The sequence below is a fragment of the Peromyscus leucopus genome, chromosome X (genome assembly GCF_004664715.2).
Source record: "Peromyscus leucopus breed LL Stock chromosome X, UCI_PerLeu_2.1, whole genome shotgun sequence".
In the NCBI taxonomy this organism is placed as follows: Eukaryota; Metazoa; Chordata; class Mammalia; order Rodentia; family Cricetidae; genus Peromyscus; species Peromyscus leucopus.
In genome coordinates this window covers 117,738,736-117,810,824 of record NC_051083.1, presented here as the reverse complement: position 1 = coordinate 117,810,824, position 72,089 = coordinate 117,738,736, and the positions used below count along the sequence as shown (strand labels likewise).

At 41.9% G+C, this 72,089-nt stretch overlaps 1 protein-coding gene across 1 annotated transcript; it reads right to left on the bottom strand.

The window, feature by feature from the left end:
• Positions 1–22,136: 22,136 nt before the first annotated feature.
• Positions 22,137–67,441, bottom strand: Phf6 (PHD finger protein 6). The gene is made up of 11 exons (XM_028887091.2): positions 67,251–67,441; positions 63,047–63,230; positions 62,713–62,814; positions 47,110–47,243; positions 46,831–46,874; positions 37,789–37,955; positions 37,511–37,654; positions 35,335–35,439; positions 31,785–31,918; positions 25,537–25,663; positions 22,137–25,215 (listed from the first exon to the last, which is right to left on the bottom strand). The coding sequence occupies exons 2-10, from the start codon at positions 63,182–63,184 to the stop codon at positions 25,537–25,539; spliced, it is 1,095 nt and encodes a 364-aa protein (XP_028742924.1). The 5' UTR covers positions 63,185–63,230; positions 67,251–67,441; the 3' UTR covers positions 22,137–25,215.
• Positions 67,442–72,089: the final 4,648 nt, after the last annotated feature.

Genomic DNA, 72,089 nt, shown 5'->3' with positions numbered 1-72,089 from the left:
GGAGACTCCAGGGAAAAGTCACTATTTGTAGCATTTTGAGTGTTGTTAATGGTTCTACAAGGCACTGTGCAAATACAGAACATTTCCATTTTTGTATAGTATTTTTTTTTGTTATTGCAGTTTTTCTATTGGTTCATTTGGTTTACATAGGGTCTGACTAGGTTATACAGGCTGGCCTCAAACTCACAACCCCCCTGTACCAGCCTCCTAGGATTACGGGTATGAACGACACTTGGCTATGGTAAGTCTTGTTCAGCCTGGGCTGGAGTGGGGCTTCTAGAGGGACTGACAGAACAGTCTCAGACCCGCTAGAGGGCTGTCGCAGAAACAGCCTTCTCAGGGGAAGCTGACATTGCTATCAGCTGCCTAAAACTGACAAGATGATTTCAGAGCCTCCGGACGAGGGATTTCGAGGACTATTTTAGCTCAGAGGCAGATGGCTTCATGAATGCAGACTGCAATGTATAAAAAACAAAATATGAACAAGTCAAATGGACTAGGGGAATCTAGTGCAGATTTCTTTGAGAATCGTAATGGAAATTGTTTTATTTTTCCCCAGTGGGGATAGACAAGGTTTTTTGCTTTGCCTCCAACCCTCAGTTTTAATCCTCTCTGTCAAAGTCATTGTTGCCCACCTTTTATTTTCATGCTGTTGGGAATGAGTCCAGAACCTTGTATGGAAATTTTCATTCTTTAAGAATTCATGCCGGGCGGCGGTGGTGGCGCACGCCTTTAATCCCAGCACTCGGGAGGCAGAGCCAGGCAGATCTCTGTGAGTTCGAGGCCAGCCTGGGCTACCAAGTGAGTCCCAGGAAAGGCGCAAAGCTACACAGAGAAACCCTGTCTCGAAAACCAAAAAAAAAAAAAAAAAAAAAAAAAAAAAAAAAAAGAAAAAGAAAAGAAAGAAAAAGGAAAAAAAGAATTCATTACCAAAGGACCACTCACCAAAAACTGAAATGTCTAAACCAAAGCATGACTAGTTCCTTGGTTGGGATGTTATTACAGTTACCTGATTTGTGGGTGGGATGCTCTTAAAGAAAACCTTTATTGTTCCATTTTTGTGTCAGGATCTTGTTGTACAACTAAGGATCCTAAAACCAAAGACCCTTTTGTCTTTGGTTCCTCAGTGCCAGGTGACAGACAACATGTGCACCTGTGCACATTTTAAAAAGTACTATTTTCTGTTCACTTTTCACTTGTAAAAAGTAATTTTTTTTTTTTTTTTGGAGCTGAGGATTGAACCCAGGGCCTTGTGCTTGCTAAGCAAGCACTCTACCACTGAGCTAAATCCCCAACCCGTTTTTTTCCCCCCTGAGACAGGGTTTCTCTGTGTAGTTTTGCGCCTTTCCAGGAACTCAGTCTATAGCTCAGGCTGTCCTCGAACTCACAGAGATCCACCTGGCTCTGCCTCCCGAGTCCTGGGATTAAAGGTGTGCGCCACCACTGCCCGGCCATAAAAAGTAATTTTTAACTACATGTATTGTGTGTGTGTGTGCACATGTATGTGTGGGTACATGCGTACCATGGCCTACTTATGCAAGTCAGGGGACAATTTGCAGAAGTTGGTTCTTTCCTTCCACATGGCTCCAAACTCATGTTGTCAGACTTGGAAGCAGGCAGCGTTACTTACTCTCTGAGCTGTGTTGCTGGCCCCAAAAGTAACTCTTTGGTAAACAACCCCTCTGTAGTCCAGGCTGGTTTGGAACGAAGCAGTTTGCTAAGGCTGGCCTCAACCTTGTGGTAGTACATCTCCTTAGGCTTCTCCAGTGCTGCCATTCCAGATGGGAGCCCTTGTTGTAATTCGCTTTCCCTTGCTGTGATAAAATGCTCGGACTGAAAGCAACAGTGGAGGAAAGGGTCTCTTTGGCTTTCATTCCCATGCCACAGTTCATCATGGAGGGCAGTCAGAGCATGAACTCAAGGCAGGGACCCGCTCACTGGCATGCTCTCCTTTAGTTAGTTTGTTTTGTTTTGTTTTTTAGAAAGCTACTACTATCCTTTTCGAAACCTGTTTTTCAAAAGCTTTTTAAACATGCAGGAGTGTTTTGCCTGCATGTATGTCTGTATACCACATGTCCGTGGAGGCCAGAAGAGGGTATTGGACCCTCTAGAACTAGAGTTACAGATGGTTGTGAGCTGCCATGTGCTGAGATTAGAACCCAGGTCCTCTGGAAATGCAGCCCATACTCAACCACTGAGCCATTTCTCCATCCCCAATGCTAGTGTTCTTTGTGTTTTTGTTTTTGTTGTTGTTGTTGTTTTGAGACAGGTTTTAACTATGTATCTCTGAATGTCCTGGAACTCACTATGTAGACCAGGCTGGCTTCAAACTCAGAGATCTACCTGCCCCTCCCTTTTGAGTGCTGGGATTAAAGGTGTGCGCCACCATGCCCAGCCAATGTTACCTTTCTTATATAGGCCAGGCCCACCTGCCCAGGGATGGTGCTGCTCACAGTAAGCCGGTCCCTCCCACACCAGTCATCAGCTAAGACAGTTCCTCATAGATACAGCCACAGACCAAATGGACTGAGGCAGTTCTTCAGTTGAAGTTCTCTGCTCTCAGGTGACTCTAGGTAGTGTCAGGTTGCCATTAAAAACTAAACAGGTCATCCAACATGCCCACCTAAATTGTGTGTGTGTGTGTGTGTGTGTGTGTGTGTGTGTGTGTGTGTGTGTGTGGTTTGTTTGTTTCTTGTTTTTGTTTTTTTCAAGACAGGGTTTCTTTATGTAGCCCTGGCTGTCCTGGAACTCACTGTGTAGACCAGGCTGGCTTTAAACTCACAGAGATCCACCTGCCTCTGCCTCCTGAGTGCTGGGATTAAATGCATGTGCCACCACTGCCCAACCTAAATTGTGGTTTGAAAGAGTGTCTGACACTGTAGCCCAAGCTGGCCTGCAGCTCCCAATGAAGCCCAATCCAGTCTAGCAGTCATAGCAATCTTCCTACCTCGACCTCCCCAATACTGGGATCATAGGCATGAACCACCATGCCTGGCAAAACTCATGAAACATCTGGGGAGATGCCTGGGATGGAACCCAGGGCCTTGAAGATGCAAGGGAAGCACTCAACCACTGAGCTACAGCCCCAGCCACCAACAACGGTGGCTTAAAGAGGACATCTGGGAGAGAAAGCAGAACAGGGCCCCAAGAGAGTTCTAACAAGAAACTTCAGCCTTGTCCCAGGTCACGAGAGGGGAAAGCAGCATTAGCCCTACTGCAAAGCAGGAACCAGGGCGTGAGCCACCAAGTCCAGCTCAGATGTCGTCTCTCAGTTAACTATCTGATGGCCATCCCGGGATTGCTCCTGGTCCGGAAGTTGCTGCCGCTAAATTTCCCTCTCTTCGGACTCCCTGAAGAAGAGCTGCAGTTCGGGCTTTTAAGCTCAACTTTTTGAACAATTTTAAAAGGACAGAAAAGTAGTAAAAACACTCATTTTGTTCCTAAACACTGAATGTGTGTTTTCTAAGGACAAGGTTGTTTTATATTTTTACACCCCCAACGCCGTGTGTGTGTGTGTGTGTGTGTGTGTGTGTGTGTGTGTGTGTGTGTGTGTGTGTGTAAAAGAGAGCACACACCTTTAATCCCAGTACTTGGGAGGCAGAGGCAGGCAGAGCTCTATGAGTTCCAGGACAGCCAGGACTGTTACACAGAGAAAATCTGTCTCAAAACAACAACAACCATCAAAAGAGAACGAGACAGAGACAGAGAGCCAGAACACAAGGGAGCATGAGAGTGCATATGAGAGAGGGGGGGGAGAGAGAGGAGAGACAGAGAGACAGAGAGACAGAGGCAGAGAGAGAGACACACACAGAGAGACAGATAGACACAGAGAGAGAGAGGGAAGGAGGGAGGACATGTATGGAGATCAGAGGACAACTATGGCAGTCAGCTTTTTGCTTCCACCGTGTGGGTTTTAAGAATGAAACTCGGGTAGTCAGGCTTGGCGGCAAGCCCCCCCCCCCCCCCCCCCCCCCCCGCTGAACAATCTTGCTAACCCCAATATTTTTAATTTTTGCAGTGCTAGAGATGGAACCCGGGGCCTTTCCAAGGTAGGCAAGAGTTCTATTACTGAGCTACATTGCCAGACCAAGGATATTCTCTTACATAACTACAGAACAATGACTACAATCGAGAAATTAATACTGATACAGTGTTATTAATAGTCAGTCCATATTACGTTCAGTATATACTTCCTTAAATCCCCTTACAGGGAAAAGCTTCTTTTTTAAAAAAATTGGGGTGTAATTCAGGATTAGCATTCATTTTAGTTATCATGCCCCTTTAGTCACCTTTTACTTGAAATGGATCCTTAGCCTTTCCTTGATTTTCAAGACCTTTCAGAGTTGTTCAGGCCAGTGATTATATAGAATAATTTTCAATTTGGGATCTCTGCTATTTCTTTGTGATTTGATAAGATCTGCTTGAAATAGTGAAATAGAACAATGAAAGCTGAAAAATATTCAAATCTCTCATGATACAAATTGTGATACAGCCACAAAATTGACTATTAGGCAGCCAGTAAGAATGGTAAGAGTATATTATTTTCTCACCTGGGAAAATATTTGTGATTTCTAAGTAAAAATATTTAATAGGTATAGTAGACCATTAGTATAAGAGTTGTAGCCTTAGCTGGCCTGTAACTCACTATGTAGACCAGGCTGGCCTCAAACTCACAGAGATCCAGGAGGTTGAGAGCAAGGGAAACATAATACTACCCAGTTCTAACTGGCAACATTCAAATTTAGTCCCAGGCTTTTTGGATCATAAAACCCTTTAAAAAAGCCTTACTGTTATTGTTTCTTTACCAGGTTATTGTCTGGGTTCTTCCTTTATGGGCTGGAGGAAGAAGAGGAGGTGGTGTTTGGTTGCTAAGGGGTGTACCACAGGCAGTTCTCTGTTTTGATTGACTGGCTTAGATTATGTAATCCTTTGCTCCGAGTACGTCTGTTCCCGTGATGCATCTGATTTTAATCATATGCACACTCAATTATGCATAGGTACAGGCTGGTAAAAAGAAATTCTCCCTAAAAGTTCACTCTAGGACAGTTTACCTAACTGTGCATGTTCCTCAGAAATAGTTCAGAACAGCCCCCTGCCTGTCAATCTCACATAAATCTGGGATCATGCCTGAGTAGAAACTGACCACAAAAGGGGTGTTTTAGAAGATAGGGGGAGAGAAACTTACTCCGCTGTTTGGAGTATGGTGGACCTGCAGCCTGATGAAGGTGGGCATCTTAGGTGGTCGGGTGCATTGCTAAAGGAAGGGTGCATCAAGTTGAGGCCCAGATTGATAAGCTATCCTTATGTTCGCCTACCTCACAAGGGCTGCAGTTTTGCTTGTTGCTTGCTTTTGAGTCAGGGTTTCACAGTACAGCCCAGAATAGGCTGGAACGCACTATGTATCCCAGGCTGGCCTCAAACTCACGACAATCCTTTCTCAGCCTCCTAAATGTTGGGATTGTGGGTAGGAGCCATGTCACCTGGCATGTGCTTCATGTTTTGAGCTGTCTTGACTGTGCAGCGTTTCATAAGTAAGTCCGTTAAAACACTCCATGTCTTCTGACACCGAGCGCTTCAACCCCGGGTGGTCTCACTTCTCTCCTGCCCCCTTATCGCCTCAGTGCCTACTGTTTGCCCACCCTCATATCTGGGCACAGGTGCCTTGCCTTTGCCAGTGAGCTTCCAGCTTTGGGGTAGATTCCCATTAAATCTCTGCCAGCAAACAAGAGTGTGTGGAGTCTCAGCATTTCCAAGCTTGGTCCTACCATCTAACAGACTAGTTGGGGGTCATTTGCAAAAGCAGATTAGCTGAGTGAGGGCCAAGTGGCAGCACTTGAACCAATGGCAATAGAATTCAGAGGCAATAAGTAAGTTAAGAACTGGAAAGGGCCACTGGTTTCGGCAACAGGAACTGCAAACTTTGCTGGAGTGGGTAAGAGGAAAAAGAAGAAAGTAAAAATGTGAGGTGTGAACTTTCAAGAAAACTACACAAGCAGAAATGGAGGAAAAGGTACAATCAGACATGTGGTATACAGGAGTGAGTGGACATGGGGTATACAGGAGTGAGTGGACATGGGGTATACAGGAGTGAGTGGACATGTGGTATACAGGAGTGAGTGGACATGGGTGTACAGGTGTACAGGAGTGAGTGGAATGGGTGTACAGGAGTGAGTGGACATGGGGTACAGGAGTGAGTGGACATGGGGTGTACAGGAGTGAGTGGACATGTGGTATACAGGAGTGAGTGGACATGGGGTATACAGGAGTGAGTGGACATGGGTGGTGGAGGGTATACAGGAGTGAGTGGACATGGGGTATACAGGAGTGAGTGGACATGGGGTGTACAGGAGTGAGTGGACATGGGGTAAAGGAGTGAGGTGGACATGGGGTATACAGGAGTGAGTGGACATGGGGTGTACAGGAGTGAGTGGAATGGGGTGTACAGGAGGAGTGGCATGGGGGGGTGAGTGGACATGGGGTATACAGGAGTGAGTGGACATGGGGTGTACAGGAGTGAGTGGACATGGGGTATACAGGAGTGAGTGGACATGGGGTGTACAGGAGTGAGTGGACATGGGTGGGGAGTGATACAGGAGTGAGTTGGACATGGTGGTGATACAGGAGTGAGTGGACATGGTGGGGTGGTGACAGGAGTCGGAGTGAGGACATGGGTGTACAGGAGTGAGTGGACATGGGGTATACAGGAGTGAGTGGACATGGGGTGTACAGGAGTGAGTGGACATTGGTGTACAGGAGTGAGTGGACATTGGTGTACAGGAGTGAGTGGACATGGGGTGTACAGGAGTGAGTGGACATGGGGTGTACAGGAGTGAGTGGACATTGGTGTACAGGAGTGAGTGGACATGGGTGTACAGGAGTGAGTGGACATGGGGTGTACAGGAGTGAGTGGACATGGGTGTACAGGAGTGAGTGGACATGGGTGTACAGGAGTGAGTGGACATGGGTGTACAGGAGTGAGTGGACATGGGTGTACAGAGTGAGTGGACATGGGTGTACAGGAGTGAGTGGACATGGGGTGAGGGGGGGGGGGGGGGGGGGGTGTACAGGAGTGAGTGGACATGGGGTGTACAGGAGTGAGTGGACATGGGTGTACAGGAGTGAGTGGACATGGGGTATACAGGAGTGAGTGGACATGGTGTACAGGAGTGAGTGGACATGGTGTACAGGAGTGAGTGGACATTGGTGTACAGGAGTGAGTGGACATGGGGTGTACAGGAGTGAGTGGACATGGGGTACAGGAGTGAGTGGACATGGGGTGTACAGGGTGAGTGGTGGGGGTAGGAGTGAGTGGACATGGGTGGAGTGAGTGGACATGGGGTGTACAGGAGTGAGTGGACATTGGTGTACAGGAGTGAGTGGACATTGGTGTACAGGAGTGAGTGGACATGGGGTGTACAGGAGTGAGTGGACATGGGGTATACAGGAGTGAGTGGACATTGGTGTACAGGAGTGAGTGGACATGGGGTGTACAGGAGTGAGTGGACATGGGGTGTACAGGAGTGAGTGGACATGGGGTGTACAGGAGTGAGTGGACATGGGGTGTACAGGAGTGAGTGGACATGGGGTATACAGGAGTGAGTGGACATGGGGTGTACAGGAGTGAGTGGACATGGGGTGTACAGGAGTGAGTGGACATGGGGTACAGGAGTGAGTGGACATTGGTGTACAGGAGTGAGTGGACATGGGGTGTACAGGAGTGAGTGGACATGGGGTGTACAGGAGTGAGTGGACATGGGGTGTACAGGAGTGAGTGGACATGGGGTGTACAGGAGTGAGTGGACATTGGTGTACAGGAGTGAGTGGACATGGGGTATACAGGAGTGAGTGGACATGGGGTGTACAGGAGTGAGTGGACATTGGTGTACAGGAGTGAGTGGACATGTAAGGAGTGAGTGTACATGGTAGTAAGGAGTGAGGCATGGGGTAAGATGGTGGACATGGGGTAGGAGTGAGTGGACATGGGGTGTACAGGAAGTGAGTGGACATGGGTGTACAGGAGTGAGTGGACATGGGGTATACAGGAGTGAGTGGACATGGGGTGTGATACAGGAGTGAGTGGACATGGGGTGTACAGGAGTGAGTGGACATTGGGGTGTACAGGAGTGAGTGGACATTGGTGTACAGGAGTGAGTGGACATTGGTGTACAGGAGTGAGTGGACATTGGTGTACAGGAGTGAGTGGACATGGGGTGATACAGGAGTGAGTGGACATGGGGTGATACAGGAGTGAGTGGACATTGGGGTGATACAGGAGTGAGTGGACAATGGGGTGTACAGGAGTGAGTGGACATGGGTTACAGGAGTGAGTGGACATGGGGTATACAGGAGTGAGTGGACATGGGGTGTACAGGAGTGAAGTGGAACATGGGGTGTACAGGAGTGAGTGGACATGGGGTAACAGGAGTGAGTGGACATGGGGTGTACAGGAGTGAGTGGAAACAAGTGAGTGGTGTACAGGAGTGAGTGGACATGGGGTACAGGAGGGGACATGGGTACAGGAGTGAGTGGACATGGGGACAGGAGTGGTGGACATGGACAGGAGTGAGTGGACATGGTACAGAGTGAGTGGACAGTGGTGTACAGGAGTGAGTGGACATGGTGTAGTACAGGAGTGAGTGGACATGGGGGTGTACAGGGGAGGTGGGAGTGGGGGGACAGGGGGGACAGGGGTAACAGGAGTGAGTGGACATGGGTGTACAGGAGTGAGTGGACATGGGGGGGTGGTGAGGACGAGGAGGGGGGAGTGAGTGGACATGGGGTGTACAGGAGTGAAGTTGGACATGTGGTATACAGGAGTGAGTGGACATGGGGTGTACAGGAGTGAGTGGACATGGGGTATACAGGAGTGAGTGGACATGGGTGTACAGGAGTGAGTGGACAGGTGTGGGGGTGGAGTGACGGGAGGAGTGGAGTGGACATGGGGGTGATACAGGAGGAGTGAGTGGACATGGGGTGATACAGGAGTGAGTGGACAATCGGGGTATACAGGAGTGAAAAAAAGTAGGACATGTGATATAAACAGAGTGAGTGGACATGGGGTAAAAACATACAGGAGTGAGTGGACAAATGGGGTGTACAGGAGTGAGTGGACATTGGTGTACAGGAGTGAGTGGACATGGGTATACAGGAGTGAGTGGACATGGGGTAGTACAGGAGTGAGTGGACATGGGTATACAGGAGTGAGTGGACATGGGGTATACAGGAGTGAGTGACATGGGTACAGGAGTGAGTGGACATGGGGTATACAGGAGTGAGTGGACATGTGGAAGTATACAGGAGTGAGTGGACATGGTGGTATACAGGAGTGAGTGGACATGGGGTATACAGGAGTGAGTGGACATGGGGTATACAGGAGTGAGTGGACATGGGGTATACAGGAGTGAGTGGCATGGGGACAGGTGAGGGACATGGGTACAGGAGTGAGTGGACATTGGTGTACAGGAGTGAGTGGACATTGGTATACAGGAGTGAGTGGACATGGGGTATACAGGAGTGAGTGGACATTGGTGTACAGGAGTGAGTGGACATTGGTATACAGGAGTGAGTGGACATGGGGTATACAGGAGTGAATGGACATGTGGTATACAGGTGGACTGTAACAGGAGTGAGTGGACATTGGTGTACAGGAGTGAGTGGACATGGGGTATACAGGAGTGAGTGGACATGGGGTATACAGGAGTGAGTGGACATGGGGTATACAGGAGTGAGTGGACATGTGGTATACAGGAGTGAGTGGACATGGGGTATACAGGAGTGGACATGTGATATACAGGAGTGAGTGGACATGGGGTGTACAGGAGTGAGTGGACATTGGTATACAGGAGTGAGTGGACATTGGTATACAGGAGTGAGTGGACATGTGGTATACAGGAGTGAGTGGACATGTGATATACAGGAGTGAGTGGACATTGGTGTACAGGAGTGAGTGGACATGGGGTATACAGGAGTGAGTGGACATGGGGTAAGAAAATTAGGGGGAAGTGGAAGTGAGTCCGGCACTGTCACAAAGTAATAACCTTCACATCGAGTTGTTGGAGGAAGGCCAAGAACTGCCCCTAAAAGAGAAAAAGAACTAACATCTAATGAACAGGGGCAGAGTAGAAGGGAGGAAACTCTGTGCATGTTAATAACGTGGAATGGACAGTAGGTGTCAGCAGTGAGAACAGAGAGGATGCAGCTGGAGAGTTGCCCAGCCAATCAAGGTGTTTGCCACCAAGCTGATGAACTGAATTCCATTCCCAGTACCCTGAGTTCGAAGAAGAAGAGAACAGACTCCTGCAAGTTGTCCTTTGACCTCTGTACACATGCCATGGCACAGGCATGCCCACACATTAACACACATGTAGTAAATAGATTAGATATAGATAGATAGATAGATAGATAGATAGATAGATAGATAGATAGATACATACATACATACATACATACATACATACATACAGGCAGATAGATGGCACATGCATGCCCACACGTTAACACACACGTAATAAATTGGATGGATGCATAGATTTAAAAATAAGAGAGGACAGATCTAAAAGCCAGAGGGACGGATTCTGAGAAACTTAGGAGTAGGTCGGGGTAGAGATGAAAGCAAATAGCTAGTACTCAGGTCAGGAACATTTAGTTTGGGATTCACGCTTGAGGAGACATCACCTTGGCTAGAAATGTCCATGAGAGGAGCTGAGAGCATGGAGCTTCAGTGAGTAATGGGTATCCACGTGGAATATACAGGGGATGGTGAGAAGAGGATATGGCAGAGACTGGGACCTCAATGCTACAGTCTAAGGCAGTGTCTCCCAGAGGCACACACAAACACTAGGTAGGTTGGCATGCCTTTGTAATCTCAGCTCCAGGGAACCAAGGGAGGAGAATCTCTAGGGCTTTGCTGGCCCAGCAGCCTAGTTGAAGCTTGTTCACGAGGTAGTGCTATTAGGAGGCTGTGGAACCTTTCGGAGGTGTGGCCTAGAGGTTATTGGAGCGTGTCAGTGTATGAGATTGTGGGGTGCTGGTCTTGTCCGTATTCGTTCCTGGATGAGAGGAGCAGTTTTATGTGCTCCTGTCACGGAAGGCCTCACCAGAGACCCAAAGGAATTTGCCACTTCTCTTGCCCTGGAACTTCCAAATCTGAGAGCACAAATAACTCCTTTTTCTTTGTGTGTGTTGGGGGGAAGAGTACATGCATGCACACATGTTCATGTGTGTGCTTGTGCATGTGGAGGCCAGAGGTCAATGCTGGGTGTCTTCCTCTATCATTCTCCAGCTTGTTTCGTGAACCAGGGTCTCTCACTGAATCTGGAGCTTTACCAAGTCGACCAGACTGCCTGGCCAGCAAGCCCTGGGGATTCTCCTAGCTTGCTTCCCTAGAGCTGAGCTTCCAAGCACATGCCAAGCATAGCTAGCTTTTTATGTGGGTGCCAAGAAAAAAAATCAGATCCTCATGCCTAAACAAGCAGCACTTAACCAACTGAGCCATCTTCCAAGGCCCTCCTTGTTCTTTCCTGTGTGTGTGTGTGTGTGTGTGTGTGTGTGTGTGTGTTTACATGGTGTGTTTGTGTAGGTATTTGTGTGTATACTCACCCATGTATATGTGCAATGAGTCTAGAGATCAATCCATGTCCAGCATCTTCACTCAGTGCTTTCCACCTTATTTGAGACAGGGTTGCTGACTGAGTATACAGCTCTCGTTTCAGCTAAACTGGCTGGCCAGCAAACCCAGGGATCCTGTCTCCATGCCCCAGCGTTAGGATCATATGCACGTACTTCCATGCCTACCTTTTCCATGCACGCTGGCAGATCCAAACTTTAGTCCTTTTTCTTACACATCAGGCACTTTACCCACCGCTCTCCACAGACTCCCTCCTCCACCCCTTTTATTTCTTTAGATAAAGGGTTTTATAGCCCAGGTTGGCCTCCAACTCACTGTGTAGCTGGGGATGACTCTCACTCCTGAGTCTCGTCCATCTACCTTCCAACACTGGCAAATGCTAAGATTTCAAGCTAAGTGGCGTCTTCTAGTGGCAGAAGACTCAACAACCAGGGGACACTAGGTTAGGGGTAAGGAGAAAGGTCGGAAAAGGGGTGCCGTTGTTTTGAAGGAGTGAAAATCACAGTGAGAGTTTCCAGGACGGACTCACATGAATGAAGAAAGATGTGACGAGTTCAGGTTTTGTGTTGATCTTTCTAGGAGGCGGCCTATGAGCTCTTGGTTACACCCCCAATTCATGGACTGGAATGACCCTCATTGAAGTGTTCCAAAGTCCACAGCACAGGTGGTCTGCAGACTCATTCTCCTACCCGCCTCTTCCCAACAGAGAAAGGAAACCTCCTGAGCCTTCTTCCTAAGCAACGTGCTTGTAAAGTAAGATTGATTTTGATTTTATGTGTGCATATGCCTGCTTGTCTGTATTGTATGTGCAGCATGTGTGTGCAGGTGCCCAGTCGTCAGGAGAGTTCCAGGCGGTTCTGAGCTGCCTGGTGTGGCTTTTGGGACTGAACCCCGGCCCTCTGTAAGAGCGCCAAGTGCTTTTTAACCGCTCAGTCATCTCTTCAGCCCCCAGCAATGTGCTTTGTTTAAAAAACTAGTTCAGTTCCACGACAGTCAGGGCTAAACTGGGAAACCCTGTCTCAAAAAACTAATAAATTAGAAAAAAAATAACAAAACAAAAAAACAAAAACAAAAAACCCAACTCCTTTTGTGGCAACTTGCCGTCTCCATCAGTTACTGAACTGGAGCAGAGGATAATCTTGAACTCCTGATCCTCCTGCATGCATCTCCTCCGTGCTGGGATTATAGGCACACAGCGCCGTGCCTGGGTTTGCGAAGTGCTGGGAATGGAAGCTGAGACTTCATGCATGCTAGGCAAGCACCCTACCGACTGAGCTTTATCACTAGCTTTAAGCACAAACTGTTTTGTTCAGCATTTTCTCCTTACACGTCCAACATTCTGACTACTTCTCCCGAGTCGTTAGGATACATAGGATAGGTTGAAATGCCTAACAACAATTCTTTTAAGACACGCCTACAAAGAATGTTGTGCTTAAAATAACATTAAGCCTGGTGTAGGGATACACACCTTTAGTCTCAGCACTTGGGAGGCAAAGGCAGGCAGATCCCTGTGAGTTTGAGACCAGCTTGGTCTACATAGAAAATTCCAGGACAGCCAGGACTACATAGTGAGACTCTGTCTCAAAAAAAAAAAAAAAAAAAAAAAAAAAAAAAAGTTAGTCAGGAGGTGGTGGCACACGCCTTTAGTCTCAGCACTTGGGAGGCAGAGGCAGGCGGATCTCTGTGAGTTTGAGGCCAGCCTGGTCTACAAAGTGAGTTCCAGGAAAGGTGCAAAGCTACACAGAGAAACCCTGTCTTGAAAAACCAAAAAAAATAAAAAAAAGTTAAAATTCCAGCTTTGGGGGCCTGGGGAGATGGCTCAGTGGATAAATCACTTGCATGCAAGCACAAGAACCAACGTTTAAATCCCAGGAACCTATATAAAGCCAGGAATACATGCCTGTAATTCAAGTGTCCCAATGATGAGATCTTTAGTACAGACAAGAGAGAGACCCTTTGGAAGCTCACAGGCCAGCTATCGTGGTGTGTGCAACAGCAAACAAGGTGCAAGGTGAGGATGGACCCCCAAGGTTGTCCTCTGACCTCCATATGTTGTCTTGCATGTGGTGATATATTGTGCCCCCCCAATATACTGTGCACCCTAAGAAATTTATCTGGGGTCAGAGAACAGAACAGCCACTAGATATAGAGGCCAGAAAATGGTGGCACACACACCTTTAACCTAGCATTCCCGAGGCAGGCAGAGATCCAACTGGATCTCTGTGAGTTCAAAGCCACACTGGAAACAGCCAGGCATGGTGACACACGCCTTTAATCCCAGGAAGTGATGGCAGGAAGCAGAAAGGTATATAAGGCGTGAAAACCAGGAACTAGAGTCTGTCAAGCTTTGGCTTTTGAGCAGCAGTTCAGCTGAGATCCATTCGGTTAAGGACTCAGAGGCTCCCAGTCTGAGGAAACAGGATCAGCTGAGAAGTTAGTGAGGTGAAGTTAGCTGTGGTCTGTTCTGTTTCTCTGACCTTTCAGCGTTCACCCCAATATCTGGGTCCCGGGTTTGTTTTTATTAATAAGACCTTCTGACAATTCGTGCTACATTTGGAAAGCATATGCGCGCGCGCACACACACACACACACACACTCTCTCTGATTAGTCATTTTCTAAACCATGTGTCTCCCTTGTGTGCTTGCTTTGTATTCAAAAACACATGAAACCAGGTTCCAATGGATCATTGCTTCCAGGTGCTACTAAGTCAACAGTAAATATAGAACACAAGCTTTTGGGGCTTAAGGATCGGGAACATTTGAAAATAAGCCTTTGTATTCAATTGTCTAGCTTACCTCTAAAAGGCTGCAGGCCCAACTAAAGTTCTAAGTTACAAAAAGTGCTCTCATTAAGTCACTTTATTTTGTTGCCCCCTACTTAATTATTTAATAAACTGGTAAAGATCAACTAAATAGGAACATAATCAAAGGCTGGGTTACTAGTAAAACATCAAACCTTATTTTTGTAATGTTTCGACATTTGAAAACATTTTAAAATGTTTCACTAATGTTATAGTACCAATTAGCATAAAATGTAATGTGGGGAGTCAGCAAACATTCTGTGTTGACTCACCCTTGGCTGTGTTCATTTAGATACTTTCACGATGACTAGCCAGCATAATGGGTCCCTGTTTGAGTCTTTTTAACTAATAATTTCTTTTCAGACATGCTGACATTGCTAAATTGAAATTTCTTGAAACTGCAACATGAAAAATCATTTTTAGCAACTGAAAAAAAGCTCATTTCCTGACTAGTCTTAGACTGTATTTATGCAAAGTCCAAACAAGCAGCTGAAAAGTTAGAAGTTCAAATGATGCTTTCCTTTCTCACAAAATCGACCAGCTGTTAGACACAGTCCTAACTACAGGGATAAGAGCCATCTAACAGAAAAAAAGGCTAAGGGAGTTCTTCGATAAACTAGTATGGCCTTGCCAAGTCCATGGAACTGAGGCAATATGACCCTGAGTGGAGAAACAGGCCTGTGTGGAAACACTAGACAGTGATGCAAAATCTGTTACTCTTCAAAAATCAAGAGAAAAGGAAATGACTGACCACCAGCTAATAAAACATATAAAATAGCCAGGCGGTGGTGGCGCACGCCTTTAGTCCCAGCACTCGGGAGGCAGAGCCAGGCGGATCTCTGTGAGTTCGAGGCCAGCCTGGGCTACCAAGTGAGTCCCAGGAAAGGCGCAAAGCTACACAGAGAAACCCTGTCTCAAAAAACCAAAAAAAAAAAAAAAAAAAAAAAAAAAAAAAAAAAAAACATATAAAATGAAACAGTGTGTGTTGGGGGAAGTAGCCCAGGCTGGCCTTGAACAAGCTATTATAACTGAGGATGACCTTGAACTCCTGGTTCTCCTTGCTTCAGCCTCCCAAATGTTGAATAAAACCTTTCAATTCTTTTGTAAATGAAACACAGTGCCTGTTTTCCAAAGACAATTGATGAATCACCGAGATATAGTCTCTTTGGACTATACGGCAAAATCCAAAACCCACAAATATATTTTTGAAAAAAGAACTATAGTATGCTTTTTCACCCACTAATTTTAGCATTCCCCCTTTTTTGAGACAGGGTCTCACATTATAGTCATGGCTGACTAGAACTCACTAGGTAACCCAGGCTAGCCTCAAACTGATGACAATCCTCCTGTCTCATCCTTCCAATACCGGGATGGGATTATAGCTTTGAGCCATCACAGCTGCCTGTGTCCTTCTAAAGTGGAGAAACAGGCAAACTTATAAATGGCATGGAATTTTTGGATGGCAATTCTTATCACAACATTAAACATACTTAAGCCTACTTTTGGAAATTTAGTTTAAGACATTACTTGTCTAAAAATGTAATGATGCATGTGAGACTAGGTAGGAAAATTCTATACACTCAAATACTTAGGGCTGCGAAGAAGAATGTGAGAAACTACATGTGCTGACATTTATAATGTGTTGAAGTGAAAAAGACAAGGTACAGAATTGAGTAGCATTTTAACATTAATACTGTGATCCTAGTAATGTTAAAAGAAAACTGAGGCGGGGGAGATGGCTCAGTTGGCAAAACACTTGCTATGTGCGCAAACACGAATTCAGATCCCTCAAACCCATACAAAATGGCAGGTATGGTATACAACTCTAATCCCAGCATGAGGAGGCGGACAGGCAGATCCCTGGAGCTCTGCAGCCAGCCAGAGCCGCTGAATTGGTGAACTCCAAGTTCAGTGGAACATCCTATCTCAAAAAAAAAAAATAAGGTGGGTAACAATTGATTACATCAATATACTTGATAATCATCTCTGGCCTTCGCATGCACCTTCACTCATGTGCACATGTACACACACACACACACACACACACACACACACACACACACACGGAGGGAGGGAAGGAGTGAAGGAGGGAGGGAGGGAGAGAGGGAGGGAGGGAGAGAGGGAGGGAGAGAGAGAGAGGGAGGGAGGGACAGAGGGAGGAGGAGGGAGGGAGAGATCCTTTGAAAAAAAATGGCCCTCAAAGGGAGTAGCACTATTAGGAGGTGTGGACTTGTTGGAGGAAGTATGTCACTGTGGAGATGGGCTTTGAGGTCTCCCAGTGTCACAGATCACTTCCTGTTACCTGTGAATCAAGATATAGGAATCTCAGGTCCTTCTCCTGCACCACGTCTGTCTGCATGTCATCATGTCCCACCATGATAATAATAGACTAAACTTCTGAAAATGTAAGCCAGCCCCAATTAAATGTTTTTCCTTTGTTAGAGTTGGCAGTCATGGTGTCTCTTCACAGTAACAGAAACTGAGAGAGAGAGAGAGAGAGAGAGAGGGAGAGAGAGAGAGAGACTGACTTGTATATGTATAAAAACATGTACAAGGAGTGCAATAATTTTGGGGACTAGGATGAGGAGAAAGGGGAGATTTCACATTCTGCTTCATATACCTTTCTGTATTTTAAATCTGTATCATGACCACATATTAGGTTTGTTTGTTGTTGTTGTTGGTGGTGGTGGTGGTGGTGGTGGTGGGTGTGAAAAAGAGAGAGAGGGTCTCATGGAGAGAAAGGTGGTCTCATGGAGAGAGCGAGGTGGTCTCATGGGGAGAGAGAGAGGCGGGGGTCTCATGTAGCCCACATTGTTCCCAAGCACACTCGAAAGCCGAGGATACTCTTGAAACCCTGTCATCCTCCACAGTCTCCTGGGGACTGGGCCTGTGGGCAAGTGCTAGGGATTACACTCATGTGACACCATTCCCAGCTTCAGTTTTGTAAAATGCCGAGGGAAAACTCAGACAGCATAAAAAAAAATTGAAGTGTGTTAATTCACTCAGAGCTAAGGTTCAGAGATCATTTCAGAAGAGCGGGTGGGAAGATCTAAGAGCCAGAGGATCAGGGAGTTTGCTATTCGAGTGTGTCTTCTAGTAATGTCAGAATCTATACTCACAGTCTCATCAACACAAAACATCAGCTGAACAAGGACAACAACAACAGACATGTTAACATGGATGCCTCAACTCTACATAAAGAACCATCGACAACTGAGCAAAGCTGAGAGCAAGAGCAGGGAAGAGCACAGCAGCTGGTTATCCAATCCAAGGGGTCAGCCTGGAAACACACGTACGGGTAATGTCATACAGACCGAGCAGGTTCTGTTTAGGAGGATGTATGTATATCTACACTCATATGCATGTAACAACAACTAATGAAAACAGAGGCAACAATTAAAGAAAAAGAGGAATTTGAAAGGGAGCAAGGAGGGGTTATATAGGTAGGAAAGGGGGAAATGATGTAATTATTATTATAATCTAAAAACAATAATTTAAAAACATAAGTGTAATTCATAACTTCAGTGTATTTGTAAGGCCATACAACCACCAATCATTATCTTCTTTCAGATACTCTTCACTGCTAAAAGATAACCCTACACCTATTAACAGTCCCTCACTCACCCACCTCTGTAGCCACTGGCAACCAATAATCTGCCTTTTATCTTTGTCTTTCTGAGCACTTGAGAGAAATCGAGTCCTACCATTTGTTACATATTGTATTTAGTGTCTCCCTTTTTTTTTTTTTACACAAGATTTCTGTGTATCCCTGACTGTCCTGAAACTCACTCTGTAGAGCAGGCTGGCCTTGAACTCACAGAAATCCACTTGCCTTATGGCCGGGTGGTGGTGGCAGCGTTGGCAGCAGCGGTGGCACACGCCTTTAATCCCAGCACTTGGGAGGCAGAGCCAGGTGGATCTCTGTGAGTTCAAGGCCAGCCTGATCTACAGAGCGAGATCCAGGACAGACACCAAAACTACACAGAGAAACCCTGTCTCCCGGAAAACAAACAAACAAACAAAACCAAAAAGAAAGAAATCCAACTGCCTCTGCCTCTCAAGTGCTGGGATTAAAGGTGTGTTCCACCACAGCCCGTTTGTATCTGGCTTCTTTTAGCATGCCTTCATGGTTCATTACCACTAAGCATACATCAAGAATTTGCACCATTTTAAGGCTACAGATTACTTTGTTTTTAATTACATGTGTGTACATGTGCGCATGTGTTTGTGGGTGCCTGCAGAGGCCATCCGATCCCCTGGAGGTGGATTTACAGGTTGTGAGCCATATGATGTGGGTTCTCAGAACTGATCCCAGCCCCTCTGCAAGCCACCTCTCCAAACCCTCGATTACTTTTTAAAAATTGTGTCTGTGTGGGTATGTGCATGTGTGGATGCAAGTGTTAGCACATTTGGGCATCTGCGCTGGCCCGTCCTTAGGGTCCTGACAGGATAGACCTCAGCTGCAGCCACTAAGAGCGCCCCCGTGTGCATTCACGGTTCCTTATAAAAGGCGGGCCTTGTACACCTCCCGTCTCTTTCTCTTCCTCTGCTCTCATCCCCAGGGACTGGTCTCTGCCCCTTCACTCCCCTTCCCTCAATAAACTGCCTACGTGAGCCCTGTGGTATGGTGTGACTCCTTCCCGCCGTTTTTAAAATACAGCAGCAAGTGCCTGAGGAGTCCAGAAGGGGTAGAATTCCTTGGAGCTGGACTTAACGAGTGGCTGTCAGCTGCCTAACATGGGTGCTGGAAACTGCACTTGAGTCCTCTGCAAGGGCAGCAAGCATTCATTCCTGAGCCATCTCTCCAGCTCCTACCAATCACTTTATAAAAGATTGATTTCTTCCGGATGGTGGTGGTGCACTCAGGAGGCAGAGGCAGGCAGACCTCTGTGCGTTCGAGGCCAGTCTGGTCTACAAATCAAGTTCCAAGACAGCCAGGCCTGTTACACAGAGAAATCCTGTCTGGAAAAACAAACCAACAACAAAGATTTATATCTACTTTTAATTATATGCATGTGTGTGCATCTATAGATGGGTGTGTTTGCATGAGTGTGGGTGCCCAAGGAGCCCAGGTGTTGGGTCCCCTAGAACTAGAAATAGAGGTGTGTTATCTGCTCGATGTATAAATTCAACTGCTGAGCCATCTTTCCAGCCTTTAGATTACTTTTATAAATAATAAAAAAAAAATCCTTAAGTGGTTCTGATTTCTAAAATATGCAGAAACACTTCCCCCTTCTGTACAAATCACTTTATAGAGTCCCAAAGAGAACAGAAACCCAGCATCCATGTTACAACACTTTCTGCCTGGATATTCCTAGCACTCTTGGTATCTTGTAAGAGGTCTTGTTTCCAAGATTAGCTCCCACACTCCAGTTCTCTTTTTCTTTCTCTCAAGACAGGTTCCAGTGGGCTTCCCTAACAGTCCTTTCATTTTCATATCACTTTATTCAAGGATTATCATTCATACAATACACCTAGTTAAGACCTTGACCATCTGGCTCTTACTTTCCCTATCTTCCCACTAGCATCAGAAAAGAAACACAGCGCAGATACAGGCAAAGGCCTAATTTGGAAGTTTGTGATCTGTTCTCTTCGGAGACAAAGTTTTGTGTAGCCCAGGCTAGTTTTGAACTTGCTAGATAGATGAGGGTGGTCTTAAACTCCTACTCCCCCAAGTGCTGGAATCTCAACCGGTATTGGACTGGGTCTCAACCGGTAGTTCAAGTTGGCTCTAAAATGTGTGATCCTCCTGCCTCTGCCTCCTGAGTGCTGGGGTTATGGTTATGAGCAACTTTGTCCCTGTCTCTCCCTCTCTATAGGAGGTTATATCTCACTATGTAGCTCTGCAGCCCAGGCTGGCCTTGAACTCACAGAGGTCCACTTGTCTCTGCCTCCCAATTACTGAGATTGAAAGCATGCACCACCATGCCTGGCTGTCTTTTCACAAGAAGTCAGGTCTGATTGGCTTCACCGCACTGACCACATGGACATGTCTCCCATAGTAACATTTTCAAATGTAACTTTCCAAGTAATGGTTACTTGATATTTTTCATCAATATAGTCAATCATAAATTTTGTTGTATACTGTGAACGTCCACTGGAATCCTCATGCAAACAAGGTGAAGTTAGTTGACAGAGAAACTAGCGCTTTGCCTTCACAGCTGAAGACAACATACAAATGGGAGGTTTTGTTTGGATATCTTTCAAAGGTAGGCCTGGGGCTTGGTTGGTTAGTTTGTTGCGTTTGCAGAGGACAAGTTTGGTCCCCAACACATATGTCAGATGGCTCATATCTGTAACACCAGCTCCAGGGGATCTGACAACCTCTTCTGGCCTTCTTGAGAACTGAAACGAATGAACACACACACACACACACACACACACACACACACACAACCTCTTCTGGCCTTGAGAACTGAAACGAATGAACACACACACACACACACAACCTCTTCTGGCCTTCTTGAGAACTGAAACGAATGAACACACACACACACACACACACACACAACCTCTTCTGCTGAGAATGAAACAATGAACACAACACACACACACACACACAAAACCTCTTCTGGCCTTCTTGAGAACTGAAACGAATGAAAACACACACACACACACACACACACACACACACACACACACACACACACTCCTTTTTCAAAAAGATGGACCTGGTAGGTAAACTAGGCATGGCTGTGCACTTGGGAGGTGGAGGCAGAAGAATCGGGAGATCAAGGTCATCCTTAACAATATAGCTTGTGCTGTATGATACCTTATCTCTCAATAATTACATGGATGGCACATTCATTTAATTTTCCTAGGAAATAGTGGTAGGGCTTTGGTATGATCTTTAGTAATTGCTAGGGACTGCAGATGGAAACAATAAGGCAGCTGTCAACAGTTGTAATTAGCAAAGAAAACCATGTAACTCTTCATTTCCATATTTTATTATAGTCATTCAGATGGGACTTAATCATGGATTTTAAATACATATATACACATATGTGCCAAGCTCCAGTAGGTAGCATTTGTAGGAAAGCATACTATTGTATGTTCCAGCAATTCATCCATAAGAATGCAGAGTTAGAAACTATGTATGAGAAACATACAGTCCATGAATTGAAACTTTGATTTCTGACCTGGGTAGTATCAAGCTCAACACACGAGCAAAGAAAGTTCCAGCCGCACGCAGGTGGAATAGCTGAATGACCTGTTACCTGTCAGATAATCTCTAACTAGGCATTTTGATGTGTTCATTTGCAGAATTACACACTGACTTGGTGGCAGTCGACTTGATTTAAGCATTGGGGATCTGAACTATGTGTTAGAAGGAGCAAGACACAATGCAATGCTACTGTCTTTAAAAGGTTGCTGCTCCTCTGCAGGATGACATCTTTCTATTGTGAAACTCTGGACTGACCACATTCATTTTTGTTTAACCACACTCATCTAGTCCCACTGCTTTTTGAGGTTATGTACTTTGTTTTGTCCTATTAGGGGACTGAACGCAGGGCCAAGTGTATGCTGGTCAACCCCTACCACTGAACTACCTCTCGAGCCCTCCTTCCACATTTGTTTATCTTCAAGCTATTGAACATACTAGATATTTGTATTTCACCCTGAAGTAAAGCAAGAGTGCAAGGAACACAGCACTACCGCTGTTACCAAGCAACCCTGGACACACACTTTTACAAAACGACACGCAGAACTGAAATTCAGAACTCATTTATTGAACGAATAGTATATGCAAGAATACCAATAAAAGGAAACTAATACTACAAACTACAATTCTGAAAAATAAAACCAATAACAGGAACAAAATATACATAACATGTGAGGAATGTTTGATTTTTGACCCATGATGCATTCCTTATCTTTACAATTAACTTAAATGTCTGTTAAAACAAAACTGTGCCTTGGTCTAACTTCAGTGCTTTTTCAAAAAGCAACAACATTCTACAACACTTTTGCTTTGAAAGATTTGAGATTCACACATTTGTTCAAGTACACAGACTCAATTCAATAGCAGATCCATAGGTCACATTACTCTGTTAGTATCTTGAGTAGTGTATACTGCACAAGTACCACCTCAAGTTTGAAACTGCTGATCCTTGAAATGAAATTGACTTCGGGTGTGGGTTTTAAGCAATGAGATGAAAGTAACCCCCCTCCCACCCCAGGAACTCGTTAAAGTAGAGAAACTCAAGTCTACCCTTCTACTCTAAAGAACATCTCCTACTAACGCTTCTGGTAAGGCAATAAATGCTCCAGAATAATCTTCAATATACGCTTGCAAAGGTTACACGTTTTAATATTAATAATGACAAAAAAGAATAAAACAAAGAAAGAAAAACAAGAAAAAAAGACGCATCAAAATTGCAGGCTAAAATACGCATTAGACAGCAATGGCAGTATTTTTGGAAATGATGTAAATGCCATATATTTACCAAATAATGTCATGCTTATTAAAACTACAGTTAAGGACTTAAGAGATGTACAGTTAATACACTGCTGAGGTCCATTTATCTAAATATTAATACCACAATGTAAATTACTAGCCAGGTGATGAAGATGCTACTTGGGAACATAAGTACTGTACAATTTTTACATTGTAAGGCACTTTTACTCAGCATAGAATGCGAACAGAACAAAGAATCAAAATATTGGAGGTTTACACCCAAACATGAGTTTTTAATGTGACTTCAGTTTTAAATGAAGGTTATTTAGCCAATCACACCACAGTGAGAAAAACAGGTAGTCAACCATTTATCTAAGCAACCAAAAGGTAAAGTGCTTTTCTGGTTGCTAGTGGCAGAGAAAGGGCTGAAGAAACCCATACAAAGTCATACATTTACTACACAGCAAATCCATCAACTGACAGCTATAGTATTTGAAGTTCTTTATATAATTATTGACTGGCCAGAATTACCCCTGGCACCTTCCATTTTTCTTAAAAAAATCATTACAGTAGTTGTCCAAAAATGAAGGAGCTCTATTTCTCCATGGGTAAGTTCTATGGCACACAATGTAAAAATTACCTAGACACAGTGATTTAAAGATTTAAAAAATAATGTTTTCAAGCTGTTATAAGGAAATAAAGTACAGATCCTTTGGAAAAAGTCACATCGCTTGGTAAACAAACTGAGATCTGTCCTTGCACTTCAAGTCATGATGAACCTTGAAAATTAATCACATACACATCATGGCATATTAAGAGCGAAAGAAGACGTACAAGGCAATCCACTACTAAAGCTAGTTTCCTTCTAAAATAACAGTAAAAGATGGTTAAAATAAAGCAAGCATTGAGTCCCTTGATTTAAGTGAATGTGTAAATACACACTTTAACAAACATGATCTTAAGGGACTAGCAGTTTAAAAATTCAGTCAATAAGCACAGTGTAATTTTCCACCTGTTACATTTAAAAATGCTGTCTAACCAGCTGCAGAATAGATCAATGTACAGTCAAGTTAGTATGCTGTTTATTTGCAAATCTGATTCATTGTGGTAGGTTAATTAATAATTCAGAACTCAGAATCCCTACCTTTCATACTGAGGTGCTACGGTAATATTAGGCAGACCATAACTAATTTTTTTGGTTTTGCCATAAAGAAATATATAAATGTGCTTCAGCAGGTAAGTGGAAGAGTGCCACTAGCGAGAGACGCCAGTGGAAATCCTTTCTAAAAATCTGGTGATTAAGAAAACACTTCCGAGCCCTAGAGGAAAGCAGGGCACAAAAGCCTATTCAATACATAAGCAAACCAATGACTGAAAGCATTAAATAAAGTTTCTAAAATAGTGGTCACAAAATCAAAAATAAATACTGTTTTACTCAAAGACTTTTTTTTCTTTTTTCTTTCTTTCTTTTTTTTCTTTTCTTTTTTCTTTTTTTTCCTTTTTTCTTTTTTTTTTTTACTTTGTTAGCACATAAGACCTCTGATATACTTTGGGCCAGTATGTGAAGTGTTCCACACCACAGGGCACTTGAGAGGAACTGATTTTAGACATAGTGTCCAACGTCCTTAGTGCGTTGGTAACCTCTTTAATCTCAAAGAGATTTAATCTGCTGCTGCCAAGCTTTATTTTGATCTTGATAGGATCCCATTATTTTGCCAAAAGCTCTCTGTACAGGACAGAAAGGTGTACTATCGAGAGAATTTTGGCAGATGCAATGGCGCTCAGAGCTTATCATCACCAGCTGCCCAGAGTCCATGCTGGTCAGTGAGAACAACTTTAAAAAGGACCATAGGAAGGCTGCAGCACGCTTCTCGGAAAAAACGGTTAACATGTGCTGTCGAAGCCAAGATAAAAAGAAGGTTCTCTTCATTTGTAGTTTCCATTGCTTGAGTGTGAAAAAAGTTCACAAATTACCAGGTGTTGCCACCAGAGACATGTTTGCATGGTGAACTTTCTTCCGGTTTCTTTTGAACATGGATCCACTACAAACTTAAAACACTCTAAAGCGTAGAACTTTGTTCAGTTCAGAAATACAGTTTACACCATTCAGTGTCTGCTTTAATTGCTGACAGTATACACAGGGTTAATAGTGTTTTGATTGCTTCCCAGAAACTGCAAACTACAGCTACATAATATCAATATGTCAAATTCGGCCATCTAGTGAAGGCTCAGAAAACAAACAAGGTGTTTTTAGGCAGTTCAATGAAGGATCTAAGAGTTGGGCAGTAAAAAGTTACAAACCCTTTTTTATTTTAGAAAAGAGTGAAAAAAAAGCATAGGAGTTATAGATGTCTTATTCTCAGTTCTCTAACTCTCTCTGTCCCACGAACCTGTTTAAAAGATGAGAAAACATGTAAAATATGATGTTTAAGGCAATATAATCAACATAACATTATTGAGAAATAGGGGTATCTTATTGATTCCACATTCTGACTATATTTACTGATAAAGTAGACAGCTTGTTTTTATGGTTCTAAAACTGACCAACTAAAGAAAAGAACAAACAAGTGTGCAGGCCTATACAATCCTCAGCATTCTGGCAGCACCCTTATAATTCAATAGCATAGGATAAAATGCTTGCTGCACATCGTCTTTCTGTTTCAGTGTATGTGGTATTCTAACAACACAGTTCATCAAATCAACTGCCATACCTAGTTTCCATTGAGCTGCTGCTGGCTTAGCTGCTGATCGATCGCTATTCTTCCCCGGCTTTTGCTCTCTCGTTCCTCATCTTCTTCATCTCGCTCATCATTTCCACTATGATTTTTACAATACAGTCTACAATGATGAAAGACAGACATCTCAAAATTCTTTGTCTAATGCAGATGAGAATATAATTAAATCACCATTAGCAGAGGTTGGTTCCCTTATAATATATAGGTTTCCTCATTCACACTTAGTACCATGAGATACATCATCTGGCAAAAGGCACCCGAGGAGAAGCCCACATGGTGGAAGGAGACAGTGGCCTCCCAAAAGTTGTCCTCGGATCTCCACGTGTACACCATGCCACACATGTGCCTCCAACAAATAAATAAAACAAATGGAACAAATTTCTTTAAAAAACAAAGTTTTATAGACAGGAGGGCTATTCGAGTTCGAGGCCAACATGGGCTCCAGAGTAACAACACCCTGTCTTAAAACAATCCAAAACAAAATCCAAAAATCAACTTTCATGTAAACAAATGAACTAACCAAATACTACAGATTTATTTCAGTCACATAATTTACAATCACATTTTAAGAAATATAGCTTTAAAAAATATTTACTTTGTATTTTTCTTTGTGTATATGTGCATTCAGAATCCAGAAAAGGACACTGGATCCCTTCCCTCAAAGAGCAAAAAGTGCTCTTAACCACTAAGCCATCTCTCTGGTCAAAGAATGTATTAAAGGTGCTTGCTGCCAACTCCAATAGCCTGTGTTTAATCCCCAGGACCCACATGGTAAAGAATACAAAAGAACACACACACACACACACACACACACACACACACACACACACACACACACACACGCGGGAGGAGGGAGAGATCTATTCTCTATACCCTGTTACTTTCTGCTTGTATTTTATGACACAGCCTTCCTCAAGCTCATCGAGTACCTTTGCATCCCAAGCTTCCTTGCCTTCCCCAGATTATCCTTAGCAGCTCTTTTCCCGGCACTGTACTTGGCGGTGTCTCCTTACCTACACCGGCCTTTCAGATTTCTTTTCATTTCCTAACACTGACCTTTTTAAGTTGGGATTGGAACAGACAGCTTCTCAGCTGCACCAAACTGGATTTGTCTACTACCATTTTATTTGGTTATCTCTCACTCCATTTCATACAAACCAGGAATAAAATCTGAGTTTGGTCAGCTTTAGGTCCAGCTTTAGTCTATCAATCACGATGCTCTATAACTGATCCTATCCACTTTTAGAGTCATGTGATTTTCAACTGCCCCTTATCAATAATGCTATAATTAAATCATGATTAAGGCAGCAGTGATCAAGGCAGAGTTAGTCTTTGTATATGTAGGTTCCCCTTTAAAAACAAGCAAGTGGTTGCTGGAGTGATTTTTTTTTTTAATGTCGTGCTGTTCCAGCAAATATTGATTTGGGCAGATACATTGTCTATTTGAAATTCATGAAGTTTTTAAGAGAAATAATGTAGGTGGATTTTGATAATTAGCTGTGGAAGGATAAATGCAAGTTCAAGGCCTGACTAGGGAACCTAGTGAGACCTTGGCAAAAAGAAAAAAAAAAGAAAGAGAGAGAGAGGGAGGGAGGGAGGAAGAAAGAAAACAAAGCTAGGAACTACCTAGCATGTACATGTTCAATCCCCAGAAACACACACGCAGGCGCGCGCACACACACACACACACACACACACACACACACACACACACACACAGAAAAGGTGATCTGAAGAAAATATGGTACATGCACTCAATATACTTTTGCTTAGCCAGAAAGAATGCACTGGCATTGGTGCAGGAACTGGATGGAAGTGGGGATCATTCTGTTAATTTAGATCAGCTCCACAAAGACAAGTGTATGGGAGCTAGGAGCTAGAAAGTCCACGAAACTAAAATGGAGACTATTAAGGATAGGGATTAGAGGGAAAAAGAAAGTAACAGGGCCGAGTGTGACTGAAGTATGTTACATGGATGCTATAACAAATAAAACCCCTTTATACAGTTAGTATATAGTAAAAAAAAAAAAAAAAAGAAAGAACGGGGAGAAGATGATGGTGGTGGGCTGAATCAAACCCGGTTTTAGGTCATTTTTACGCCAGAAAAAGAAGATGGAACAGTGCCCTCTTGTGGTCAGTAGTGGGTAGAGGGCCCAGCAGAAGCCTGGAACCAGACCAATGACTCATTGCAGTGAATACTCGCAAAGATGTATGGAAAAAAGGGAACACTGTGTGACTCGCTCGGTCATGCTGCAGCTTCCATGACAAGATTTTTTCCCCTTTTTTTCCTTCCTTTTAAATTTTATTTTGTTTGGGGGAGTTACAGGGGCAGAAGGTGGGATACAAAGGAACAGGGAGATGAATGGGATCAGGATGCATGATGTGAAATCCACAAAGAATCAATAAAAAGTCCTTAAAAAGTAGGTTATTTATTTTTCACAAGGTTTACAACTACCATTTGTGTAGAACAGAAGGTAAGGATGGCTTTGAGTACTGCAACTGAATACAAGCTTTGTGGGTGGTGTATTTTTTTTTTTTTTTTGAGACAGGGTCTCATTATGTAGCTAATGACAACAAGCAGTCCTAGAGGCAGATCTAAAACTCCTATGTAGCCTAGCTGAGCTTCAAAGTTATGGTACAAGTGCTGCCAATTTAGGATACTTTTGTTCTGTTTCAATGAGACAGGGTTATAGACCGTCTATAGCCCAAGCTGGCCTCAAACTCAGTGTAGCTGCGGCTGCCCTAGAACTCCTAAGCTTCCAGCCTCCATATCCTGAGCACTGGGATTACGAGCATGCATCACTCTGGCCCAGCTTTTCAGTCTAGTTTTGTTCATTATTTCCCTTCCTGTTGTAAAACATTCAACAGCTTTCTGAAGTCTTTGTCCTTTTCAAACACTGCGCATGTATTTTACTTTTAAACCATGAGTTCAGACAACAAGAGTGAGGACTCCAGGCAGTAAGTACCACCACCCATTAAGTATCTTCCCTCAAACAGCCTCCATTGAACTTAAACCTTTGAACCAACTTAAGTTGACAGGAACAGTGGAGAGGGAAGAGGAAACACACGTAATGAGACTCAGGACAGTGAACAGACAAGCAGAAGAATTAGGGATTTTTACAAGAGAGCTTGCAGAGCTCCGGGGGGTGGGGTGGGGGTCAGGTGGGGACTGCGCTTACTGTTCATTGTTCTACAGTACAATCATTCTATAATTTCCCTTCACTGGGGTGCTCCTCACTCCCCCACCCCCTGCCACACACCACCATGTCCAGCTTCCCTTGCCTTTTAAACTATAAAGTCAGGCCTCAAAAACAGCTGCGGAGGAAGGAAGCCATGTTTAAATGGTACAGATGCCACTTCATTCGGAAATTCTCCTCTGCATTTGCACCTGTTTGGCTCTTTCTCTGTGTAAGCTACGTGCACAAAGACACTCATGTGAACTCAACAGTCTATCTACGACCGACACTGCAGGGATTTAAGTCTATTTCACTGTGAAAAGAACAGAAAACAACTGAAAAGATCATGGCCAAATATTTTTTAGAGGTGGCCGCTGAAACATGATTTTCTTCCTTTGCTTTTTTGAGATAACAGGCTTTTGTGTAGCCTCATATGACCTTGAAAGTGCTATGTAGCAGAGCATGATCTTGAACTGCTGAACTGCCTCCATATCCCAAGGTGTATACACACCTGTTTTTATGCTATGATGGGGATTAAACTCAGGGTTTCACACATTCTAGGCAACCAAGCACTGAATACGATTTTTCTGACAGCTAAAAAATTAATCTAAATGTCTAAAACAGGAACCAATAAAAATTATTAACCTATACAATGGAAAAACCACACAACCATTAAAAGCACTGTAGAATTGTTAAGTGTCTCATATACAACAAATGGAAAACAGATTGTAACAACTGCCTCCTCCTCCATCTGACATCTTTGCTCTGTGCGCCTTGTAGGTGGAGAAGAGCTATCTTGTTCAAGCTGTCATTTTCCCTGTTACACAGGGCACACCAAATTACCCGACAGAAATTATGCTCTGATTACTACGAAGACTACTAAGATAAAATTGTTAACGTTTTTGGATTTGCTTAACATTATATTGGTTTCTCGATTAATAAGATGACTTGGTATCTGTTAATGCTAAATCCTTCTATTGAGAAATGTAATACACTTCACCTGAGTGCTCAGCAAAATGCAATTGTTTCTAAAACTGGTTAAAGTTGATGAGCAGGGAGAAAAAAACATCTCCCCTTCACATTTTTGAACTAGTTATTACTGGCATTGCCTTTTAAAAGGCATCTCATATTGTCAATCTTACTGTGCTTTCATTAATTTTCCAGAGTTTAGACTTGATTCCTTTGCATTAACCTGATAGACAACATCAGTAACAAGAACTAGTCATTCTATTTATTATACATTTGTGGGTTTTTTTTTTGTGGTGCTGGGACTGAAACTTGGGGCCTCTAGAATGTTCCAGCCAACTGTGCTACCATCGTGCTATGCCGCAGCCCCTCTTTCTGCTCTTGTTGCAAGGGCTAACCCTCCAGAGCAGCTGAAGGAGATGCTGGCAGCTGGTACCTTTGTCTTGTTCCTAATCTGAATGAACAAGTATGTCCAGTCGAATTGCTCCATTAGGAATGAGCATGAGAATCACCTCAAGTGTGATCGTCACTGCAGACCTACGGAATTGAAACATCTCTGGTATGTCACAGACATGGACATTTCCCAAAAGAGCCAGACTAAGTCTAATGATTCGGAGGCCCAACCCTCAACACTAAATAAACTATTTGTTCTTTTCTCCTACACCCCCTATTATGACTCTTAACTTAGCAAAGGCAACATTGAGACCATACTCTAAGATTCAGAAATTGACACTCAGTTATAAAGTGGCCTTTCATCATTTACCTGGAAGGTGGTGACATGATTTTTCTTTATTAATTTATAATAGATCAAATGAACACTTATTTTCCAATTTTATCATGATTACAGAGCTGCATTGATGTTTATAGTTTACAGTGACTTTATACACACACACACACACACACACACACACACACACACATACACACACACACACAGGACGGGTGCAGTTTGTGGCTATTACAGTAAAGCAAGCCTTACACAATAATGGAAGTCTTCCATCTCTTACTATGTGTTAGATCTCTATATGATATTCACATTATCTGTTGCTTAAAGGCCTGACAGCATTAGCATGTTATGTGGGGACCCAAAGGGCTTGATGACTCAATGTGCAACTGATTTTTCCACAAACATGAGACCTCAGAGTAATTGTTTTATTGCGTATTAGTTACTGTTTTACTGTACATTAAGCCCATGGAAGTATTTCACAACTCTCAAGGGCAAATCAAGCTTCAGGGATTCCTACCAAATTTACTCTCCATGTGAGGAAGGGAATGAAATTACTATGGATACACAGGTAAGTGGAAGACTCATAAAAAGTGATGTGCAATCCCAAATTTCAGAATATAGTCTGTCTCCCTCTCTTGTGAGGATTGAAAGTAGAACTTTACACACACCCAGCAAGTACTTTAATCCCAGTGTGTCAGGCAGAGCAGAAGCAAGAAGGACACAAGCTGAATGAACATACTATTGCTGATTAACCAGGTGAAATTGTTGATAAGTTAGCCTAGGGGGTAGTCGTGAAGACAGAAGCCGAAAGATGGCTTGGCAAGGTGATCAAGTATAGGACTGGAAGGCTAGACAAGGTGTACACACCTTTAATCCCAGCACTATGTGTGATGTCCAGGCCAAAACAAGCCTAGAATTCGATCTCAGTGATGGAGTGCTTGCTTGGCGTGTGTACACCAGAACACCTGTGCCATGTTTACCTGTCTTTTACATCTCAGCTCCAGCAGTTTTGTTTTCTGTTTTTAGCAAACTCTTAAACATTTCCTACTACAGGTTAGGTTAGCTCTTTCATCTAGATGTTTACATAATTCATCAGTGAGCACTGACTTGTCTGGTCATTTAATTAAACAATAGAGTTGTCGGGAGAGCCCAACAAACCGTAAGTTTCCTAAGTACAGTCTTATGCCTGAGTGCTCACTAGTGAATGACCAACACATACAGTCAGAGAAAAATACTAACTGTGGTTCTCATTCCTGAAACACTGTCAAAGAATAGAGATTAAGAAAACTAGTGTTATCTTTCTAAGGGCACTAACTTACTGGCATGTTAAAGAAAACAGACAATTTGTATCTTACTTGTAAATTCCTCGCGACATATTTTCAATGTATTTTGCTTTGTCTTGGACTCCACAGTGGTAATGGTAAGTTTTAACACAGGCTTTTATTTCACATCCAATAGTAGCACCAGGCTGACTGCAAAGTGTACATTTCTGTTGAAAGAAAGAAAGAAAGAATAATGAGAAGCAGTACTTTAAGGTTTAGGCACTCTTATTTTTTCTGGTTGAAGCACATTCTAGCCAACTACTTCAGCTTACACAGAAACAGCAGCCAGGAGTTGGTGAAATGACTCAGTGGTTACAAGCACTTGCTGCTCTTGCCGAGGACCAGAGTCCAGTTCCCAGCACCCATGTTGTACAGCTCACAAATACCTTTAACTCCAGCTACCTGGTACTCACAGGTTACAGGCAGCTTGCAACTGGTACTTGATACCTTGTTTCCATGGGCACCCACGTACATGTCTGCATACAGGCAGACACACATACACACAGGCAAAAATAAGTATTAAAAAATTAAGAAAATAGCAGCTATTTTTTATTAAAAAATAGACCAACAAAGCAAACTTCTATAGCATATAATCAAAGCTATGACACCATATATGGCTGGACTATAAATACAGACGATACTCCTTAATTCTGCCAAGTACAAAAAGAATAATATATGTATTTTAGTGATTTGATTCCTTTTCCTTCCTGAAATCAGATCCTTTCCTATTATGATTGGAAAAAAAAATGAGAAAAACAGGAAAGCAATCCCTCCATTAGGAGGCTCATGACTAAGTTTCCAGAATGGCGAAGGGAGACTGATCGGGCTGAAATCCTTTCAAAACTTCTCAGCTTCTCCTAAATAATGCTGTGAGATTAACAGGTGCTCACTGCAAAAGAGATTTTACAGTGCAGTAAGTCTGACAAACAGAAAACAGGCAGTTTGCCCTTTTCCAGAATGTTCCATAGCCCTTCTCCAGGGAGAGGGCATAGTAAATTGCTTACGAGTTTATTCAACTGCAGCTAGCCTTTTATTTTTGGAGTGGTGGGGAGGATCATGATGGACTAATTTCTATCAGAGTATATACAGGGGATTGCTAGGTTAGCATTTACCCTAACCTTTAACAGAGCTGTACAATAAATTTATGAAGATAACTGAATTTTTGTCCCACTCACTCACTTAGACTTCTGTTAAACAACACAGCACTGTTGCATAAGAGGGTAGATGATTTTCCTATATGTTTAGTACTAAAGATTTCAGCTTCAAAGTAATCAAATTTAACAACCAAATGACCTGAATCTAAAGAACAGATAATTGTCACATTTTAAAATAGGAAGTTCCACAAAGAAAAGGTCATTTCTAGTGGTGTTGGAAAAGGACCATAAATATCTGAAACTACCACATGAAAGACTGAAGGACAGCTTCACTCACAACAGACTGACCACCCCATCCAGAACCACCCATGATGTACCTGATAGATAGGTAAACCATGGGATGACACAGTCCTTCTTGTGTAATATTAGTTTGGCACCAAGAGTTAAAACTGAATCTATCTATTCATGCCCTTATGTGTAATTCCTGGCTCATTTCTTTCTAAAAAATTAGTGTTATGATTGTTTTGCCTGTATGTATATATGTATGTGCACCACACGAATACCTAGATCCCTTGGAACCGGAGTTAGAAATAGTTGAGTACCATGTGGGTGCTGGGAATTGAACCTGGGTCCTCTGTAGGAGCAGCCAGTACTCTTAACTGCTGAGCCAATGCTCCAGGCCCTTATTTAAATTCTTCAAAAGATTTACTTTATTTTTAAATATTTTTAATATTTATTCATTTTGTTTTTGAAACAGGGTTTCTCTGTATAGTTCTGGCTGTCCTGGAAGTTGCTCTGTAGACCAGGCTGGCCTCGAACTCAGAGACCTGCCTGCCTCTGCCTCCAGAGTGCTGGGATTAAGGGGTGTGCCCCCACCGCCTGGCCTTTATTTTATTTGATGTGTATGAGTGTTTTGTCTGTATGTCTTTCTCTCACCACATGCTAGCAGTGCCCGAGGAGGCCAGAAGAGGGTGGAGGCCCCTGGAATGGTAGTTACTGTAAACCACCATGTGGGTGCTAAGAATTGAGCCCAGTCCTCTGCAAAAGTGGCAAGGGCTCTTAACCACTGAGCCATCTCTCCAGCCCCTTATTTAATTTAACACAAGATGTATTTTAATTGTGTATATATGGTGAATCTGTGTGTGGAAATGTCCACTTGTGAGTACAGATAGCTGTGGAAATCAGAAGAGGGTGTTGGATCCCCTGGAGCTAGAGCTACAGCCAGTTGTGATGTGGTGCTGGAAACCTAACTCGGGTCCTCTAAACGAGTAGTACATCCTCTTAAATCTCTCCAGTCTCTGTAATTCCCACGTTAAACAAGTTTAAAAAGCAAACAAATGTAGTTTGTGTCCATCAAGTCAGAGAAAGTGAGGTAGAGGGGCTGGAGAGATGGCTAGGCAGTTAAGAGCACTGGCTGCTCTTCCAGATGAACCAGGTTCAATTCCCAGCACCCACATGGTGGCTCACCACTGTCTTTAGATCCAGTTCCCGAGTAACCAATGCCACCTTCTGACCTCCATGGGCACCGATGCACATGAATGCATGCAGACAAAACACCCATACACATAAAATTAAAAGACAAAAGAGACAGACTGGAAAGAGGAGGGACTGGCCTGTATTGTGTAAGGCATATGCATATATATATATATATATATATATATATATATATATATATATATATATATATATATATATATATATACACCAAATGTAGGGGCCGAGAGATGGCTGAGAATATACTCTTGCAGGGAATTCAGGTTTGGTTCTAGCATCCACACTGTGGCTCACAACCTCCTGTACTCCAGCTGCAGGGAATCTAATGCCCTTTTTTTGGCAGGAACATGCAGAAACACATATACATATACAAAGACACACACACACACACACACACACACACACACACACACACACACACCAAAGAGAAAATCTACCAAAGGTGACATTTCATAGGAGACCACTGGGGCTTGCCATCCACCAGTCTAGCTTCAGGGTCAGAAAAATACTGTATCTCAAAGGCACAAGGAGGAGAGGGGCAGGGTAGGACACATGACATCTGACTCTTGTTTTCAAACGCACTCACTCACATAGGCGGGAGCCACCCAAACACACACACACACACACACACACACACACACACACACACACACACGAAAAACTTCAAGCAGTAAGAATGAAAATCACAGGTGAAATAAGTGCCACAAATTCTCTGTGAATGATGAAGCAGGATAGAAGACAGGATCTGGTACTAGCTGGAATGAAATTTTTCACAACAAAACTTGAAAGATGCTTGCATTCCACTGGCCCCCCACATTCAACAGCTCTAAGGTTGCACTTCTTAAAGCTACTGATACTGATGATCAGGTTATATTTAAAACTACGAAGTACTTTTTATTCAATTTCTGCATAACTGGATAAATAGGGGATGCGCCCGAATTTAAAGCAGAATCAAGAATATTATGGCATATATATTCACAAATATAATCACAGACCATCCTTTTTCCTCGCTTAATCTCCTGAAGTACAGTTTTAATATCAAAATCTCCAAATTCTGCTCTTGATGTTGTTGTGAGCTGAACAGTTCCAGAAGAAAACAACTAGAAAAGAAAAACACAGAACATAACCACTTAACCGTTCTTCTGAGAAAAGTTTAAACAGTGCAGTAACAGAGTATTATGTTTCTCTAACTCCCAGAGCAAAAGACTGCCTAAGGAATCGCTATCAACTCAAGTACTTGAAATATTTTCCTGTCTCATTACAATAGAAACCAAGATGGAACTAATTAAAAACCCAACTAAGATTGCTAATTGGAGGCAAGGTTAAATACCCTGCTTTAAATAACAAAGATCTCAATAATACCATCACCTCTTTGCCCAACTATTTAATATTCCCAGAAAGTTTTAAAAAATAGTTTAAATTGGCAAACTTCTATTAACGATACAGATTAGAATCCTTTCTTATCTTTTATTTTCAAAACATGTATGTCTAAAATCTCCTCCATGGGAGTCCTTGAAGGACACACATTTTGAAAAAGAAAATTCTGGGTAAATACAGTACGAACTCTATCCAGATTTCTGTTTATCTGGGCTGGTATTGTCTTAAGGTTTTTATTATGCTATGTATTTCTGTGTGTGCCACTGCACATAGAGAACTTGCAGGAGTCAGTTCTCTCTTTCTGCCATACAAGTCCTGGAAGCAGCAAGGGCCTTTACCTGCGGGGCCATTTCACAGGCCCAATTATGTAGATTTTTGAGACAGTGTCTCACTATGTGTTCTAGACTGGCCTTGAACTCAAACTTGAGATGCTCTTTCTGTTTCAGCTTCCCTAGTGCTGGGTTCACAGGCTTGTGACTTCACATCTAGTAACAACTTCTTTTTTTGTTCCCGAGACAGGGTTTCTTTGTGTAGTTTTGGTGCCTGTCCTGGAACTCACTTTGTAGACCAGGCTGGCCTCAAACTCACAGAGATCTGCCTGCCAAGTACTGGGATTAAAAGTGTGCGCCACCACAGCCCGGCTAGTAACAACTTCTTATATAAATAACTTTTAAAAATTAATCTTAAGTGAGATGAGTAATTCAATACAATCTAACTTAAAAGATTAATCAGGCCAGGATATAAGGATGTAAAGATAGAATCTCTACAAGGAATTTTAGTTTATTAGGAAAGATACATTCATAAATAACTGCAATACAGTGTGCTAAGTACCATAACAGTGATATTTATTAGGTTATAAGTTGAAGCCCAAGACATTTATAAACATTTATAAATGTTTTTATGATTATTTTAAAGATAAAATTCTTATAGTCATAAAGTAATTGTAGAGTATTTCAATATGGTAACTATAATTAGTATTACTTCAAATCCTGTTTTTTTTAAAATCTGAAGTATATTAAAATTTGGGGCCAGGTGGTAGTGGGGCACACCTTTAATCCTAGCATTCAGGAGGCAGAGGCAGGCGGATCTCTGACTCTGAGGCTAGCCTAGTCTACAGAGTGGGTTCTAGGACAGCCAGGGCTCCACACTGAAACCTTGTCTCAAACAACTAAAAGATTTGGGAGCATAACATATTGCTTGTGACGTCTTACGTTCATTGTCAACTTAACACAATCTATATTCACCTGATAGACAAATCTCTGGGCATGTCTGTAAGGGAATTTCTAATTAGGCTGAGGTGGGGAGACATACCCTAAGTGTGGGTGGCATCATTTCATGGACTGGGGTTCCAGACTGAATAAAGGGAAGCAAGCTGAGCACACTCACTCACTGTTCTCTGCCTCCTGACCGTGATACAAGATGAGCAGCTGCCTGACGCTCCTGCCATCCCACTACTTCCCCGTCACAATGGACCTTCCCCTTCAAGTAGAATCCAAAGGGAACAACCCCTTCCTCTTGTTCTTTTTTCCTTCTTCCTGTCTTTTCTTCCTTTTGGAGACCCTTTGGAGACAGGTCTCACTATGGAGCTCTCTGGTCTGCCTCCCAGTGCTGGAATTAAAGGCACACACTGCTACACCCAGCCCTGACCCTTCCTTTCGTAAGTTGCTTTGGTCAAGTATTTTGTAAAGCAATGAGGAAAGCAACTAATACTTTACTCTGCAAAGCTCTAAACAACGTTTGAAACGAAAGTACTCGATTAGATTACCAGCTAAAACACAGAAGAACCACGCTTACCATGCACTTATAATGTGCGGCTGCCTTCTTGGCATTAAATATATGCAACTTCCCTCTTGCTTCGTTTTCTTCCTCCCCTACATGGCAAAATCCACATTTAGGCCTGGTGTCATTAGGACTGCTCCTGTGTGGAGACCTATCTCGCTGTAAATATAAAGGGGAAAAAGACACTTAAAATGGATTTAACACTTCAAACAAATAAGACTTACCCGTAGACAGTTTGAAGGAAACTATTCATGTCCCAACACACAGGAGGAATCCACTAGTTTTCTACTTACGTAGGAACTACTTTCCATTTCGTCTGTTCCATGGGAGGATGTAGATCTGGTGTCTTCCGGCAGCCCTTTAAAATTAGTTTTCCTTGGTCTTCCTTTACGACTTTTCTTCTTAGTCTTTGGAGATGAGGGCTCCAGTTCGTGCTCATTAAAACTTTCTTCTAAATCAGCTGCTCAAAAAGAAACCAAAACTTTACATGGATCAACCTTAACAATCAGCACTAGTTCCATGAGTCTCCAGGCGCTATGCTTTTTATTAGCATGAAATGGCCTCTAGAAACAAGGAGGCCTGGTCTGTGGTATATTAAAAAGAGCACACTCCAATGTTTCAGATAATTGAACACAAAAAGTTAGATCGTAATCACTGTAACCTTATTTCCTTTGACTCTGTAATTCTGTAAAAATGAGTGTGGTGATACAGGTTGTGTGGCTTTTAAGCATCATTACAGTTAAGATAAACTAATCTCAGTCCCACTGAGCACGCGGCAACAGTGTTAGCAGAGACCTTAGCTTCCATCACTGCAGTTCTACTGGAAAGCATTGATGTATATAGTTCATCCATTGTGATAACTGAATGAACAACTTCAATTTGAAAGCCATTTATGATTGAACTAATTGATGAGTAATTAAACATTCCCTAAGTACAGAAAGAAGCTCTAACAAGCAATAAAAAGCCATTTGTGAGTTAGCTGCATAAAGTTTCATTAAACTCTTAGGAATTTTACTACTTTACCCATAAATAAGAAAAGAATTCTACAATTAACAGTAAGTATTTCATTCAGTTATTCACTATAAATATTTATTTATTAAGGGCCCATTATATGGGCCTCCGAGATGGCTTGGTGGGTTAAGGTGCCTGCTGCCCAAGCTTGGCAGTCTAAGTTCAATCCCCAGAACTGACATAAAGGTGGAAGGAAAGAAACAAAACCATAAAGTTGTCCTCTGCATCTGCTCTCTGGCACATACTATACACAGAGTTTTAGCAAACATTTTTAATAACTACTTAGAAGATAATGTATTTGCTATTATTAAAAATGGCATAAAAACAAAATATTGATTTGCCTCAGGGCCAAACTATAAGTTTTAGACAAAACCTCCTAATACATTCATTGGTTTTCCATTAGCATGTTACTGATTATAATTCTACAAACTAATTTCTCAATGAGAAATTGTATCAGTTCCTAGTCTCAGATCCAATATCGTAGGATATACATCCATAATGGGGGCGGGGAAGACAACTCAATTAGTGTATCTGAGTACACATAAACTCCTGCCATCAGGGATAATACAAGCATTAGATTATAAACCAGTTATACCAATTAGTCCCAGAGAGTGAGGAGAGAGAAGTTTTGAAACCATTAGGTTGAGAAATGGTCGCTCAGCAGGTTAAAGTTCTTGGTGCCAAGCCTGATGATCAGGGTTTGACCCCTAGGATCCACATGATGGAAGGCGAGAACTGACTCCCACAAGTTGTCCTGTGACCTCCAAATGCACACTGTGGTATGTACAAGGCCCCCAACACACACACACACACACACACACACACACACACACACACACACACACACATATGCACACATAAATGTAACAAAACTTTTAAAGTAATTTTAATAGCACCTTTGTACTATTTAGTGTTTTAAATAAGTAATGTGCTGCTTTTCTAATCATAAAAATGAGGATCGTTTTTCCATCACTGATGAGAATATAAGCTAGCACAATTTTTATTCTATTTTACTTTTTTAAAAAAGATTTGCTTATTTTTATTTTATGTGTTTGGATGTTTTATCAGCATGTAATATGTTTACTACCTGTGTGCCTGGTGACCAAGGAAGTCAGAAAAGGGCATCAGATCCCCCAGAACTAGAGTTATAAACAGTTATAAGCCACCATGTGGGTGCTAGGAAGAAACTCAGCCTCTCTGCAACAGCCGCATTTCTCCAAACCCCCTTTAAATTTTTTTGACACAGGTTTTTACTCTGTAGTCTGGACTGGCCTTGAACTTATGGCATTCCCCCTACCTTGACCTCCTGAGTGCTGGGATTACAGGCTTGAGTGACTGTATCCATTGCCTAAAAATGATCTTAAACAAACCAATTTCCATAATCCTCGTTCCTTGTAGATAATCAAATGTTTAGGGATTATAAACCGTCCTAGTAATGTACTTCTACAAGCACTGACCAGTAGCAATAGTTATATGTTAGAGCTAGTTGTGTTACCAGTACTCACCTTTTAAAGAGATTTATTTTTGTGTTTGTGTATGTGCGCATTCATGCTGCTTTCTGTGGTGATATTTTATTTGTGCTGAAATGCAGTGAAATTTTATCTGCGCTTTAATAAATAAAGCTTATCTGGAGATCAGAGGAAAAACCAAGCCCATTATAAGTAAACACAAAAGTCATGAATGTTTACACACACCTTTAACCCTATCACTTGGCAGGCAGAGATCCATCCAGATCTCTGTGAGTTCAAGTCCACATTGGAAACAGCCAGGTGTGGTGGCACACACCTTAAATTCCAATACTAGTTAACCATGGAGGTCTGTACAGACAGACAGGAAGTGACAGAGCTGGGCAGGCAGAGGAACTGATGTAGCTGGATAGAGAACAAATCAGATGGCAGAGCAGCAAGGCATACAGGCATGGGTAGACAGGAAGTAACTCGCATTTGGAAGCTGCAGAGTTGGTGAGGTAAGGTTACCTGTGACTGTTCCTATTCCTCTGATCTCTCTCAGGCTTTAACCCCTATTTCTGGCTCTGTGTTTTTTATTAATAAAACGCTTTAGAAATTCATCTACAGCTTTATGCAGAGGCCTGAAGAGAATGTTGGACCCACAGAAGCTGGAGTTAGAGGAGAAACCACCTCATGTGAGTACTGGGGACTGAACTCTGGTCCTCTTAAAGAGCAGCAAGTGCTCTTAACCACTGATCCTTTTCTTCAGTGCCACATTTATTCATTTTAAGTTTTTGATGTTGTATCTCTTTTTATTGTATGTGTATGGGTGTTTTGCCTAAATATATATGTCTGTGCACACTGTACATCCGTGTCTGCAGAAGCTAGGAGAAATGTAGGCCCTCTGGAATTGGAGGTATAGACTGTTGTTAGTTGCCATGTGGGTGCTGGGAACCAGACCAAGGTCCTCTGTAAGAGTATCTAGATCTCTGAATTGCTGCGCCATCTCTCTGGCCCTGTACTTAGTGTTTTTAAAATGCTGCTTTTCAGAGGGCCCGAGAGGTGGCTCAGGCTCAGTGGGTACAGTTGCTTGTCACCAAGCCTGACCATCTGAGTTTAGTCCCTGCATGTACACACATACTCATGCATGTACAAACACATACAAAAAATAAAGAAATGTACAAATGAACAAAAATAAAATAATTTAAAAAATTTAAAGGATCCTGGATGGTGGTGCACATCTTTAATCCCAGCAAAGGCAGGTGGATTTATGTGAGTTCAAGGCCAACCTGGTCTACAAAGCAAGTTACAGGACATCCAGAGCTGTTACAGAGAAACCCAGTCTCAAAAATATCAAAAATAAAAAAAAAAATTAAAGGAATAAACAATATAACTCCTATCTAGACACACACAGGAAAAACATGTAAAGATGTAGTGCTTAGCTAAGCATGGTGGCATATGTCCATAGTCTTAGCATTCAGGCTGAAAGCAGCAGGATCCTGAGCTGGAGGCCAACATGGGCTACATCGTAAGACCCTGCTTCAAAACAGCACTACTGGACAAATTACACAGGATTTAATTCTGTTCATTCTTGCCCATGTTTTACGGCACAAACTTCTCACTAAGAATACAAAAGAATGCCAGGAGTTTAAGAACACTCTTCAATACCATACACAGCTACCACAGTAGATGATGCAAAGTAGGCACATCAAGGAAAATTCTACTAGTGTTATCCAGTCACTGGCTCTCTACTGCTCTGTAAAAAGCCGGGTATCTTTCCATCTGCACCACTTAGCTAAGCCAAACTTCTCAAGCTTGATCTTGTTAAAAGACAGTCCTTTTTGGAAAGTCAGTGTAAGGTTTAAGAGTAGACACTTTGTAATAAACTCCTAGATGTTGCTCATCCTGCTGATCTATAGACTACACTCTGAGTAGAAAGGATCTACGACCCTCACTTCCTCTCCCAGCTGCTAACAACTACCAACTCCTGATCATGTCACCTCACACAGCAGGCTTTCTTCAGCACACAGCTCTGTTCTGTTCCACTGTCCACATTCTGGCTAATTTCAACTGACCGTATGGGCAAGCCAACAAACACCCAGCCACGCAGTTCCCTTACCTTCAATGACGTCCTCCATCAAGCACCCAATTCCCAAAGTCACACCCAGAAACGTCACTATTACCTAAAATGCTTCTACCTCTGAAATTTCTTTATGTAACTTTTAGAAATACATGTTTGTGCTGTGGGATAATACTTTTGTACACTGGTTTAATAAAACACTGATTGGCCAGTAACCAGGCAGGAAGTATAGGTGGGATAAGCAGACAAGGAAGGCTGAGGAGGAGATGCCAGCCTGCTGTCCAGGGAACAGCATATAGTGGCACACAGATAAAACCACAAAACATGTGGCAATATATAGATTAACAGAAACGTGTGGTTATATTTTATTTGTGCTGAAATGTGGTATTTTATTTGTATATTAATAAATAAAGTTTGCCTGGAGATCAGAGGTCATAGCCATAAACAGAAGTCAGGCAGTGGTAGCACACGCCCTTAATCTTAATCTTATCACATGGCAGGCAGTACCAACCACAGAGACCTGGAGGTCTGTAGACAGGCAGTGACGAGGAAGTGATGTGGCTGGGCTTAGAGCCAATGAGAAGGCAGAACAGGAAGGCAATAAAGGAGCAGGTTGGACAGAAAGAGGTTCTCCTGAGAAGCTATGGCAAGATGGGAAGCTAAGGTTAGTTGGCGGCTATTGCTCTGATCTCTATGGCTTACACCTCTGTATTTGGCTCTGTGTTTCTTATTTAATAAGATTGTTTAGAAATTCATCTACAGAAATGGGCTGAGTTTAAGTGTAAGAGCTAGTCAGTAGTTAGCCTAAGCTAAAAGCTGAGCAATTTTAATTCACATAAGCATCTGTGTGATTACTTGGGTCTGAGCGGCTGCAGACCGGGCGGGACACAGGAAAACTTCCAGCTGCATGTTTGCTTTCCCAGCACCCATATAGTGGCTTGCAACAATCCAAATTCCAGTTCCAGGGGATCCAGAGCCGCCTTCTGGCCTTCTCCATGGACACTGGGCATGCATGTAGTGCACAGACATACACACAGGCACATAAAATAAAAATACATCTAAAAAACACTGACTATAAGATTATGGCTCGAGTTCCAGAATGTAAGTAAAAACATACACTATATAACAAGGAAACAAAAGGGCCTGATATTCTATAGAAGTACACCCTGAACTCAGAAATTCAAGCCAATTTGAAGTTGTTCATAAAGTATGAAATAGAATCAAAACTCTTGCCAGGCGGTGGTGGTGCCCGCCTTTAATCCTAGCACTCAGGAAGCAGAGGCAGGCAGAATTCTATGAGTTCAAGGCCAGCCTGGTCTACAGAACAAGTTCCAGGTTAGGCTCCAAAGCACACAGACACACACACACACACACACACACACACACAAAAAAAAAAAAAAAAAAAAAAAACAAAAAAAAAACCCTGTCTCGGAAAAAAAACAAAACCCCAAAAACTCTCTCACTCAGCAAAAGGAACTCAAAATCACTCTAGTTGGGTCTTTGGGAGTAAGGGCACTTGCTGCTAAGGCTAAAGACATGAGTTCAATCCTGGGTTACATATGGTAGAAGGAAAAAAACAACTCCTACAAGTTGGTTTCTGTCACACACACACACACACACACACACACACACACACACACACACACACACGCTCGCGCGCGCTCACACTAAATAAATGTAAAAAAACACCCAATTTTTAATTACCCTTCTTTATACAGTCTGCACTATAGTGGCTTTTCTCTACCACTAGATGGTACTATTGGCTTTAGAACGCAGAAAATAAAATAAAATGGGAGCCAGCTATGTTAATCAGTATATATTAATCATCTTTAAGTATCTCAAGTATCCTGTCCCAGTATATTCATATACCATATACTTGTACTAATCAGATCGTGAATCTTAATCCTCAGCTCTTAACATAGACAGCTACTCTAATCATAAAAGGGCACTGCATAAATACACTGTTAAAATCTGAAGGAACAGAATAATAGGAAAGCTTCCTTACAATGGTTCCTTCTTCCTTTTTCATATAATGTTTGGGATAAAACCCAGAGCATCATGCATGCCAAGCAAGCCACCTACTACTGAGCTACACTGCCAGTCCCTACTTATAACCCTTCACAAAAGATTTTTGATTCAGTTCTAGAACCGAGTGAAGAAAATTAGAAAAATAGTTGTATGGGATTTTCAATCACACTCCATCACCTTGAAAGTATTTTGTTCTTATTGTTTACCCAGTCAATTTCCAATGAGGCCACAAGAGGGCACTAGATCCCCCAGAGTTGGAGTCACAGGCAGATGTGAGGTGCCTGATGTGGATACTAGAAACCAAACTTTAGTCCTCTAGAATAGCACCAAATGCTCTTACCCTCCAAGCCATCTATCTATCCAGCCCTACACTCTCCATTAAAAAAAAAAAAAGCATAGAAAGTTTTTTAAAAATTCATTTATTTTTATTTATGGATATGTATGTGCCTGCTTATCTATATTCAATGTTGAATTTATATTTAACTACTATTTTAATTGTATGTATTTGTAGAATATAGCATAATAACTCAATACACGGATACAATGTGTGATGACCAAATCATAGTTACCATATATATCTAGTAAATCATTTGTTCCAAAAATTTTAATTAACATTAAGCATGATGCATATTTCAATGCATGTATATGATGACTGTATTTTTAACCAACAATTTAAAGTATTTGTATTAATGTGGACTTCAGATGTGAAAAAAGTATGGTTTTCTACTATGAAAGCAAAGTAGCTGGACCGTGGTGGCGCACGCCTTTAATCCCAGCACTTGGGAGGCAGAGGCAGGCAGATCTCTGTGAGTTTGAGGCCAGCCTGGCTACCAAGTGAGCTCCAGGAAAGGCACCAAAGCTACACAGAGAAACTGTCTCAAACACCCCCGCCCCCCCCCAAAAGAAAGCAAAGTATAAGAGATCAGAAAGGGCAACTGATTTTAATATTTATTACCAGTAATTAGATAAGTAGATTTTCTAAAGACTTATTTTTATTATTTGTGTGTGTGTGTGTGTGTGTGTGTGTGTGTGTGTGTGTGTGTGTGTGTGTGATGTGTGATGTGTGTGGTTAGGTGTACATGAGTGCAGGTGCACATGGAGGCCAGAGGTATCAGACCCTAGGAGCTGCCCAGCATGGCAGTTGGGAATCCATCTCAGATCCTTTTCAAGAAGGCTTTATATCTCTCCAGTCCCTAGCTAAGTCTTTAAAGATCAACTTCCAAAGCCCAGCTTGGTGGCACACACCTTTAATCCCAGCACTTTGGGGAGGCATGGGCAGGCAGATCTGGCTACATAAGAGGGACACCCTGTCTCAAAAGGATCAGCTTCCTAAAATATCAGTATTTGATCCATTTTAATTTTGAACAGACCGGTCTTAGCAGCTAACACAAAATTTAAAGATTGAGTTCAAGCTAAATGAAAACATGAGTTAATCTGAGATCGAATCTAATCCATTTTATACTGCTAGTAAATGTATCAATACCATCTGTTTGAAAAGGTCTGACCAAGGGCTGGAGAGATGGCTCAACAGTTAAGATCACTGGCTGCGCTTCCAGAGGACCTAGTTTTGGTTCCCAGCACCCACATGGCAGCTCACAAGAGTCTGTAACTCCAGTTCCAGAACATTCGATACCCTCTTCTAGCCTCCATGGGCATCAAACATGCTCATGGTATACAGATATACTTACAGGCAAAACACCCACACACTTAAAACAGAAAAAGAAAAAAAAAAAAGTTTGAACCCAGTCAGAATCCAACTTGGGAACTTCCCCATATCTTTTAAAGAACAAATGCAAATTGGCTAACAATATATAAACATGACTAAACTAGATTTGTAAATTTAAGAGGAAACAAAATGACAAGTTTCTATTTTTAAATTTACTTATAAAGATGTCTACTTTCTTCTGGAAAAAAGCATAGTAAATCTCCACTTATTTCTCAGTGAGGGACGTGTTTTTAAATCCCAGTCAAAGCCAGGCGGTGGTGGCACACACCTTTAATCCCAGCACTGGGAGGCAGAGGCAGGCGGATCTCTGTGAGTTCGAGGCCAGCCTGGTCTACAAAGCGAGTTCCAGGAAAGGTGCAAAGCTACACAGAGAAACCCTGTTTCGAAAAACCAAAATTAATTAATTAATTAATTAAATCCCAGTCAATACACAAAATCATGAATAATTCTAAATGTGTTTTTTTCCTTATACATACCTACTTATGATAAAGTCTGACTTATAAGTTGGACACAGTAAGGCATTAACAACAATAACTATAAATAAAACATAAATATATTGTAATCAAAAGTAATTTAAAACTTGTTTATTTTTGGAAATTTCCACCTAATATTTCTGGATCATGACAAACCAGAAGTAACTGAAACCAAGGAAAGCAATATCATGAATAAGGCTACCAGAATGTGTTGAAATTTTCCCAGAATGTATGCTGGTCCAAAATACCTTAGTATTCCTAAATTCATATTGTCTATAATAGCTAATAGAAGCAAGAATCCCAATTATCACCCTTACAAAAACATGTCACCCCTACCATTGTTTCTTCCTAATGTGACATAAGTTTTAAATATATAATTTATAAGACCTCTGGGGTAAGAGTTTTCTTTTAAAAATTGCTCTTATTTCCATTGGTTTGTTCTAATGATTTCCTGAATTATAAAAATACCTAATAGTAAGACTGATCTTAAGGAAAACCTTAATAGAAGATTATTCACTCATTCTATTCAAATTTCTTCTTGAAACATGAAACTGGCTAATGAGACATACCTTCAGAGTTATGTGCAGTTTTCTTGTGTTTTCGACAATAAACCCTGAGGGGGAAAAGTACAAAATTACGAACTAAATTAAATTCATTTTTCAAATGACAAAAATGAGCAGCACAGTCCACCCCATTCATAAACTGCTACACTTCCTAAATCATTTAACTATTATATATCAAAACAGCAGCCTTTATAGTGACAATGAAATGCTTTGAATGAGGAAAAAACTATAAAAGCCTGAAGGAAGGTATGATTGCTTTAAAACAAAGCAAAATGAAACAGTTACATGTAAATGCCTTGTGAAGGTTTCTCTCGGATCTGAGCTTTATCATGCAATGCACAGTGGTAGTGGTATGTCCTGTGGCAGGTTTTCACATCACAGCCAATTGTTGCTCCAGGACAATGGCACAAAGAACACATCTAAAGAAAAACAACAAAACAATATTCAAATGTGAGCTGCTAATAGTGTCACAAACAGGTTAGGGGCATTCCAATTTCTGTCAGGAAAAACAAACTGGTTATTGGAAAAAAAATCTAATTCATGTTATTTTTCTTATTTTGTCTCCTAAAGATAATTTAAATAAAATTATTCTGGTGGTACTTTTTCACTAACAAAAAATATAGGGTGTTATAAATGTCTGTTATTTTTCTATGGCCAAGAGAACATCTGAAATACTGTAAATCATGAATCTGAGCTATATATAAATATCAGTATAAAAAAGATAGACTTCTTTTGCAATCCAGAACTTGCTGGATACAATTAGTTAGGAAAAGTATCTCATGGGAATTTTTTTCCTTCAAACTCCACTTAAATCAGCAAAAGAGTTGATGATATAGCTCAGTGATAACACTGTTTTCCTAGTCACAAAACCTACCACCAGTCCCTAGTACCACCACCAAAACCAATTTTTAAATCAGATTTAAATGAAGAGTTAATGAAGATTAAGAAATATTTAAATGAAAATCTTTGAGAAAAACTCCCCTATACTATTTGGGAACCTGGTAAAATCAATTGGAAGTTAGGCCAGTAGAAAGGATAAAAGAATTATAAAGTAGTTTTAATACCTTGAGCTGAGGATATTTTGTGATAACTAATTGATTATACTGTGAAAATAGGCCTGCCTGCTTCAATTTAATCTTACTTACCTTCTGCATTATGAATTCAAGCCAACAGAAAGAAGAAAAGATTCTTTCAACTCGATATATCTTACATTCTGAACTTATTAGATAGTAATTAACTAGCTCATGCTCTATATTTAGAAAGCAATTCTTTTTTGGAAGTACATAACAATCATTATTAATGGTTTTGTTTCACAAAACACAGTGTACTGTACCCAGTGGACTTTTAATGTGCCATCTCCTAAGCTATAAATGCCATATCAAAGTGAATCACCGTAAGGGAAAAACAAAACCTTTACTTTGTTTCCTGGTTGCCAGATACCTTGGTCTAAACTCTGATCTCAGTACTCAGAAGACCAAGGCACAAGATGGAGTTGCAGGCCAGCCTGGGCTACATTTACATTACTGTCTCCAAAAACCAAACCCAAGATCAATCAAACAAAAAACAAACAAACAACACTTATGATCCTAACATTTGGACTACGTGGTCCCTAAACAATGCTGATGTACTAAGAGGTACATTCCAATAAAATTTCTCACATTTTCTAAGGAAATCAAACACTTAAACTCATTCATGCTATCATTTTAGAAAATACTCATGTAAGTCAAAAATAAATACTCTCAATGTAGGTACTTCCCAGAAAACATAAGAGCCACTATCCACTATTAATACACAAGAAATAACCCACTTCTTCAAATGAGTACCGAAACGCCAAGTGATTACCATAAAAAGAAACAGAGCACTTGCTCAGCATGTGTGAGGCCCTAGGTTCAACCTCCACCTCCAGCACCACAAAATGAAGGACTGGAAATACTGTCTCTACCAAGTTTATATCCCTGTCCTAGTAATTGCACTTCTACATATTTACTGAAAATACTATCAGGCATAAACAATTTACGTTCAAGCACATTCACTGCAGAATTGTTTTGAATAGTCTCAATTATAAAACAACAATGGAAACATGTTTAAATAAATTATGTGTCTCAGCAGCTGTTGTTTTTGCTCATTAGCACTTAAAAAATTAAAGTTAATAAAGCAGTATGTAAAAAATAATAAAATAAATAGATAAATAAATTACATTACATCCATATGAAGGAATATTCTATTGCTGCTCCTTGGGTCTTTTTTTTTTTCAGAGAGCATCTCACGTTGTAGCCTAAGATGGACTCAGATTTGTGATCTAAAGCCTCAAACTACCAAGTGCTGGAATGATAGGCATATCCAGCATACCCAGCTTCAAAGTAATGGGTCTATAGATGTTTAGTGAAAAACCAATAAGGGATATGAAACTATGTTAATTTCGATCTCAATTATATTTCTAGTATATAGTCTTTGAAAAGGGTAGAGTCGGGCAGTGGTGGCACATGCCTTTAATCCCAGCACTCGGGAGGCAGAGGCCGGTGGATCTCTGTGAGTTCGAGGCCAGCCTGGTCTACAGAGCGAGATCCAGAAAAGGCACAAAGCTACACAGAGAAACCCTGCCTCAAAAAAAAAAAAAAAGAAAGAGAGAGAGAAAGAAAAAAGAAAGAAAAAAAGAAAAGAAAAGGAAAGAAAAGAAAAAAAAGAAAAGAAAAGAAAATGGGCAGAAGCCAGGCAGTGATAGAACACACCTTTAATCCTAGCACTTGGGAGGCAGAGGCAGATGGATCTCTGTGAGTTTGAGGCCAGCCTGGTCTACATAACAAGTTCCAGGATAGCCAGAGCTACACAAAGAAACCTTGTCTCAAAAATATAAAGAGGGCAGAGTCACCGGAGAGACTCGGAAAATGGCTGACCGGCTTGCTAGCTGCTCGGAGCCTGCTGGGCGTCCAGTTTGCAGCAGGAGCCTAGGCCCCCATTCGGGGCCATCGGATTAAAACAAGCACCGCCCTAGATAGGCGGTGCTCAGCGGAACGCTGCGGAGCCGCGCCTGGAGGTTTGCTTTTCAGGCTGGTGTCTCACCTCAGAAGTTTCTATGGGTTCTGGTTCTGGTGCAAGCTGGACCGAAAGGCCCAAAGGCAGCAGACAGCCGTGCCTGTTTGGGAGATTTGGTTTTGTATGCTGTATCTTTGAGATATCTCACAGTGCAGTGCTGCAGTTGATGAGAACTCAGTACATCAGTTCAGGTGGGGAAAAAAATACAAAAAGAAAAGAGGGTAAAAGTAAACATAGCAAAAAGCTGGTTTGCTATTTTGGAATTCTCTCAATTCTCTGTATTTTCTGATTTTCCTATAGTATTCCAAGTATTTTGTTGTGCAAAAAGTTATTTTTTAAAAGTATCAGGAATAGTGTACCCAATGCATTCAGTGCTTGTCTCTCAGCTGAGAATACAAAGGAAACCAAAATATGCCAGTATTGGGGAGGGGGGCTATAAGTTCAGATATGACCAAAGGAAGTAGTGTAAGCTGCTATGGTAACAGAGACCAACTTCATAAACAACCAACTACAGCAACATAGGAAGATCATGTTTTTAAAGCAACCAAAGCCTATTTTGTTGTCAGTTCCATTCAATGAAGAGTAGTGACAAAATATCAACAAAAATATTTTCAATATTTTCGAGTAGAAAATACTTGTCAAGATAAGGAATAGAATTTCTTTGGAGTTCTGGATTTTGGGGGAGATTTATTTAATACTTTAAAAAATTATTTTTCCATATTTTTTATGTGTATGGGTGTTTGTGTGCCCATGGAGGCCAGAAGAGGAAAGGCATTGGATCCCTTGGAACTAGAATTACACATAGTTGTGAGCCACCATGTGGATGCTGGGAATTGAATGTGGGTCTGCTGGAATAGCAGACAGTGTTCTTAACCACTGAGCCATCTCTCCATCCATTGTTTTACTTTTTGAGATAAGGTAGGCAGCAGTCTAGCCTTCATCTGGCAACCCTCCTGTGCCAGCTTGGCAAATGCCAGGATTTTAGGCATGCACTCGTATGCCTCTCACTGTTTGCCCAACCCCTGCAACAATTCTTTTCCCTCAACTCCTACGGGACAGGGTACATAGCAGCTTCATCTTAGTTCTTACAATTGTGCTCCCTATTTGGCTATTTTTTTTATAAATGAATAGAGTTTACCTTCTATAATATTTGTTTGTAACACTGAGAAAGACGCTAGGCCTTTGTACATGGTAGGCAAGCACTCTCCCAGTGAAAACTAAGAGAGTGCTCAATAAATTTGTTCATTTTGTTAATTGTGTTAATTTAATTCTGTTATTGAAGATTGGAATATCTTAAACATACACACACACAACTTAAAAATTGAAGACCTTTACCTATTTATCTTCAGGTGCTTCTAAAAACGATGAACTGGATGTAGGCATATACCTTTAATAGCACAACTCTGGAAACTGAGGCAATTTCAAGTTTGATGGCAACTTGAGTTCAGGATTTGCTCAGAAACCAACAGTGGCTAGAGAGCTGGTTCCCTGGATAAGAGCACTTGCTGCTCTTGCAGAATGTGGGTTCAGTTCTCAGGACCCACATAACGCGTCACAACAATCTGTAACTTGGCTTCCAGGAGATCCGACACTCCCTTCTCACCTATCAGGACACTGCGCAACACGTGCACAACACTCACACACATTAAAACAAACAACCACACACATACCGACACACACACATATACAATAACTTACAAACTGTATGATCCGGAACTAGAAAAAGTGCAATTGAGGACAATTCAGTTGAAAGAACACAGAATGTAGGGAGGAACAGATCAGCCCTTCCAGAAACAAGAATGAGAGCTTAGAGATAAACATCATAATTAAAGAAACTAGGAAAGATAGGTAGGTAAAACCATTTCTGAAATGCTATGGCAAACAGAAACAAAAAAGGAAGGCTTTTCTTAAAAAAAAAAAATTAGGGAGAGAGAGCTACTGTCTTTTGGGGGACTTGGCTGCTGACAGGTTTCCCCATAGCCCGGCGGCTGTCCTCACACACATGCTCATAAGGGCAGCGATAATAGGACTCCAGGGGGTTAGTAATAACAAAAGAAAAAAGACATGAAGTTAGCAGGGTGGCAAGGTGAGGGACATTAAGAGGAGTTGAGGTCACTGGATATGATACAAATAAATTTCCTAAATGTACAAAATGTTCAAAGACTAAAGAAAAAATAATTTTAAAAAAGGATGGGCATGGTGGCACATACCTTTAATCTCAGCACCAGGGAGGGAGAGTAGAAGCAGCAGGCAGCTGTCTGTGAGTTCTAAGCCAGCTAGGGCTACAAAGTGAGACCCCGTCTCAAAACACAGACCAAGCCACCCCGCCCTCACCACCGTCACCATCACAGCAAGGTATGTCAGAAGGACCTAGCACCAGTGGTACCCAGGATCTGCCTTTACAGAAGACATTTGCTCTGCAATCTGCCAGTCTTTCCTCGATTTGTCCTCCAGAAGAGGACTGTCAGCTGCCATTGTCATCATGCTCTCACTGTATCCCTGGCACCTTCAAATGTGGGAAATGAAAACTAATGTGACAGGAACATGTTTTTCAAGAACAATGGTGTCCTTTCCCTGCCAAAAAAGGGGCTGACCTACCAAGTATTCTCTTGAGAGCTAATTTTCTTTCCTCCAATGAATGCATAGGTCTAAATGTTAATTCTCAGCTTACTCTGCTTGTATCCTATTCCACGTTCTTGTTTTTAAAAGGCAAACACATTGTCACTGCTTTTCTTTTACCCCCTCTTCAGCTTGCTCCTACCTAGAAGACCTGATAACCCTCAATTCTGAATCTCCAAGTGCAAAGTTGGAGAGTTTGGAAAAGGAGGTCCTGTCCTGTCCTAGGTCATGGCGCACATCCACAGTATGGTCAGAAGCCGTGCGAATGAACGGCCAGAAGTTCTGCCATGCTAACGGAGGTTAAGCTGTACCACAGAAACAAGTCTCGAGGAGCTGACCCGAAGATGAAAGAGGAAGCAAGCCATGCATGAGAGGACACACAAAGAACTGAGAGGACTAAGAAGACTTCACTGGACAGCCGAGCATGCCTGCGCTTCAGTCAACTGAACAAGACCGAGAATGAAAGAGGTCTCCACGAAGTCTTAAGGATCAAAAGGAAAAATACTGTTTTCTCAGTAGCTGTGAGGAGGCAAATGAAAATGAGCTTGCCCACTTCATGGACAGGCAGAAAAAGAAAGTGTCTGTGGCGAAGCTCGAATCCAGCGGCTAGAGGAACACTCAGAGCACAGCCCCCTAGAGCTCAACTCTAGCAGAGGAACTCCCGGCATAGACACATTCACAGCAGAGCAATACTGCTAACAGCGGTGGAGACACTCGCTTCAGAAAACTGCTTTGAATAACAAAATGCAAAAGAAGATGTCAAAAGAAGCCATGCTCCTGAGCCTGTAAGGCAAAGACAAAAACTGTCAAAAGCACCTAAAGAAAGGGACGCCCTAGCTAGGGTATTTTCACAAGAGACAAGCTCACCTTAAGTGGTCTGGCTCCTTCTTTTGGCTGTAATAACACCATCTCTCATAAAAACCAGAAAGCAGGACAGTACAGTTGGGGCAAATAGTCAGAAATGCCTCAATACTGTTGTGTGTCTCCAGGACCACAGTTTAGAGTAATACCTCACATATCCAACACAGACAAGAGGACCCTCGGGCTTACCTAGTTAGCTGACAGTGACCAAAGTACTTGTGAAATTTTGTTTTAAGAAGGCCACTGCTGGGGGGGGGGGTGCAGCATGAACTCAAAACTGTTTCTATGTGATCTTATAGCTATACTCCTGGTTTCAAAACCAGTGGTTTTGAAGATCACACATTAAAAACTTGCTTAGAAGATCTAAAGAGAAGCTAAAAACCATCAATAAAATCTGAAGCCAGGCGGTGGTGGCGCACACCTTTAATCCCAGCACTCGGGAAGCAGAGGCAGGCAGATCTCTGTGAGTTCAAGGCCAGCCTGGTCTACAGAGCGAGATCCAGGAAAGGTGCAAAGCTACACAGAGAAACCCTGTTTCGAAAAACCAAAAACAAAAACAAAAATCTGAACACTGTCAAATCCTTGAAAAATGGCAAGTTGCTTACAAGACAGATTTGGACTTTAAATTCCAGGTGCCTCTGACACATAGGGCCAATGAGAACCCTTGTTCCGTTTTGACCCGAGGACCGACTAATGGAAACCAGAGGACAATAAACTCAGTCTGTGAAGCTCTTGCCTAACCTAACCCTCTGACCTTATGCTGAGTACTCACATATTCCAACTCTATCCAATTACCCGAATCATGTCTGATAAGAAAAACAGATTCTCATGTGAGCATTTAAAGTTTGTTTTCTCCCTTTGTTCAACTGAAAATTTCAGACATTTGGTAAGTGCAGACCTTTTCATTTAGATTCTTCCCAGCTATGGGTCTTTGCAGCTGAGAATCCTGTGAACTGCCAGGCTGCTTGCTATATTTAATCTGTGAAGAATGCCAAAAACATAGCCACACTCAAGTACGCACCAAGACAGTCCCCTAAAACACAGAGAAATTATTTGCCATTACTGCTCAGTTGTTTTTGCAGTTCTGAGGATAGAACCCAGCCAGGGCCTTGAATATGCTGCACGAACAACCTACCACTGAGGCACACCTCCTCAAGCTCTGGTTTGATAAGATTGGTTTTGGTTCTCCTCCATTAGCAAACACAAATGAGATTTTTATGACATAAAGTTTAGTGTTCCCAATTATAAAACATACTAAATGAAGGCAAAGAAAAGGACTGCATTTAAATAAAAGCATTTCCATAATAGCCAAAGACACAGTTTTCTCCATCACTGCTTATTTTACTTAATCACCCCAAATGCAAAGTTCACTTTAATATAAATTTCTGGTAAAATATCTACAGACATTAAAATTAACCTCCATGCTATAATTGGCTTTTTAAAAGAATTCCCACTAGCATGAATACATTCATAATGCATGTACATACAGTTACAGAGATGAAGTAAAAAATCTCCCTGATGAAAACTGACCTCTTTTCCTCCTCAAATACCCTATAGGCAGATGTCCTGTGAGCCCAGCATGGCCTACTTCTGGATTTTGTAGATGAAGTTTAATTGGAGTACAGTCATAACCATTTTTTTCAGTATTGTCTTTGATTACAATTAAGTCCACATAGCTGGAGGAAAAGCTTCACAAATTTATTATCTAGTCTTTTAGAGAAAAAGTTGTCTTGTGGCAGACACCTGTGCTACGAGCACTTAGGAGGTTGACGCAGGAGAACTGCAAGTTCAAAGCCAGCCTGGACTATATAGTAAGACCCAAGACCCCTATCTTACAAAAGCCAAAGTATGCCAGGCGGTGGTGGCACACGCCTTTAATCCCAGCACTTGGGAGGCAGAGCCAGGCGGATCTCTGTGAATTCGAGGCCAGCCTGGTCTACAGAGCCTGATTCAGGACAGACACCAATACTACCCAGAGAAACCCTGTCTTGAAAAATAAAAAAAAATAAAATAAAAGCCAAAGTGTGCCTGTCTGAAAACCACCCATTTTCTGATTTATTCAAGCTGGTGAGGGATCGATGTTATAAGAGCTTAGGTAGCATCAACAGTCACCCAATGTCTTCTGCTTCTGTATGCAAAAACCAAGTGGGGGCATCTTGCCCCCATTAAGCCCTTACTAAATGCTAAACAAGCCACACACACTACTTAAGCAGCATTGGCATGCTTCACTCATATAATCATTTCAAACACTTCTTCCTTGAAATGCTCTCTTCCACCTTTGACTTCCGGTATTGCTCTCCTGGTGGAACACATTTCAAAAGAGCACCATTTTGTGGGAAAAGGTTTTACTCTGTAGTCCAAGCTTGCCTGGAACTCATATCCTCTTCCTGCCTCAGCTTCCTGAGTACTGGAATTACAGATGCAGGTCACCATACAGGCTCAAATGTCTTTTTGCACACAGCCGTCTGACTTCTCAGGTAGATCAGCTGTGGTCTTCTTTCCCAGCTCTCCCGTGCCATTCTTTACTTCTAAGAGTGATTTATTTCATGTCTATATCCAAAGTATCTAGGTTCTTGAGTATTTGATAAACACATAGAGATAAAATCTAAGGTTTAGCTGACAAATATAATGCCCAAGAATACAACAGAAATACCACCACACTGGGTGAGTGAAAGTTGAAGAGATGAAAAATCATCATGTTTGAGGTATATACATAGTTCTCTACCACACTGAAGAAGTAACCAGGCTAATTTTTCTACTCCCTTTCCAATCTGTCAAAGCCTCAAACAACACAACAACACTGATTAACCAAATCAGGAATTTTATGTTATGCCAGGACTTCCAGTTTAAACCTAGCCTTTTTTTTTTTTTTTAAGATTTACTTATTTATTATGTCTAGTGTTCTGCCTGCCAGAAGAGGGCGCCAGATCTCATTACAAATGGTTGTGAGCCGCCATGTGGTTGCTGGGAATTGAATTCAGGACCTTTGGAAGAACAGCTAGTGCTCTTAACTGCTGAGCCATCTCTCCAGCCCCCTAAACCTAGCCTGTTATTAAAGGCTTCCTACTTTCTCCAATCCAAACCCATTCCTCTTTTGAGATGCAAGGACTGATCAGTGCCCACTTACTTATTAGAATAGTACAGAACACAAAGAAGACTTAAAGCACTATGTTAAATGTTTCCACGTGTTATGCCCATGTGATGCTAAGCTAGGCCAAGAGAACATAGTCTCAACTCTCTTGGAGTCCACAGTTCACCATGGAAGAAAAGCTTGCCCATGTGTTCTGACTACAAAGCATGCTGGGATGTACTATATTGCAGAGACAAGCATGAGTTTGATCTGGCCACATAAAAAGAACTTTTGGGAAGTAGCAGTGAAAGAAAGCATAGAGGGGATGTCTGAAAATCCAAGAAAGGAGAGAAGAGGCTGGAAAAGGCACATTAAGACAGGATTGCTCAATGTCATGCTCATGTCTCCGGATAGTTTGGAGAGTACCGTGAGCTTTTTTAACACACACACACACACACACACACACACACACCAGACACACACACACAGGTCAATGTCAGAGGACGTCTTGCAGGAATGATTGCTTCTCCCCTTCTACCATGTGGTGCCCGGGGATCAAACTCGGGTTGTCAGACTTGGTGGCAAGCACCTTTACCAGAGCCGAACCATCTCACACGCCTGGCAGTAGCTGTCCAAAGCAGTTAAGCAAGTACCAGTGCTATGTTTACTAGAAAAGGAGAAGATGGAAGCTTGATAGAGGGCAGCAGTAAGAAAAGACAAAGGCTCCTCGGAAACAGAATCCGCATAACAGATGTGGAAGGAGGGGCTGAAGGAAGGGATTCAGAAAGAGACTCAGATTTCAGGGTGGAAGGTCATAAATACTGGTTTGGACAGGTTGAGTTTCAAATGCCTGCAGGACATCTACATAGAACAGGGAAGGAAATTGCAATCATTATACTTCATTCTCCACAGTGCCTATTGTACATAACTTGTCTCCAGAAAAATCCTGTTTGCCTTGCCTCATTCTGAATTGAAATTCTTGTCTGATATTTAAATAACCCTCTGACCAGTCTTACTCAACTCCAATCTGGTAAAGCTCACAGCATTTCCTACATTCATTGCTACACCTGACTATCTCTAGAAAGAAGTCTTAAGCTTTTAAATAGGGAACAGCCCTCCCAAAAAGAAAGCACACACACACTAGGAGTTATCTATTTAGATCCTAAATATGGACACCCTACCTCTGCAGTGACACGCGCTCCCTTGCTCCTGAGTAAAGACTAGAGAATGAGTTGTCTTATGGTCAGAGCCTACAAAAAATATCTCCAATGTAAAAATAGACCATTTTTACCCAGGATGTGTATAAGGTTCTGTCCTAACAGTAAGCAAGATAATGCTTCTGACGGAATACATTAAGCAATAGGAGTCTGGGTGTGCCCTAAAATCAACGATCTTTATTAGAAAACTACCACACTTTATTAAAATATGATTTGAGGTGAGGCAGCTTAAAAGACCAGCTGGATAACCTGATGATTACGATTCAAATCTGAGGTCTGCCACATACTAGCTACATGACCATAGACACTCATGTTACTTTACTTCTCCGAGCCCGTTTCCTTTCGTATAAAAAGGCAAGGATGAATACTTTCTTCCCTTTCTTGCAGCATGATTGTGAGGATTAATTAGTATCATGTATTTAAAATACTTTGCCTAGTCCTTAACACATATTGAGCAATGAGTAAGTGTCAGCTAGTTCTACTACTATATAAAGTATAAAACGTTCAGGGGAGTTCATAAGGTGTGTGGCGGAAAATTCTCATTTGAAAATACACAAGTTTGGGAATCATGTGAGGATGGTCATTGTATATTGGAGGGATTCTTTTGTTTGTCTGTCTGTTTGTTTGTTTGTTTGAGACAGGGTTTCTCTGTGTAGCTTTGGAGCTTGTCCTGGAACTCCCTCTGTAGACAAGGCTGGCCTCGAACTCACAGAGATCCACCTGCCTCTGCCTCCCGAGTGCTGGGATTAAAGGTGTGCTGCTGCAGCTGCAGCAGCAGCAGCAGCAGCAGCAGCAGCAGCAGCACCACCACCACCACCACCACCACCACCGGCTAGGGAGGATTCTTTCTAAGTAAAAAGAAGGAAAAACCTAAATACTTCTTTAATGGAAACAGAAATTAAGAGACACACTTGAATTACAGAGGAATGAGATTCGCAAATATATTGCTGTTTTTATTTCATGTGACCTGAGTAGAATCACAATTTCCTAACACCAGAACAGAGTGTGACTTAGGTAATCTTGCCTAGGGGCAAGGAAGGTGAACTACATGACCTCCTGGAGTCTTTTGCTATCTGTGCTCCATCTGACACAGGTACTAATTAGTAAAAGTAACTATCAGTGCAGATCTTAGTGATCTTACCAAGTAGCTTCAGAAAGAATACATTCTTCAAATACCACGCTCACGTCTCATGAGAAATTCAAAAAAGCAATGGGAACTAATAACTTTACTTGGAAATTATATTTTTTCTATATGGCTGGACAACTGAGGATAAATTTTACAGGTGAGTGTTGCACATACCTATAATATCCCAACACCTGGGAAGAGGAGTCAGGAGGATTAGGAATCAAGCTCATCCTCAACTACATAGTTAAGTCTGAAGTCTGCCCGGGACACAGGAGACCCTGACCCAAAAACAACAAAAACATACCTGGCACAGGGTACAGATGTGGTGTCTTTGTATGTCTTCAATGAGAACTGGGAGGCATTGCAGAAAAATAAATAACTAAACTAGAAGAACAGTTTTTTTCTTTTTCTCGTCATACATCCTGGGCCTTAACTGTATATTTAAGATAATGGAAATGAGATGAACATGTTCATACAAAATAGCTTTGCCTCTGATCCTTGAAGCTGATATGAAAGTGTGAAAGACTGCCCATGGCTGCCAGGAGTCACATCCCTGCACTTCTTGCTCTCCAGAGCATTCCCACCTTTGCAAGACTCCCAGCCAGCCACCTGCACCCGTTCACCTCAAGTCTTGAGCCTGCCCCTCTTCCATGGCGCAAATGAACACCTCTGGAAACGACATCAGGTACTGACTGAAGTCTTCCACGAACGCACTCAGGAGCCTGGGCTCCTGCTTTTGATCGTTTCAGTGGGTATTCATAACCCTTCTCATCTCAAAATGCGCATGAACTGAAGCTAGGGCAAAAAGGCTCACAGGATCAAATGCATTAAAAAGCTGACCAGGGACGCCAGTTACTTGGTTTATATGTAGTTTAGATATATAAAATTCTTCATTTTTTATTCTTTCCTATTTGACTTGTGGTCCTTTTATTGTTTAGACAAATCTACACCGGGAAAAGTAAAGAAAACTAAAATCAAGAATTTTAGTTACTTGGCAGTACCTCATTAAAAAGAAAACAATTTAAGCAAAGAAGGAAACTGAAAGCTAAAGTTATTTCAGGACCTGGAGAGAGAGTTTAGCAGTTAAGAGCATATACTGCTTTTGCACAAGATCCAAGTTCTGCTCCCAGCATGCATATCATAACAGCCTATAATTCCTGCACCAAGGAATCCAATGTCTTCTGGCTTCCATGGGTTAAAACTGCATTCATATGCACATACCCCTACACAGATGTAAACATACACATAGTTAAAAATAAGTATTAGGGGAAAATTTAAGGGGCCATCAAGGTGACTTAGTAGTTAAGGGCATTTTGCTCTTTCAGAGGATCCACATTCTCAGTACCTACATGGCAGCTCCAATATTGGGGGAATCTGACACCCTCTTCTGGACTCCATGGGCCCCTGGCATGAATACAGTGCACATACATACATACACTCATGCACATAAAATAAAAACAAAAAAATTAATTTTTAAAAGGTTATTCCCAAGTGAAACACAAATGCTGCTCTCCAATTCACTGTATAAGTAATTTAAATTCTAACATTTTGGATGAAGGAAGAAGAAAACAGTCTAAGCTATGATACACTCCTCTTTTGTAACCATTCCACAATTCAAGATGCCCATGGTGTCAAGTAGCTTTTCAAACCAATCCTAGCTCTTAGTGAGTTAGTGCTTGGCAACAGTGTACAAGCTTGAGAAGTGTTCCTATCAGTGACCCATCCCACCAGCCCATGGGAAATCTTTCTACCTTTTATAATAATTTTGTCATTGATGTTTAGTATGTGATGATAAGACAGTATCTACTGATAGGTGGCAAAAAGACAAGTAAGCTAATGACTTGTCTAAGGTAACATTAATGGATCTTACTTTTATCTGTAAGGAGTAAGTACAGAGGGGGCTACTGTTGTCTTAAGTATGTGCTGAGCACCATACTTAGTCCTGTATATTCTCTTTCAATCCTAATAGTAACTCTGCGGGGCAAGTATGCTCATTACCCCTGAACAAGAATACATGGCTAGGGAAGGAAATAACATATTCAGGCTCAGCCAGTTAGTGACAGAGCTGGGATCCAAGCTCAAGTCTATTACTATTTCTGGGCTTTTAACCCTCAATATTATTCCCTCACTAGATTAAGGAACAAGTTGAGTTATTTATAGCACACTATATCTGGAGGGAAATCAACACCCTACTTTATTACATTCAAAACAAAAAAATTCGCCGGGCGTGGTGGCGCACGCCTTTAATCCCAGCACTCGGGAGGCAGAGCCAGGCGGATCTCTGTGAGTTCGAGGCCAGCCTGGGCTACCAAGTGAGTTCCAGGAAAGGCGCAAAGCTACACAGAGAAACCCTGTCTCGAAAAAACAAAACAAAACAAACAAACAAAACAAAAAAATTCTAATAGTAAAACTTGTATCAAGTTCTGGTATTTTATTTACAAACAGGTTCAAATGTATTGAATCTCGATTGACTATAGCAGCACTGACAGATGTGTACTTTTGCTTCATGTAACATGCAAAAAGAAGGCATTGAGTTTCTTAATACTATTTCACTATCAGGGCCAATACCATACCTGCTCTGACTACAGGAGGCATGTTAAGTGGTGCAAGCTCTAACACATCAAGAACAGGAGGGGCTTTTACATATAAAGATAAGGAATTAATGAAACAAAAAGGGTTACAACTCTACTTTCAAGTAAATAGCATTCTCTTGTTGCATCTGAATTTGTTTGAAAGACCAGGAAATAAAAACACAGGTGTTCTGTTTCTTAAAAAAAAAAATCAAAGCCATGGCCAGGCGGTGGTGGCGCACGCCTTTAATCCCAGCACTCGGGAGGCAGAGCCGGGCGGATCTCTGAGTTTGAGGCCCATTTGGTCTACAGGGTGAGTTCCAGGAAAGGCGCAAAGCTACACAGAGAAACCCTGTCTCGAAACCCCCCCCCCAAAAAAAAAAATCAGAGCCAGGCGGTGATGGTGCATGCCTTTAATCCCAGCACTTGGGAGGCAGAGGAAGGTGTATCTCTGTGAGTTCGAGGCCAGCCTGGTCTACAGAGATCCAGGACAGACACCAAAACTACACAGGGAAACACTGTCTCAAAAAACAAACAAAACAAAACAAAACAAAAAAAAAAAAAACAGCACACTACAGTTATGAAGTAATGTAAAACCACCAAAGGAAAAAAAATCACATTTTAAAAAAGGATCTTTTCTATTATTACATACAGTTTAGGGCTGAAATGATAACATATGTTTACAGTTAAGATCTTACTACAACAATGGATATAATTTCAATAGAGAGCTCAAACAAGAGAAACAACCAAATGAAAAGAAATCTATCCATTAATGTTGCATGGTAAGTCATGTGTGATAAATACCAATGGAGATGACACTACTTTTTCCCAAGGAGCAATATAACATCTTGCCAATCTGGTTATTGGTGGTGAAGATAACTACAGGAACATAACTCTAGCGCAGCTTCGGAAAAACTCCTGGAAAATTCACCAAAAGTTATCCAAAGTCATAAATGCTGTGTCATAGAGCCAAAGCACAGAACACTATTTTGTTAGCAAGAGTTATCCTTTTCCTGCTGAGGAGGCACTGTCATCTCAGTTTGTGATGACCCATCCTAATTTTATGATGAAAAGGGAAGACATACCAGAATTATGAAAAATACATCTCATAATTACATGCAAATTAAGCAAATTATTTGTTTTGTAAGTAATCACAGCCTTTAAGATTTTCCTTTTGAGAAGAAATATTTCAATAGTATAGATATTGATTCACTCCTTTTTCTTGAGTTGTAAACAAATCAAGCTTTGGATTTTACTGGCTAGAAAATAAAAAAGAACCCACAATTTAAAATTATATAAAATTTGCAGAGTAATACACTTTAAAGTAAGTAATTTCCTTCTTTGTGAGTTTAAAATAATTTTTATGTTCACGAGGCACAAATACCAACTTACCAGCTTTGTGCCTCTTTTAATTTCCTTCTGGACATCTTCAATAGAAAATCCACCAAGACTCTCATTATCGGAATGTGATGACACCAAGGCCGACGAAAAAAGCTATAAATAACATGTGAAATCATTAGGGCTCATACATAACTACAGCACGACAAGGAATAACACATTAAATTTAAAAATGAATTTTCTATTAAGATGACATTGCATAGTGTTAAACCATTTCTTAAAATTTTAACAGCATTTTTTGCCTTCATATTCAGTAATACTAATGTGTTACTGAGATTCTCCCTCAGGAATGGTTCTGAGGTCTCTCCATCGATGCCAACATACTCACCATGCATTTATGGTGTGCTGCCACCTTCTGGTTTTCAGATATCAGTAACTGTCCACACTCCTTGTCTCTATTTGACTTACAAAAGCCGCATTTGCGCTGTCTTGTAGACCCTTTTTTCTGTTCAATTGAGCTTGACATGATTTTTAAACTGCTTATAGAATGCCACTTTAAGCCTCAAGAAATGCTACAGAGAAGAAGAATGGCAACAAAATGGTTAATTTCATTTAAAAAATTATACATTTCCATGCAAGTAGTTTAATGTCTGACCTAGGTTTTAATAGAGTTACTTAAGCATTAGTATAGATAAATACTAAAACCCAAGATGCCTTCCAGATATAATACATATTAAGAGAGGGAAGTAGAAAATGAAATCAAGTCTCGAGTGAGAGAAATCAAAATGAATTCAAATGAGGAGATATGTGGATAAAAGTACTTTTGTGTAGATATGAATGTATAGCATAGCTACCACATACAGTGGTGCATGACCATAATCTCAGCAGTTAGGAGTTTCAGGCAAAAGAGCATGAGTCCAGCCTGGCCACAAGGTGAGGCTGAGGCCCCTCTGGGTTACAAAGTGACACCCTGTCTCAAAAAGCATACAGAGAACCAAAACCCCAAAATTAAAGCATCCTCTAATAACTAATAGTAAAAAATATTTTTCAAGTATAAGTAGATGGCTATCAAGGAAATAGAATGATAAGGACCTAAGAACAATTTAAAACTACAAAGAAAACTATAGAATATTAAGAGAACTGAATTCTTTAATTGCTTAATTTCTTCCAGTTCACATACTGATAAAGTATTAGAAATAAAATTAAGTGTAACTTTGAAACAACTATTTTTAAATTTTTAAAAAGTTCAAATTTAAGAAAATCATGTTATGACCTCAAATTCTTGCTATCCTGTTCCTTTTCTATATAATGAAATAGTAAAGTTTCTAATATTGTACCATAAAATGCAGCCATTAGGACCCTAATTTACTAAACCATTTTATTTGAGAATTATCCTAAGTCTGCTTATTAAAAGCCAAACCAACAGTGGTCTTCTACATGCAATAATTCCTATAGATAAGTTAGCAATACTGTGCAGTGGAAGGAAAATTCTGAATGAGCCTTGCATTTGATCAGATTATAATTATAGGTTGTACAGTCAAACCAAAAAAGGGAAGAAAAGCTGTAACACAGAAGTCTACAGATTTGCATCATCGTTCTCAACACAGATCATTCAATGCCACCAACTCAACAAATTTCAAATCAGTGTTTTGATTTGTATAATTCACCCAATTAATGGGAGTAAGCAGCTCAGGCCCAGGTTGGCATAACATACATCACAATCAATAGAATCTCAAACTTCTGTCTTCAAATTCGCTTATTAAATTGCCACTTACATAGGTTTGAACATTTTCGTGACATTGTGTTTAGAGACTTGGCTCACTAACAACTCAGTCGTTAGCTCTGAGAAGCATCTGTTCACCAGTAGCAGCAGTAGCAGCAAGGTGATGTGGGATCTACAACCACTCAGAGCTATTCAATGTGGATCATCTTGATGTAATGTAATGAGAAGCCACAAAGAAAACATTTCTTCTCATTAATTTATATCCAGTATTCTCTTTTGAACAAGACTTCAAAGGTCTTGCCGTCTCTGCTTTGATGGTTTAACGAACTCTTAATGCTATCTATAATTTTAAATCCCTCAGTCTCCCAAGTGCCACGGGGTACTTCTCAATATACCGATTTCAGAACACTGGCTAGAAACTATGAAACTGACTGAAAATAGCAAATCTTTTAGCATTAAAAAAGGACAACAGAGAAACAAAAGAAACAAAAGGGGAAGTGTGTTTGCATTTGCTCAGGCAAGTATGTGTCCAGTTGCTTTATGAAAAATATAGCTGCTCCAGTTTTTAGAGCTATGCAAAAACACCAAGATTCATAAATAGCACCCAGATATGCTACTGGAGTTCTAAATGAGTTTCCTTTACTATCACACAATGAATAACAGGCACTGTGAAGTCACCATGATGTATTTAGCATTTCTCCAGGTCATCCAGGCCAGCTGAAAGGATGGTACATTATAAATCGAATCTTCATAGACATCTTTAATGTGCTGTCTCTATACAATCCTAGCACTGGCTTTTAAAAAAAACTGACTTAAGATAAGCAAAATTCCTAGAGGGAAAAAAATCACTCTTTATTCCCCAAATTGATTCTGAAATGTTAGGCCCCTAAATTCTATCCTTATTAAATATTGCCTCTTTTCACTAATAAACAGGTACACTGTTCATCTTAATTTTCAGAACCTGCTTTTCTAGATATTAGAGATTCCAAAATCTAAAAGAAAACAAAAAATACTTAATTTCGCATTTTTAAATATTCATGTATTTCCTGGTAATTAGTTTATATTTTATTTGTAAAGTGAGCATAAACACACGAATGTGCAACAAACGATTAAATTTTTGCCCTGCTATGTAATGACTAATTGGATTTTTCCACTAAAATTCAAATAATGCATGTGTGCATAGCTTGCTGATTTTTTACATCTGCCTTATAAAACATGCAGCGGCAGAGACCATAATGGAAACAATGCCGCCTAGCAAAATTGTCTATCATAAAAATACAGATTTTTATCTACTGCTGTCACATTTGTGGTCTCGGGTTAAGCAGAATAAGGACATCCAAGCATCATTACTATAGGGTTCATAATCATCCACAGCTATTTAGCACTTTTACTTTAATTTAAAGATTTTCAAGAGCAGGCAAAGCTCAAAGTTTAATACTTTACCCCGACAATGAGACCTTTCCCTTTAAAGAAAGATAATGTCTAAAGCAGAGACAACAACATCTTTATGGAAAACACTGTTTAAACGTCTGAAAAAACACAGCGGAAACAATGAATGCCTTTCTGATTTTTCAAGATTCAGTGAAGCACCGAGGTAGAAAAATCACCTGAACAACCAAGGAGGGCATTCGAGACCCAACGGGAGAGCTCATTCAATGGCTGGTAGCCGAAAAGAACGTTTTCCACAGAAAACCAAACAAAACAAAACAAAAACTGCAGTTCCGGCAGATTGAAAACCCTTCCGCATGCAAGCCAGTTGAAATGTACAGATAGAAGCGTGATCCTCCAAAGATAAGACAGCCTTTCTATCAGGAAAGTTACAGAGGAGAGGTATAAATGAGTAAGAGATGTACCGGAAGGGCACCTGAATTTGGTTGCACGGTATCATTACATGCTTCGCACTGCTTTTTGCGGTTATTCAAAAGGAAACTAAAGGAATTTTCCAGTTGTTTCAAGCCAAAGGGTAGTGAAAAAATTAGAACTGTATGAATAAGACCTGATATTACGTAGAAACTAGAGGAAAATTAAAGGCTTTTCAAAGATCAAAAGATTTGTTTTTCACTTTCACGCAGAATATCGAAACGAACAGAAATTGCAAGAGAACGCCGTGCTGTTCGCTCATGTAATAAAGGACCAGATACGAAACTGAGCGGACTCTCTCCGTTATTTATTCCCCAATCACACACTAGACTCCTAGATCTCCCTCTAACCAAGGCGCTGAATAAACTCGAAAAACTATCCTCCTCTCCAACACTTCGGCAGGTTCCTTTCAGCCAGAAAGTCGAGGGTCCCCCCACCGATTGTCCTTGGCCAAGCCTCTGGAATTCAAGAAAATATCATCGTACCACTTTCTTCCCACTCCTCCCTCCCCCCAGGAGTTCGTCCTCTAAGGATCTTACTCCAAAGCATCTCCTTATCCATCACTTTCACCCGATTCCCCTTGCCCAGTTTTTCTTTTTCTCCCCCTCATTCCGTAGGGCTCACCCTCATGCCATCTTAACCATTTTTTTCTCTTACACTTCAAAACTAGGAGTCACCCTCCTTACCCCTAAAATGATCTAAGCAACAGCATAGAGTTTTTTTACACCCCCCCATCCCAGTTTTTCCCTCCTCTGATGTGAAGCCCCCTCCCCCGAAGTCCAGGCAGCCGCCTAGCGTGTCCCTCAGCGCACCCGAGGCACTAGGTCGCCAGCCTCTGCAGCGAGCACCAACAATGCGCGGCGCCTCTGGGGGTCCCTGACAATGAAGGAGACCACCGCGAGTCCCCCAGTAACAACGGGCAGGGGCGGCGGCCTGGCCACCGCCATCCTCCCCGTCTTCTCCCGCCAGACAGAGAATGGGGGGCCCTTAGCTCCCGCGGGGAACTCACCAGCGTGGCCCACGGGCGGGCGACGGGAGAACAGCGCCCACGAGGGGAGACGAGGAAGGCGGGCGTCGGTTCTCCGGCACTGCCGAAGAGCGGGGCTCTGTCGCCGGGGGTTGTTTCCTTTCATTCGAGGAGAGACGGGCTCGCCGAGCGCCCTTACGTTACCTCCCTCCGTACGCACACGACCCACAGGACGTTAAGACGTCTCGAGCGCGCCGGGGACTCTGATTGGCCACCGAGCCGGGGCGGTTGAAGCCGCCGAAGTAGAGCGCAAGCGCGCAGACCAGCCCCTCAAAAAGCTCGGGGCGGCGGCCCCGCCTCCGGCTCGCGCGCGTACCTTCTATTCTCCGTTCTGCCGCTCGGCTGAGGCTTTGGGGGCAGGATCAGAGGAGACCGAGAAAGAGATTTGAAGAGAAAGCTGGGCACTGGGAGGAGAAGGCGCTGGGTTGGGGCCAGAAAGCCTGAGACCAAGTCTTGGGGAACCGGTTTTCCAGTGACTCAAATGCACAGGCCTTAGCTCTTGCACTTGTTCGTCGAGGCCTTTTTACATCCATTATTTCATTGTACTCTCCTGGTATCCCTGTGGGGTCCTCCTTTTGCCTAATTTCCCTGCTAGCAAAGACAGAGCTTCCAGTGCAATTTGCCCGTCTGCATGGCAATCCTCGGGCCAATCGTTATAATCACTCAACCTTAATTTTTTTCGTTTTTTGGTCTTGGAAATGAGAACGAAATACCTCCCAAGTTTATTGTGAGGAAGAATAAGGATGCAGCTGAAGCATGTATAGCTGGTTCTCTGTAAATGCTGGGGTTGTCATAATCAAAAAAGACGAGTGATTTTCTTTATAACCCACACAGATGAACCAAATACCTAAACCCGCACTCTTTTTAGGCAGATTGGAGCCATTTTCTGGACTGAATCTCAGCTCCCTCAATTCTAGCTTCATGACCTTGATCACCTCTGGTCCCTCAGACTTGTCAATTCTAAAATAGAGACCGCAATGGTATCCCTCTCAAAAGATTGTGAGAAATGAGTTAACATATGCAAATCACAAGAGAATAATGCCTGGGGACATAGTATACCTTATTATGATGGTCAAATTTTGTTATTTTCTGCTGGCCTCCTCGAGGGAAAACCATTTTTAAAAAGAAAAGAAAATATCACTAACAAACCAGGGAGCCTTTAAAGATGTCTTTCATGTAGCTATTTTTCCTGCAATGGGGGTGGATTTACATTCTGGATCCAATGCTTTTTACAGTGTTTCATCAATTTTTAATTTTTTCCTTTCAAGGTCAACCTTAGATTTCAACGCCCAAGAAAACAGTAACCATAGTGGTCTAAAATTGATTCATTCAGATGGAACCCAAGGAGAGCCTACAAATCAATCATTTAGCTTCAAGGAACCTTTCTCTAGCTCCCGCTCCGAGCCTTCTGTCTGTCCTGATTTCGGCAACTAGCGCTGTCCTTTTTATCACATCCCTCCCGTGCTCTGGAACTCTGATTCACTGCCTCTGCTCTAGGGCATCCATGGCTTTGCTCTAGCTTGCCTTCACTCTTAAAAGATACATCTACTTCCACTGTCCTTTGCCCCCAGTTACTCTTCAGGGAGTGACTAGAGATTTGCATAAGAAGATCCACAACGAGTATTCCATTTAAACTGTAAATCATAGGTCCTCCACCAAGTTTTACAGGCTTATTGATGCCACAATGACACAGATAAATATATAAGAGAAAATGCAGTGGCTAAACAATGTGTAGTCTTTTTATTTGACCCCCTAGCCCATATTTTACTGCCTTTAATTCATTGTTTCATTCATGCACTTATTTGAACAAAGTTTAAGTCAATAAAAGCTTGCAAAACTAAGCTCCAAACTGGGAGGAAACGAAAATGAATCCAATGCAAGCCCATCGAGTCCAGGGTGAAAATACTGAGACCATCAAGTAAACCAATACAGTACGATGTGATAAAGGCGCATGCCTGAGGCAGACATCCACTGCCTGATGTGTACAAAGCACTGTGGTAAGGTACAACACAATAATGAATAAGACACAGCTTTTCCTTCCCACTGATTATAGTCTAGGAAGGAAAAGACAAATGGCTACAACAGGAGATGTTAGCAGTGAGTATCTTAGACAGCGAGACGGGAATGCAGAGTTCCAAAGACAGTTATCAGTGGATTCAGTTATTGTCGGGACCAGGTCTGGTAAGCAGTCCTGATTAGCATGACTGACAGGTGCAGCCTGTTATTTCACGTTAGTGCCCGGGGATATATCATAGGCCCTACTGATCTCATATTGATTCACTAGTGCACTCCTGCCAACACTCTCCTGGTCTTCTTCGGGCTTGGTTACTGCTTCTTTTTTGTTCTTCATGGTCAACAAAGGCCTAGCTTCATGACTTACTTTTAAAAGGACTGACTGAGCTATAAGATCTGGTACAGCCATCCTCTTACGCTTTCAGGAAGACTGACGGAGCTGTCTGTCCTGATTCCAGCAACCAGAGCTGTGCTTGGCACCACCTCTCCAGGCTCTGGAAGCTCCGATTCACTGGCTCTGCTCCGGAGCACCAGTGACTGCTCTAGCTTGCCTTTGCTCTTAAGAGACTCACCTACTTTCACTGCCCTTTGCCTCCCGTTACTCTCTCGTCATTTATTCAACAGGCATCACAGATCGCTTCTGAACGGCAAGTTGGATGGCAGATGCTAGAGTTTTGAAAGGGAACGCGACATAACTCCTAACTAAAACAGCAAGCTGGGTGTGATGGTGCTCACTCACCTGCAACCCATGCTCTCCAGATTTCGAGGCAGGAGGACCTTGAGATTTCCAAGCTAGCGTTGCCTACACAGCAAGACCCTGACTCAAAAATAAATAATGTGTGACTGGAGAGATGGCTCAGAGGTTAAGCGCACTTGCTGCTCTATCCGAGGACCTGAGTTCACTTCCTAGCACCCACACGGTGGCTCACAACCACCTGTAACTCCAGTTCCAGGGGATCCAGTGCCCTCTTCTCACCTCCAAAGGTACTAGACATGTACATGGTGCACAGATAAACATGCAGGCTAAATACTCCTATACGTTAAATAAAGATGAATAAATTTAAAAAAAATAAATCAAAGAAAAACTCCACAAACCCACTAAGTTATAAAAATCAAATATAAAATATTTTTAGGTATTTCTAAATAAAACTGAGGGAATGAAAGATGAAAATAAAGACACAGATCCCACTCTCAAGGGGTTCTCAATCTAAAAGATGGAGTTAGTCCACTCATTGGGTTTTAGTGCAATAAGTGAACTTCTCTAACATAATCACACACTCCGAGGATTTTTGGACTCTGCCCAGAAAAACTAGGAAGTACATCCCCGAGAGGCACTCCTTTGATCTGGATCTTCAAGGACAGGTCAAGCATCCATAAAAGTCTGCATTCTGTTTTCATGCATTACTAAAAATATGCTCAAAGCCCATGATGTATCTTTTACCCCATTTCTTAACTTTTTTCTTTCCATATTGGTGACGTTGTACACTTTGGGCCATCTACTTGACTTGAGACTTCAGTCTTTTGTCATTTTTGTGAAAGATTCATTTATTTTTATTGTATGTGTATGGGTGTTTTGCCTATTTGTATGTATTGTGCAGCACCTGTGTGCTTGATGTCTACAGATGCCAGACAAGGTTATTGGACTCCCTGAAACTGGACTTACAGGTAGTTGTAAGCTCCCCTTTGGGTGCTGGGATCTGAACAGTTGCCTCTGCAAGAGCAGCACGCACTCATAACCACTGAGCCATCTCTCCAGCCCTGAATCTTCTTCCCTCGTCCTTGGCTCAAAACAACAGTTCCCTAGGTCTGTCACTCTGACTGCTGCGTTGGCTTCTTCTTCTAAGGTTTCCGCCTTTTCACTTTATGACATAAGGCAGAATTTTCCCGAGACAGTCATATCCTGTCCTGGTCTGTTGTTGCTCTTCCATGCCCAGCAGTTCTCAAGCCATGGAAATGAGACCTTGGGAGCCTGCTAAAAATACAATGGTTTTTATTTGCATGTTTGTTTTGTACCATCTCCTCAGGATGTTACTAGTGTGGGTCTAGATACATGCCTCCTTAAACTTCTCGGGGCTTCTGCCTTACATCCGCTGAGGCTCACAGGGAGGAAACTCACAGTTAAGAAATCTTTCATTTTTCGTTCGGGAGAATTGGTATAATGTTTTGACTGTAATCTAAATGTGTCTATGTGCCTATGAGCATCTGGCTGTAATCGACACTGGTGGACCACTCATTTGTTCGGACACACCAACTGCCTCCTACTTGTTAGATTGAAAGGGGACTTGGAAGGTACATTCTGGTGCAGTGGGGGAAACAACATTGAGGACATAAACAAATGTGAACTTTCACCCATGACAGAAGTGTCACCTCTTTTATTGAGGTTTAATTTAAATAGAACTTGAACTAAAACTGGAAATTGAGGTGAAACTCACATCTAGTTGCGTTTTTGTGATGCCAGGGATTGTTCTTCCACCAAGCTGCGCTCCTCCAATCTAGTTGTGGTTTTATACCAAACATTTCTAGATTTCTCATTTTTTTCAAGACAGGATTTTTCAGTGTAGCCCTGGCTGTCCTTGAACTACCTCTGTAGCCCAGGCTGGCCTCAAACTCACAGAGATCCACCTGCCTCTGTCTCCCGAGTGCTGGGATTAAAGGCGTGCACCACCACTACCCAGCTATTTCTTCATTTTTTTAACTTTGAAGTGCCTGGGTTAAATATTGTAGATGTCCCCGTGAGCAAACATACAATTTCTCTGTATGAGATGTGGTATAAGAGAAAAGGAGCCTGAATTTGAATCATTGTTGTGA

Coding starts and splice junctions, on each gene's coding strand:
- Phf6 (XM_028887091.2), bottom strand. CDS start 63,184: ATGTCAAGCTCAATTGAACAGAAAAAAGGGTCTACAAGACAGCGCAAA. Junction 37,655..37,788: donor AAATGGAAAGTAGTTCCTAC/GTAAGTAGAAAA, acceptor TTATATTTACAG/CGAGATAGGTCTCCACACAG. Junction 35,440..37,510: donor CCGCACATTATAAGTGCATG/GTAAGCGTGGTT, acceptor TTTCTTTTCTAG/TTGTTTTCTTCTGGAACTGT.